The 71,780-nt window shown below is 49.5% G+C and overlaps 1 protein-coding gene across 1 annotated transcript; it reads left to right on the plus strand.

Moving 5' to 3' along the window:
- Positions 1 to 8,851: 8,851 nt before the first annotated feature.
- On the plus strand, positions 8,852 to 47,317 carry LOC138301466 (nestin-like). Its single transcript, XM_069241976.1, has 8 exons — positions 8,852 to 9,101; positions 34,518 to 34,844; positions 36,571 to 36,813; positions 38,689 to 39,015; positions 40,742 to 40,984; positions 42,860 to 43,186; positions 44,847 to 45,089; positions 46,965 to 47,317. Exons 1-8 carry the CDS (start codon positions 8,852 to 8,854, stop codon positions 47,315 to 47,317), a joined length of 2,313 nt encoding a protein of 770 aa, XP_069098077.1.
- Positions 47,318 to 71,780: the final 24,463 nt, after the last annotated feature.

Here is a 71,780-nt window from a genome sequence, read left to right on the forward strand (position 1 = left end):
AGGTATGTTTGACCCTTACTACCAATTGTGTTGCTTTGAGGAGAAAATGTAAAATTGTTGCTTACTTCCCTACTCACACAATGTTAATCTATTGATGTATTATGTCAGTTCAAGCCTTTATTTTGAAACAAATGCCCCCAACAATATGAACAGCATAGTCAGGGAACAAGTATAAAGTGACAACACTTGTCTGATTTTGGCCCCTAGGGACAGTGGATGCAGGAGTCAGCAGCGGGGATAGTTCACCATGAATTAGCCTGTTTGATGTATATACTGAATAATAACAGACTGTTGATGTAACAGTGCTAGTGACGACTCTTGTGAATACTGTCCTAGAATATGGGCTGTTTTTGATCTGCAAGGGGTACTTTCGCACCACCTCCTGTCGAAAGCCAGATGGATCAGAACTCATGTCTAAAATACTAGTGGAGGGTATCCTGTGACATATTGGCCCTCATTATAATCCTGGCGGCCGGTGACCGCCAGGGCTATAGTGGCGTTCATTCCGCCAACAGGCTGGCGGTACAGAACAGCATATTTTGACCGCAGTGGTTCTGCCCCGGTAACACTGGCGGTCATAATCCGCCAGGGCAGCGGTGCAAGCAGCGCTGCCCTGGGGATTTTGACTCCCGTTACCGCCAGCCTGTCCATGGTGGTAGACACCGCCATGGAAAGGCTGGCGGTAAGGGGACTCGGGGTGCCCCCTGGGGGCCCCTGCACTGCCAATGCACTTGGCATGGGCAGTGCAGGGGCCCCCAGGCATAGCCCCATCACGCAGTTTACTGCCCGTATTTCGGGCAGTGAAATGTGTGATGGGTGCTACTGCATCCTCTGCATCAGCATTGCCGCCTGCTCTATTACGAGCCAGCAGCAATGTTGAGGTGACTTTTCCGCTGGGCCAGCGGACGGTAACACTGTTACCGTCCGCTGGCCCAGCGGAAAAGTCGAAATAGGGAGCCAGATATACCGCCAGCACTGGTGGTATTCTGGCTCCCGCAGCCTCGGCGGTCTTAATGAGGGCCATTATGTTTGCAGTGTCCCTCAGGCTCTAAAAAGAGACCGGGCACTTGATGTATGGATGGGTATTTGATACTGTAGCATGTAACAATGCCTTCTTTACAATATATAGTAGATTGTCTGGGGTACAGGCCTTGTTGAATCATTCGCACTTCCCCTGCTCGTTAGGATTACATTCTCTTCAAGGTCAACCATACCAATGTCAGTCCTGAAGATAACTCACACCAATGACAGTCCTCAAAATTGCCCATATTTGTGCCAATTCCCAAATTCATCCTTCTCAATGTCAGTCTTTAAGATTCCCCTATAAATGCCAATCATGAAGGTAAACCATATCAATGTCAATCCTGAAACCCTGACGGGTACATAGCGCGCTTTATAAATACTATGATTGATTATAAATACTATGATTGATTGAATATCGTCAATATCAACGCGTATCCTGAAGATCTCCCACATCAATTATTATTCCCAAGATCACACATATCAATATTTATCCTGAAAATCACCCATGTCAATGAGAATTATAAAGGTCAGTCATATCAATCTCTATCTTTAGGATCATCCATCCTAATATCAATCATTCAGTTCACCCATATAAATGTCAGTCATGAAGACCACCCATGTCAATGCCAGTCCTTGAGATCATCAGTATCAATGCGTATCCTGAAGATCACCCAAACCAATCATTATTCTCAGGATCAACCACATCAATGTCCATCTTAAGATCATCCAAATCAATGTCAATTCTCAAGACCACCCATATTAGTAACAATCATTCAGTTCACCCACATAAATGTCAATCATGAAGACCACCCATGTCAATGCCAGTCCTTGAGATCATCAGCATCAATGTGTATCCTGAAGATCACCCAAACCAATGATTGTTCTCAGGATCACCCATATCAATGTCCATCTTAAGATCATCCAAATCAATGTCAATTCTCAAATCCACCCATATTAGTAACAATCATTCAGTTCACCCATATAAATGTCAATCATGAAGACCACCCATGTCAATGCCACTCCTTGAGATCATCAGCATCAATGTGTATCCTGAAGATCACCCAAACCAATGATTGTTCTCAGGATCACCCATATCAATGTCCATCTTAAGATCACCCAAATCAATGTCAATTCTCAAGACCACCCATATTATTAGTAACGATCATTCAGATCACCCTTATAAATGTTAAATCTTTAACAAGGAGGCAAACCTGTAAATTAAGCGAGAGAAAATCATGTGCTACGGGCATAGTAGAAGAGAGTGGGGAACCCTGAGTATTGCAAAACTTGATGACTTGTCAATCTTTTGTTACAAACTTTATAATCTAGAAGGTAATTTTTTACATCTAGAATAGTATCCTTATACTAAGGGTATCTCAGCACCAATTCCAAAGTTTTCAATATACCACGATGTTCAGAAAGTGGTTGATGTTGGCGCTGCTGTAACAGTAAATGTTGTCATTGAGATGCCAGGGTCCAGGAGACATCTAGATTAAATAAATATCTGTCATGGTTCTGGCGAGCGGTTAACCCTTTAAAAATAATTTGTGGGCTCTGTGGCATAGGATTTGATTTCTGTTTATCCTCAGTTACTTATTCATTAATCTTAGTCCTGGAAGAACCTTATCTGCTTGAATCACCCACTCTTTTGAGAATCACCCACTCTTTTAAGAAAGCTGTCAATGCCTCTAACATATTTGATTTTCAAGGCTCGAGATTCGCGGTCATGCTCTCATTAGGCCTGGGTGACATTTGTGGAGTTTCACTCCGCAGAATTACGTGGAGTTTTGTAAAATCTCTGCAAGATTCCATGGAGTTCCGGATTGGGCAGAATTCAGGCATCTTGCCCTTCCCGCTTAGATTTTTAGCGCTGGGAGCCTGCTTCTGCACTGTAAAATCAGCGCAAATGGCACCGAGTGGCGCACTAGAGGGTGCTGCTTCTTTCCGCTGTTCGAGTAGATTTTCTACTCAACTGGAGAGTTCTCGACACAAACAGTCACAACCTGCTGCGACTGCTCACATTAAGAAATCTTGCCAGGAGTCGTTCTAGCGCCTGAAAATCAGGTGATGGGATACAAATGTTTATTTGTGCTGCCACGTGAGAAAAAACTCCACCATGCGGCAGTTGGCGGAATTTTGCCCGAACTCTTTGCTCCAAGCCGGGCGCGGAGTGGGCAACATTCCACGAACCCCACTAGCGGAGTAGAATTTTTCATCCACCCCTAGCTGTCATTTCTCAGTTTATGTGAGCTTGTGTTGTCCTTGCCTTTTCTCCTGTGATGTGGAGCTATCAAGGCTTCTGAGCTCAGATACCTTTGTTCGATCCCTTTCGAAGCTTTAAAAGAATGCATTCAACACGGTTGACTCTGAAGAACCCCTGTTGCCTGGATGCAAAGCTTAATTTGTGCCGGTGTTTGTGGGGGTTCAGCCCGGGAGATATGTATGAGCGTTTGCACTTTAAAGAGGAGCTGAGAGTGCTGCGGGTTAATGGAGAGGAGTGCAAGAAGGCGTGTGAGTAGTGAAAGGCGTTACTGGCCTTGCCCACTCTGCTGATAATAATTCAACTGCATAGAGCAGGCATTGTGGGAGGGATCTACAGGTGAGAATGGGGGTCCAGGCAGTGTGGGAGGGATCTACAGATGAGAATGGGGGTACAGGCAGTGTGGAAGGGATCTACAGATGAGAATGGGGGTACAGGCAGTGTGGGAGGATCTACAGGTGAGAATGGGGTACAGTCAGTGTGGAAGGGATCTACAGGTGAGAATGGGGGTACAGGCAGTGTGGGAAGGGGTCTGCAGGTGAGAATGGGGGTACTGGCAGTGTGGGAGGGATCTACAGGTGAGAATGGGGGTACAGGCAGTGTGGGGAGGGGTCTGCAGGTAAGAATGGGGGTACAAGCAGTGTGGGGGGATCTACAGGTGAGAATGGGGTACAGGCAGTGTGGGAGAGATCTACAGGTGAGAATGGGGTACAGGCAGTGTGGGGGATCTACAGTTGAGAATGGGATACAGGCAGTGTGGGGGGAATCTACAGGTGAGAATGGGGTACAGGCAGTGTGGGGAGGGGTCTGCAGGTGAGAATGGGGTACTGGCAGTGTGGGGGGATCTACAGGTAAGAATGGGGTACAGGCAGTGTGGGAGAGATCTACAGGTGAGAATGGGGTACTGGCAGTGTGGGGAGGGGTCTGCAGGTGGGAATGGGGGTACAGGCAGTGTGGGAGGGATCTACAGGTGGGAATGGGGTACAGGCAGTGTGGGGAGGGGTCTGCAGGTGAGAATGGGGGTGCAGGCAGTGTGGGAGGGATCTACAGGTGAGAATGGGGGTACAGGCAGTGTGGGGAGGATCTACAGGTGAGAATGGGGTACAGGCAGTGTGGGGAGCGGTCTGCAGTTGAGAATGGGGATACAGGCAGTGTGGGGGGATCTACAGGTGTGAATGGTGTACAGGCTGTATGGGGAGGGGTCTGCAGGTGAGAATGGGGTACAGGCAGTGTGGGGAGGGGTCTGCAGGTGAGAATGGGGGTACAGGCAGTGTGAGGGATCTACAGGTGAGAATGGGGTACAGGCAGTGTGGGAGGGATCTACAGGTGAGAATGGGGTACAGGCAGTGTGGGGAGCGGTCTGCAGGTGGGAATGGGGGTACAGGCAGTGTGGGGGATCTACAGGTGAGAATGGGGTACTGGCAGTGTGGGGAGGGGTCTGCAGGTGAGAATGGGGGTACAGACAGTGTGGGAGGGATCTACAGGTGAGAATAGCGAACAGGCAGTGTGGGAGGGATCGACAGGTGAGAATGGGGGTACAGGCAGTGTGGGAGGGATCTACAGGTGAGAATGGGGGTACAGGCAGTGTGGGGGGATCTACAGGTGAGAATGGGGTACAGGCACTGTGGGGGCCGGTCTGCAGGTGAGAATGATGTACTGGCAGTGTGGGAGGGATCTACAGGTGAGAATGGGGTACAGGCAGTGTGGGGAGGGGTCTGCAGGTGAGAATGGGGTACAGGCAGTGTGGGGAGCGGTCTGCAGGAGAGAATGGGGGTACAGGCAGTGTGGGGGGATGTACAGGTGAGAAAGGGGTACAGGCAGTGTGGGGAGGGGTATGCAGGTGAGAATGGGGGTACAGGCAGTGTGGGGGATCTACAGGTGAGAATGGGGTACAGGCCGTGTGGGAGGGATCTACAGGTGAGAATGGGGATACAGGCAGTGTGGGGGGATCTACAGGTGAGAATGGGGTACAGGCAGTGTGGGAGGGATCTACAGGTGAGAATGGGGTACTGGCGGTGTGGGGAGGGGTCTGCAGGTGAGAATGGGGGTACAGGCAGTGTGGGGGATCTACAGGTGAGAATGGGGTACAGGCAGTGTGGGAGGGACCTACAGGTGAGAATGGGGTACTAGCAGTGTGGGGGGGTCTGCAGGTGAGAATTGGGGTATAGGCAGTGTGGGAGGGACCTACAGGTGAGAATGGGGTACTGGCAGTGTGGGAGGGATCTACAGGTGAGAATGGGCTACTGGCAGTGTGGGGAGGGGTCTGCAAGTGAGAATGGGGGTACAGGCAGTGTGGGGGATCTACAGGTGAGAATGGGGTACAGGCAGTGTGGGAGGGACCTACAGGTGAGAATGGGGTACTAGCAGTGTGGGGGGGGGGGTCTGCAGGTGAGAATTGGGGTATAGGCAGTGTGGGAGGGATCTACAGGTGAGAATGGGGTACAGGCAGTGTGGGGAGCGGTCTGCAGGTGAGAATGGGGGTACAGGCAGTGTGGGAGGATCTACAGGTGAGAATGGGGGTACAGGCAGTGTGGGAGGGATCTACAGGTGAGAATGGGGTACTGGCAGTGTGGGGAAGGGCCTGCAGGTGAGAATTGGGGTACAGGCAGTTGGGGGTTGCTCTGCCCAAGATTTGTCCGCTTGTGCAATTCGGTTGCACGCTGTTCTTCTTCAAAACTCCACTCACCGAAGAAGAGGAAAGATAAAACTCTTTGCATGCAGTAGTTACATTTTCCATTTGACATTTGTTAAAACACAGAAAGTCAACAAAACTGGAGGGAAAGTGTTATGTACAGTATCTGGCAAGTGAAGCATTTGCATATTCAAATGTATGGTAATCTCCCACAAAGGATGGAGCGCCTCTGAGGAGCTGGAAACGCAGTAAATACGAGTTGGTATGCATTGTTAGGGCTGAGATAAGAGCCTTATGCATCTAATATCGCAGGCATTGTATGTCGGTTTCAAGATAGACATGAGTCACTGGGAAATGAGCTGTAAACAGAAGAGCAGGGTTCCAGCAGCTTCTGCACTGAACCCGCTGCACACTTCCAATATCACTCCCCTGTGGCCCCCTCAGGACCCTCCCCCACCAGCAACACTCAACCTGTTGCAAAGGTGGGCACAGGCGAAGGCGCGGGCAGCCCCAGTGACGTCATCTAAAGGCATCCTCTGGGTCCTGGCACTTAGGCCCTCATTACGAGCCTGGCGGTCTGTGACCGCCAGGCTCGCGGTTGGCGGGAGCACCGCCAACAGCCCGGCGGTGCCCCGCAGGGCATTCTGACCGCGGCGCTTTGGCCGCGGTCAGTGCAGGAAAACCGGCGGTCTCCCGCCTGTTTTCCGCTGCCCGTTGGAATCCTCCAAGGCAGCGCAGCTTGCTGCGCCGCCTTGGGGATTCTGACACCCCCTACCGCCATCCTGTTCCTGGCGGGTCGCCCGCCAGGAACAGGATGGCGGTAGGGGGTGTCGCGGGGCCCCTGGGGGCCCCTGCAGTGCCCATGCCAATGGCATGGGCACTGCAGGGGCCCCCGTAAGAGGGCCCCGCTAGTATTTCACTGTCTGCATAGCAGACAGTGAAATACGCGACGGGTGCAGTAGCACCCGTCGCACCTTCCCACTCCGCCGGCTCGATTACGAGCCGGCTTCATGGTGGGAAGGTCGTTTTCCCCTGGGCTGGCGGGCGGCCTTTCGGCGGCCGCCCGCCAGCCAAGGGGAAAAGTCAAAATACCCGCCGCGGTCTTGCGACCGCGGCACAGTATTTTGACGGCTGGACTTTGGCGGGCGGCCTCCGCCGCCCGCCAAGGTCCGAATGAGGGCCTTAGTATGCAAATTAAGCTCTGTCGTGGTATATAATGGGATCTGCCCTGGTTTATTACTATTTAAATTCAGCTAATGAAGTATTTGTAATTGTTTAGCGCTTACTACCCCTGTGGAGGCGTCAAAGCGCTTTTCGGTGAGTAGTACTCTACTCCGGAACCCAAAAGGAATAGTGGTGGATTAGAGTAGGGAATTACGAGTTAATTTGACCTGTGGACATGTGAGTTTGTTAGTTGGATTGAACTGGATAATGGGGGATAGAAGAGGGAAAAATCTAGAAAGTGTTAGTTGAGAGGTGCTATGCACATTTCTAGAAGAACCCAGAATAAAACAGGCAGAAGTCACTGTGTTTGGGTAGGTAGTGGCCCCTTACTGGACACTCCAGCTTTACATTGACTGCTCGAGCCCCGGCCTTGTTCCCGGTCAGACACCACTCGTGTCCAGGAGATGCAAGGATCTGGTACTGTGGGGCCATTCATTACCTAGTTTAAAGGGCACTACTGTAATGTCAGGCTAACCAAAGGGTGTTCCATGTTAAAGATCCACACTAGCAGGGCTCCCAGCCGGCTCTCAGTGCTCTCAGGACTATGGCGGTCATTCCGACCGTGGCAGTCGGCAGTGAAGCGGGGGTAAGAACGCCAACAGGCTGGCGGTCTTTTTTCATGAATTTTGACCATGGCGGTTACCGCCATGGCCAGCCGTCGCTTCACCGTTCCGACCGCCACGGCGGTAACGACCGCCGGGCTGGAGACCTGGGTTTCCAGCCCGGCGGTCATCACATACCGCCGGCGGTATTCCAACCCGCCTGACCCCGGCTTACCGCCATGGATTTCATGCGGTTTGGGACCGCCATGAAATCCATGGCGGTAAGCACTATCAGTGCCAGGGAATCCATTCCCTGGCACTGATAGGGGTCTCCCCCACCCCTAACCCCCACCCCAACTCCCTCCCCTACCCCCCCACCACCCCTGCCACCCCCAAAAGGTTGCAGGACCCCCGCCCCCACCCGATCCCCAACATATACGCACACATACACGCACACATTCATGCACGCACTCATGCACATACACACCCCCCCGCATTCATGCATGCACTCATGCACGTACACCCCCCCCCTGCATTCATGCACGCACGCACTCATGCACATACACACACCCCATCGCATTCATGCACGCACTCACACGCCCCCTCAACATACACACACGCACACCCCCATGCACGCACACAACTCACAACACCCCCCCACCCCCCTTCCCTAGCAGACGATCACCTTACCTGTTCCGGTGATCCTCCGGGAGGGAACGGGACCCATGGGGGCAGCTCCGCCGACACCGCCACGCCAACAGAACACCGCCACAGCGAATCACAGGTCGTGATTCTCTGGGCTGCGTTCTGTTGGCGTGGCGGTGGAGGTGGAGCTACCTCCACTTCCCCGCCTGCCGCCAGTATGGCTGTTGGCGGCTCTTCGTCCGGAAACGGGGGGAGCGCTGCCAACGGTCATAGTGGCCCGTGCGGAAGACCGCCAGCACTGGCGGTCTTCCGTACGGCGGTCCCTCGGCGGTCTATTGAAAAGACCTCCGAGGTCGGAATGACCACCTATGTATTCTAGAAGAGAAGTGCAGACTTCCAGAGTGGAGTATCTGCAATTTTCAGGAAGCTCTAAAACTGAGACAGAAGACGGTTCCCACAGATGTCCGTCCATAGACGTGAACTGTGGAAGACAGGTTGGACACCCAGGCAGGGGTAACCTCTGACATGTCTGTTGGCAAACGTGGCAAAGGTACAAGCAGGAGTTTTGGTGTCTTTGGTCTGAGGCAGGGTTCGGGCCTGGCTCTGGATGAATGCGAATCTTTGTGCCCTTCAAGGGAGGGTACAGTGAACTGCAAAGAGCACCGGTATAGAGTGACGTCTGAGGATACCGTGAACCGCATACAGCACCGGCACGGAGTGACGTCTGAGGATACTATGAACTGCAAACAGAACCAGCATAGAGTGACGTCTGAGGGTACGTGAATGACAAAGAGCTTCAGCATAGAGTGACATATGAGGGAACTGTGAACTGCAAAGATCACCCGCATGGAGTGATATCTGAGGGTACCATGAACCGCAAAGAGCACCAGCAGAGAGTGACGTCTGAGGGTACACCACGCTCTATCCACATTGCTGGACCAGCTAACCATTGCTGTGAGTTCTCCTAGCGAATCACACTTTTCCATTCTGTCTGTTGTGAATCAGAGTTGTCATGCTTTACTTTAAGCATCTGTTCTCTCTGGATCAGATCATGTGAGGAAGGAGCCTGATCCTGTGTCTTGTTCCCCACAAGTTCCTGCACTGAAGGTTACTTTGTTCTTCTCGCATACTGTTGTCTGGAGATGTGTTGTGTTATGAGTGTTATGTGTATTTGTAAAGCGCAATATCACTTTCAAGGATATCCTGATGCCGAGCAGGAGTGCGTGCCCAGCCCTGCCTTTGGTAAGTTAGTTAATTAAAATCCAGGTCCTCAGCTTCTTGTGTGATTCCAGTAGAGAGGAGGAGGGTCGGATTTGGCGAGGAGGCCGTTCCATGCTTAAGGAGTGACGTAAGAGATCTGATCCCCCGGATCTGATTCTGGATCTAGGATGTGTGAGTAGGAGTCCTGCAGGGCAGAAGTGCTTGGGTGGTTGGTAAAAGGAGATGTGACTGTCCGGGTAGGTGGGGCTTGAGTTGTCTTGTGCCTTGAATGTGTGGGTGAAGAGTTTAAAATGAGCATGCTTGTGTATTGGGAGCCGGTGTAGTTCCCTGAGGCGTGGTATGCTGTGAGTTCTGTGTGGGAGGTTGAGGATAGGTCTGACTGCTGAGTTCTGGGTGGTCTGTGGTGTTCTAGTGAGTTGCTTGGTAATCTCGGCATAGAGGGTGTCCTCATAGTCCAACTCGCTGGAGTTTTTCTAGTGTTGCTTGGAGCCTTTGGACAATTTTCCTCAGCATCTTCAGGGTGTGAAAGCAGGGAGCAGTGATGGCTTTGACTTGGGCAGTAATATCCAGTTTGTTGATGATGATTCCAAGGTTCCAAGTGTGGCTGCTGGGAGTGGATCAGAGTTCAGTCGCCCACCAGCTGGCGTCTCATGCCAAGGTGTTCTTGCCAAAGATTTTGGGGGTTATTACAACTTTGGAGGAGGTGGTAATCCGTCCCAAATGTGACGGATTTACCACCAGCCGTATTACGAGTTCCATAGGATATAATGGACTCGTAATACGGCTGGTGGTATATCCGTCACTTTACCGTCACTTTTGGGACGGATTACCACTTCCTCCAAAGTTGGAATAACCCCCTTTGTCTGTCTTCTCCCCCTTCACCTACGGACCTCATCCTCTCTTCTGGAATTCATGAAAGGACTCAAGACCTGGCAGTTCAACTAAACCCCTTAGCAGCTATGTTCTCAGCACCTGGACACCTCACGGGGGACTTACTGCACTCTATAAACCCTGATTGATTGAGCTGAGCTTGAGGCAGTTGGCTTTTATCCAGTTAGTGACTTCGGTCATGTAGCCAGTGAACGTGTTTCTTGTGTTGGGCGTCTTGTCTGAGAGGGAGAGTATGAGTTGCATGTGATCAGCTTAGGACAAGATGTAGATGTAGAGTATACGGATGACAGTGGACAGAGGGATCATATGTGCATCGAAGAGGGTGAGAGTATACGATGGATCATGAGGCCCTCCACAGATGAGTTTGTGGGCTTCTGTGGAGTAATGTGCCAGGCTGACAGCTTATGTTCTATTCGTTAAAAAGTACCAGATCCAGCAGAGTGCCGGTCCTTTGATGCCAATGTTGTGCAGGCGCTTGGTAGTGATGATGGAAAATGAGACAGTATCACATGCTCCTGAGAGGTCCAGGAGAATGAGGGCTGCTGTGTCTCCTATGTCCTATGTTGTGGCAATGAGTGCTGTTTCTGTACTGTGGTTGGGCCTGAATCCGGACCGCATTGCGTCGAGGAGCTGGTGGTTGCTGAGGTGGGCATTCCATTTATGCCTCGGGTTTCCCATGTTCACCCAGTCCATGGTCTAGTTTTAGTTCAGGGCAATTACTTGTTTCTTCATGGTCTTTTTATATTAGGTTATTTTTCATTGCACAATTTCATCATTTCTTCCTCGCGGTTTCCAAAACTCATCTTTGTTATTAGAGTAGTTTCCAGGAGCCACCTCACAGGTGAGCCAAGATATAGAGTTATCTTTGTTCAGTCTTGAAGTAAGTCATGTGGCTTTGTCGAAGTAAGCCTCAGCAAGGCCTACTAGTGCAAGGGGTTCGCCCTTCTCTGTACAAAGTCCTCAGACCATATAGGAAGAAGTTGGCACAGAAACTGAAATAAAAGACAAAGTTTATTAAACCTCAAGAGGTGGTACTACAGTTCAAACATCACCCTTTGGTAATGTTTGAAGTAGCACACTGAACTAAGAGAGCATGGTCCTTTTATACCCACGCAGGGGCTAAAAGAAGGTGGTACAATTATAGAAGCAAGACTTATAAACATATAAGGTCATATGGAAATGCACAGTCGACAGGTAGGAGAGTCTAACAGTTTTCAAGGACTAGTAGACACATTACTGTCTGTTACCAATTAGTAACAGCTGCAAAGCTTACTGGGCATGTGCAAAGTAGGAGATGCTAAATATAACTTGTCACTAGACAGATTTTCAAAAGTAGTTAACAGGAAGGTAGGACGGAGCACAGGGCGAGCACATGGCAGCATGTGGCAGAGAAAATGGCTGCCATGAATACAAAATGGATTCCGCGAAATGTTCACAATAGTTGCTAAATGCAAGATGTCTTCTGCTAATGCTTAATCTAATCACTGCTAAACTACAACAGATTGATCTTTGTTATCCTATGCTTGTTCTTTGCCTCCTTAATCTCTGGTCTCCAAGAAGTATGCTTCTTGGCCTGGACTTTGAGCACTTGACCCTCTCTGTGGGGTCACAATTTAGGGCCAGATGTATCAAGCGATTTTGCATTCGCAAACGGTGCGAATCGCAAAATTCGGCCGTTTGCGAATGCAAAAATGCCTTTCAGAATGTATGAAAGGCATTCGCAGTGCAATTTTAAGGAATCGCTAAAATAGCGATTCCTTCAAATTGCGACCCCATTTAGAGAATCGCAAATTGCTATTCTCTAAATAGGAAATCGCAAATAAGGAATCCTTATTAGCGATTCCCAAAGCACATGTATCAAGCATTTCCTAAATGCAAATTGGGCATTTAGGAAATGCAATTACCACCAACAAAAGTTTGGTGGTAACCATGTGCAAATTTTAAAAATGCATTTTAAATGCATTTTTAAAATTGACATGTAGCGCACACATGCCCCTAAGGCATGTGTGCGCTTCACATGTCCGTAAAAATATTTTTGGGGTGCAGCAGAGGGGGCCTTAGGCCCCCAGCACCCTGGGATTTGCATTTCCTAAATTGCGAATTCCTAACTGGAATTCGCAATTTAGGAAATGCAAAACCATTCGCAGCAGGCCCATAGGTGCAAATGGAGTTGGATTCTCTATTTGCGATTCGGTAATAGCATTTGCGAATTTTAAGAAAACGCTATTACCGAATCGCAAAAATCATACATACCATTTTGCATTTCTTAAATAGCGATTTCTTAAAATTCGCTATTTAAGAAATACAGCTTGGTTTTTTGATACATCTGGCCCTTCGTTTTTTAACAGTTCATGCTGAGGCATGTGCCCTGCTTGGTAGATCCTTGCTTTGTAAGGACTGTCACAAGGATGAGTGCTAATGTCATGATTACTTGCCAGTAATTTTTTATTACTCCAAGTGCAAATCTTCCTTGTCCCATACATTGGATTCTCTAATTTACCCTAAAGATCAGTTTTGTACTCACCCAGATTGCAGCTGCTCAGTAGTGAACAGGATGTCTGGCAAGCCCTTGGGGTTCTAATGGCTACAGGGAGAGAAGCCAAATTAAAATAAAAAAGAACAAACCTTTTTGAGGTTAGTGTTTCTCTTTTTCTAAGAGGACCAAGTGGATTACCTGTTTCCAGGTGCAAACTCACCTTGTTTTATAAGAACTGTGGCAATGATGACTTGGAATCAGAGTAATGCAGCTTACCATAAGTTATTGGGACATTCATGACATAATTACATTTTGTTTTGCCTTAATCCCTTAAACAGGTGCTTCTATTACAGTGTATGGAGAATGATGTGTCCCTGTGTTATAATGCAGTCGTATTGATACCCTGCATGTAAATGACCTTTGCCATCTTGCACTGGTAGTGTGCTCACCGCCTGATACATAAAATGTAGGTGTTGTTGAAGTTGAGAGAAGGGCCTGCAGAGCTCACAGTTAAATGGAGCTTATGGTCCGGTGCCCCATCGTCTAGTCCTCATTGTGCCCTCTTTTGAGGGGTGAGCAAAAAAACAGAGCAGTTTCCATGTGATTATACTTGCTCCCAGATACCCAGTGTGAAGGTGTGTGTACAGTTCTATGTTGTGTGTACACACGTGAGAGGGAGAATGGGAGAACACTGAGGATATCAATCTATTGGGCGAGAAACCTGGTGATGGCCAACGCTTCCTGCATTGCCTCATAGTCACAAGTGAGAGGGGTACAGGGGTGGGATGTGGGGTAGGGCATGCTTGCCCCTGTGCTTGGGACAGGGCTCACACTGTTCCCTGCTTCTGGCACCATGAAGGGCAGGCTTCAATGCCTCAACCTGGTTGGTTGTTTCATCCGTGCATGCTGGTTAGAGTCACCGGTCCATCCACTGTGGTTTTGTGGCCACAGGACTGTCTGGGCTGATTGTGACTTTCATGCTGCGGAGACTGCTGTCTCCAGATGTTGCCCTTTATGACCTCTTGAGAAGTGCCAGGGCAGCCGCTCATATTTTAGGCTGCCTGGAAGATCAGCATGGGGGTCTTTCCCTTCCATATTGAGGAAAAATTAAAATCGAGGGGGGGTGGACTGCTTGATTGACAACCACCGGTTATTACATGGGAAACACATTCTAGTCTATTGTGTTTTTGCCCATTATTGCACTGTCAATAGTGACCAGTCATATGCAACTCAGTCTATGTCCTCCTCTAATAGGAATGTTCCTTCCATCCTGAATGGCCAAACTAGGTCTCCTGCAGACAGGAACACAATTAGCCCTAAGTACGTCTCTATGATGATGCCATCAGTTGTTTGACCCACTAGTTAAGAGCCAGGATCAGAGTCCCACTCATCATTTGGGCTAACCGTTAGGGAACCTCCCCTCCCCAGATGGACTCACATCAAAAAGCTACACTAGCTCCTGAGCCAGAAGAGATGCCAGTTCAAGATGCTGACCCATGCATACAAATCCGGACCACCAAACATCAACAAAAGAATGACCTTCCACCAACCAACCAGACACCTGTGATCCGCCTCCCTCTTCCTCGCAGACATTCCCTGGATCTGGCCATCAAACAGGTGGGAGCTCCTTCTCCCACCTGGCGGCCAAAGCCTAGAACAGCTTTCCCCTGCACCTCAGGAACGCTGCATCACTCTGGGAATTCAGAAAAGGACTCAAGTCATGGCTGTTTGAATAAACAGAGCTCCGCGAAGCAGCTAACAGCTCCAGCGCCTTGAGACCCTCACAAGTGCTTTGCCACCCTTTATAAACCCCGATTGATTGGTATTGAGCCTCATGGCACAATGCAGTGCAAAGGATGCTGCTCACAGAAGGGCATTTACATGCAGTGACCAAGATGGCAGTCTGCCAACAGCCTTAAGTAACTGGATATGTCATAGAAAAATGTAATATCCTGTCATTGAATAGATGTAAATGCAACTTAAAACACTTATCTGTATCTGTGCTTTTTGAAAGCAGTAATTGTTTCATAAGTGAAGGCCCAGGTATATTCTTTGCTTTGAAAAAGCTGTGTGCTGTGGCAACACAATGCTGTCTCTTGGTGACAACAGCTGTGCATTCATCCACTTGTACCTCTCTATCTACCCACCCCAGGCATCCACCCATGCACCCATCTAGTAACATTTATTCGCTCATACACCTATATAATTGCATCCACAAGCACTCATGCATTCATCCATCTCATCTAGTGGGACCGAAGCACTGGTCCATCCACTCGCACCCACATATATTCATCTATTCCTCCATTCGCCGCTGCATAAACCCACCTACATCCATCAATTCATTCAAGTATTCATGCAACATACACATCTGCATCCAGCCATTTGTGTGTTTCTTGTCTACATACGTGCCACCATGCATGTTGTCTATGTGTGGATGTGCCTCTATGACTATTGTTTGTACATTTGTGAGTGCCCAGATGTGTGTCTGTGCATCACACCATAAAATGTACAAAGGAGTTTACAGAGCATGCTCAGTTACACTGCACTTTAAATATGTTCTCAGAAACAATACTGGAGCAGTGTACCTTGCAAGGATGACTACATCACACTCACAACACCACTGGCACTGGGGTATTGTACAGATTTGGACATTGGTGCTGCTACATACCTGGTTGAGGGTTGAGTATTCAGCACAGGCTGGTCCATACCACATTCAGAACATCACCAGTCTGGGTGCACTGTATCAGTAATTGGCATTTTTGGTGTTGCAGGCCTCTGGGGACTAAGTCCACTCCATTTCGCATCCAGAACATCACTGGCCCTACTGGACCTGTTGCTCAGTTGTTGCTGAGATGGTTTCTCACCCAAATGTCCTGATGGGGCTTTATTTGGGCAGGTTCCTCTGGGTCTCTGATGTGGCATAACTTAAAACTGGCATTGAAACTCACCCCATGTGAAATTTAAATTCCCCCGCGTAATTTGCCTAATTTCAGGAATTTTGCATTATGATTATTGCTTGAAATTTCTGAAACGGTTCTACACCGGTAATTACAATGCATTCTTTGCCAAATCACACCACAAGAGTGTGGGAACGCGAACATCCAGAATGCGAGCAGCTGTTCTATTCCACCTTAGTTTTTGTGCTGTTTTTTTTGCATGAAATGCATCCTTGTATCCAAAATGGTCGCAAGGAAGCATTGTGTTTGACAATATTGCATTAAATGCCACATTTGCACCTTGTGTAATTCTGCATAATTTTGCAAAATATTCCCAAAGTTATATGTATATATGTGAAATCCAAATTATGCAAATTTTGCTCACAGCTAAGAAAGGGGTCTATCTCGGGCACTACATTCATGTCTTTATCTTTATAGGCAAAAACATTGAATCCTGAAAATGATTGTATAAACCTTTTAGGTAATCAATGTCAGCGATGAAGTTTCTGTTTACATTTCACATTTTTACTTAAGCTTGCATTCCCCAAGAGTGCTTGCTTTTTTCCAGAACGTGGTGTTTATGCAGTTTTTTGTGCAGTTCATTATTATTCTTGTATACTGTGAACTGAGTCACCTGGAGGTGTCTGTGTGAGTTGAGGTTGTGGGCGGGTGTCTATGACGAGCCACACTTGAGAGTTCTGCAGTTGAGACTGAAGGCCACGCGAGTCGGTGCCTGTCACCAGATCATAAAGGTGTTTGAAAGATATGCTCACTCAATCATTGGCCTCTATAGAGACCACACAGATCACACAGGTGGAGACTCTGCGGTCGATTCACAAAGGTAGACTTAGACTTTTTTTAAACTTGGACCAAAAGTTTAAGATTATGACTTTGGGAATTCACAAAGGGCATTTACGAATACTATCTTCAGGCAAGTACTATCTTGATGTCGACCCTTGGGACGGATATCTGTCCCCAGAGCAGACATTAAGATAGTATTTTTAAAATGCCCTTGGTGTACGTACCTCTGTGAAGTGGGCCCAAGGTTTCCCGTTCCTCAGAACGGAGTAATGCGTTTGGCGGGCATGAGCACCACTGATTTACTGTGGTTGAGCTTGTAAATTCAACATTTTCTACAGAGAAATGGCATCAGTTCATTTTTGACAAGTCTAATTGCATCACGTCAAAATTGTAGTGTGTTTCGTTGAAAATAAATCAAATGCAGTGCTACTGTGAAAAGAAACAACTTACAATTTTTTGAACAGACATTTACAATCAACAACATGCTTTAAACACACTTCCAATGGGGACATCAACCAAATGTACTCATAGCACATTATGCACCCTCTACCCCAGCTCCTTAACACTGTACCCCCAAACCCTTCACCGTTAACCATGAATCTTAACCCTTTACCCACCAGTCTTTAGCCTTAAATATACCTGAATAACTAAACACCCGTACCTTCAATTATTTATTGTTATCTCTTCACCATTAACCCCTATTCTGCATACCCTCAACCCTGTGCCCCCAATCGTTCATCCTTTAGCCTAGACCCTTAATACCATCCCCAATGCCATTAATGCTAAACCCCAAACTTTAACCTCGATGTCCCATGCCCTACACCTTTACCATGCGCCCCAAGTCCTTACTCGTAGCACCTGTACTGTAAAGCCTTTACCCTCAACTACTAGCTCCTTACCCTTAATACCTATAATGTGCACTCTTTACTCCATTCTTTAGCCCCATAACCCTATACCCTTCAAGCTAGACCCCAAACACATATTCCTTACCTCTTAGCCCTGTACCCCTAACTGTTAACCCTTAATCCTTAACCCTCTATGTTTACAGGCCCAATTCACAAAAGTAAACTTAGATCGAGGGTAGATGTAAAGATACAACTCGCATCTTACCTTTCTGAATACCGAAAAGTCATAAAGTTAGACTTTTGGTCTAACCTTAGACCAAAGGTCTAACTTTACCTTTGTGAACTGGGCCTGTATGTTGTATCCCAAACCCTTAACCCTACACACTTAGGCCCCCATTCTGACATAGGCGGTAAATGCCGCCTACCGCCGCGGCGACGGCCACCACAAGACCGTCGCCGTGGCTACCTACTGTCCGCCATATTATGACCATAGCTGGAATTCCACCAGAAGGACGGCGGAATTCCGTCTACGGTCATGGCGACGGACGGCGGTAAGGAGGCGCTGCTGCCAGCAGACCACCGCAGACCGCATCATGACACATGATACGGCCTGGCGGTGTTCTGCTGGTGAACGCTGCTGCTGGCAGCAGCGCCGCGTCCCGTCTCCTGTGTGTTATGTGTGTGTATGTTTCTGTGTGCATGCATGCGGGTGTGGTGCGTTTGGAATGCGTGTGTGCGTGTATGTTGTGATGTGTGAATGCGTGTGTGCTTTTATGTATGTCAGTGTGTGTGGATGTGTGTGTGCATGGATGTATGCATGCGTGGGTGAATGTAGGTATGCATGTGTGTATGCATGTGTATGTCTGTGCGTGTAGGTGAGTGTATGTCGGGGGGGAGGTTGGAAGGGGGAGGGTGGTAAAGGACTCTGGTGAGGGGGAGAGGGGCGTGGGAAACCCCTATCAGTGCCAAGGAAGGAATTCCCTGGCACTGATAGAGCCTACCGCGATGGTTTTCGTGGCGGTAAGAAAGCCACAGAAACCATAGCAGTGGGTGGGGTCATTTTACCGTGGGCAGCCGTGTGACGGCCGCCGGGCTGGAGACTGTAGGCTCCAGCCTGGCAGGCGTTACCGCCGTGGCAGTCGGTTTAGTACATTGGCGGTTTGGCTTTTGCCAAACCCCCAATGTCATAATATGGCAGTAGGTACTGCAAGCCTGTTGGCGATACTACCCCCACTATAACACCGACTGCCGGGGTCATAATGACCCCCTTAATCTATAACCCTATAATCTAAATTGTCATGCTTTATACTCCTTTCCCATAAACCTCATAACTAGACCGCACCCCTTAACTTGTAACGTCTAATCATATATCCCTGACCCCATAACCTTAACCATTGTATACTATCCATTATACCCAACAAAAATAACCCATGGCCTTTAAATCATTCACCCCTTTCACACTGTCCTTACTATTTGTAAATGTTCCATTTTTAAAGGATTTATTCTCAAACTATTAATTCGGAAGTTTTACTTTTAAAGTGTTCTTTTTGAAGTTTTGAGGCAATATCCTCTAAACGAAGGCCAAATTCCCCATGGATGTTGTTTGACTAATACAATCGGTGGCGGAAGAGACGTGAAGCACTTGTTTACCTCAAATACGTCATAGGAAATGTCTTATCCCAGAGGAACTGATGTCACATGACCCTTAACCCTGAGGACTTAAAGGAAGTAAAAGATCCATACAATAACAACATAGTTGATAAAGAATACACATGGTAGTGGTCAGTACACCCTTAAACTATCCATATCACTACCCTGATATACCAAAATGGGTGAAGAGCTCAAATTAATCTCAGCCACTGGTAATTACTCAGCACCGCAATCTGGACCATTGATTTTTTGCCACCCATACCAATTCAGGCAGGAATCAGTCAATGCAAATTAATTGTGGTCTTGCTCCCATAGTCCAGACTGAACTGCCCAGCTAGGTCCCCTCTCAAAGAAAACACAAGAAATCCCAGACCCTTTGTGACCTCTTCAGGAGGGTGCAGTTTGAGTCCTGTGGCACAGTCAGCATGGGACCCAGGTCTGGGCATACCTGTCACACTTAGGACTGCACACGGAGGAAAACAGAATAGTCCTAGGTGGATTGCTTCAATTAATCTAGGTGGATTGCTTCAATTAATCTCAGCTCCCAGTAATTACTCCATAACGCAATCCGGTCTATCATTTTTTTGCCCACAATGCCACCACGAGCAGGAACCAGTCATATGCAAATTCATCTTGGCGGGCTGGGTCTGTACTGATTTGCATGAGTCAGCCCTCTCTCTTGAATAACATGATGAACAATGAATGATGGAATGGAATGCGGCCACCAGTGCTCACCATTCAAGCATTACATTCCTCACCCTGTTCTTTGCTGCATACCAGGATCAAAGGCATTACCTTCGTAGGTACAACTATTGTGTACTAGACAAAGCCATTATATAGTAAAAGTACATCCTCCTGTGCCAAAATCTTTCCCCGCGTGGCAGCAGGTGGAATGTTTGTATCAATCTCTGCCATGTGTAATTACTGAAGAACCAGAACCTTATGGGCCTGGCGGCGCAGGGTACGCCTGAAATCTCCTTGGATTCACCTGCCTCAACTAACAGAGACACGGGACACTCTGTCAGGCGTAAAAGATCGGATTTTATTAGCTGCAGCTAGTACAGTTGTCCAAGAAGTACACAAGGTATGTTCTCAGGAGACTGCCACTTTACTTTGTGGCGCACAATCTTATATACCGTATAAAAAACATTTATTAACTACATACACTCCCAGAACACATAGAAAGGAGCCAGTAAGAATAATGTAAAGATAGAACAGAGCCAATAGAAATGTCGGAAAACAAGACAGCACCAATAGAAGGAATTGGAAAACAAAGTATCAAGTGACTTAAGGTTGCCTCCCCTCCAGCTGTGTTTGTCACCCCTCCCTTGAACTAATTCATTAACCGATCCACAACGAAGTTGCATGTGGTGCGATAAGTTTGTGTGCGTTTGGAGGACAGTTGTGAAATGAGAGAATACTAGCAAAGGACAGCGAAGGCCAGACGATAAGATAAGATCGGCGGAGAATAGTGTGAGCCTACAGATAGTTGAAACAAGGATTAGAAAACCAGACAGGGATTAGTGTACTCGGTCAGACCTTAATACCAGCCTTGTAAAGATAGAGGCAGAAGGCTGTTTTGAACACCATGTTGCAGAATAAGCAGAAAAGGCAGAATGGACTTCGTTCGCTGTGCTGCCTGAGTGAAGGCAACATAAAATGGCGGCGGGCCACAAAATGGCGGGTCGATACGATCGTATTAAAAATCGAATTTCCTCATTACCCTGGACCACAATACACTGCAGTATTATTTTGCATACTCAGCCACTACATACACAGATCAACCAAATGCAAATCAGCCTTGGTCGTGCTGCAGTAGGAACAATCCATTTTGAATTGCCAGATAAGGCCTCATCTGAATGGGAACTCAAGCTGCCCGACATCACTGGAGTCTCATGGTACAGTCAGTCGTAGTAAGCACATTTGGGCATTCTGGTGGCAAGCAGGGCATGATGGGTGTTCCGGCCAATGACTAGAGATGTTTGCTAGGTTGGCGGACATCTCTAAATGTGGAGGATGGGCACCCATTAGGGTGATGGAGTCCATCCTCCGTCACCCTGAGAGAGTTAAAACCTTATTCCACACTCTAAATCAGGCCCTATATTCTCAATTCCTTGATCCAGTACTCAAGAACAATGAACTAATCTAGGATCACCTGTCTGGTCTGCCCCAGAGACAGTGGAGGATGCCTTAGTAATGGATGGGTCCAGTGGTCCACGGAGAAGGGCAGCATCTATCTACAGCATTTCATGGATGGAGTCCTTTGTGTCCCAATCCCTCAGTGTTCTCAGGCCTGGGCCACAACCACACTTCTGCCTCTCTCCCATTGGACATCAATGTCTCTAGAGTTTCTAGGCTCTTGTGGAATCCTCACCAGGCTTCGACATGCGGATTGTCCAACACTCGTTACCTCAGTTGGCCCCTAACTAGAAATTTGCATAATCCATTCATGCTTCCAAGCTCCATTACACTGGGAACCCTCATACTCTTCTGAAAGGAAGGCCCAGCCCTGTAGGAACCCAGCAGTAAAATTATGATTTTTACAGCAATTGGTGGATCCCTGATATATTGGCCCTTATGGTTTACCTGAGATTTCTTCCAGGACCCACATGCTTTCTGCACATTAATACATTCCAACCATTCCAACCACAGCTCCCACTGAGTATCAATGCAAGTAAGACAGTCCTGGTGAACCTGTACAACCAGCAGTCCAGGAGACCCTGGGGCAGGGAGGCACAGGGAGGGGACAGGGAGGACCAGCTACCACTGGGTGTCAAATGAAAGTAAGAGACCTGGTGAGCCTGTACAACCAGCAGTCCAGGAGACCCTAGGACAGGAAGAGGACAGGGAGGACCAGCTACCACTGGGTGTCCATGAAAGTAAAACAGTCCTGGTGAACATCTACAACCAGCAGTCCAGGAGACCCTGGGACAGGAAGAGGACAGGGAGGACCAGCTACCAATGGGTGTCTATCCCCCCAACCCCTGGAGAAGAGACTACTCAGCCCTGACACAATCATGATGGCTGTCATGGGTGGCTGATAGCAGGGGGCTGCTTTGAGACGGAGGCTGTTGAAGAGAGTGCCTCTGATCTCTCAGCTTTCACTTGGTGCCATTCTGAGGCCTGTTGTCGATAACTTTTCAATGGATCAACACTTCCTCACTCTCTCTCCTGCCGCGGGGGGCAGGATTGAGTCCCAAGAGGCTTCAGAGTAGAGGCGGTGTTTCCATAGAGCCAGGCTTCTGTCATGAGCAGGATGTCTCTAGACTGTCTTCTGTGATGACCAGCATGTCTCTGGACTGTCCTCTGTGATGACCAGGATGTCTCTAGACTGTCCTTTGTAATGACCAGCATGTCTCTGACTGTCCTCTGTGATGACAAGGATATCTCTAGACTGTCCTGTGTGAAGATCTGGATGTCGCTAGACTGTCCTCTGTGATGGCAAAGATGTCTCTAGACTGTCCTGTGTGAAGATCAGGATGTCTCTATAGTGTCCTCTGTAATGACCAGGATGTCTCTAGAGTGTACTCTGTAATGACCAGGATGTCTCTAGAGTGTCCTCTGTGAAGACCAGGATGTCTCTAGACTGTCCTGTGTGAAGACCAGGATGTCTCTACACTGTCCTCTGTGATGACCAGGATGTCTCTAGACTGTCCTCTGTGATGGCCAGGATGTCTCTAGACAGTCCTCTGTAATGACTAGGATGTCTCTAGACTGTCGTCTGTAATGACCAGGATGTCTCTAGACTGTCCTCTGTGATGACCAGGATGTCTCTAGACTGTTCTCTGTGAAGACCAGGATGTCCCAGACTGTCCTCTGTGATGACCAGGATGTTTCTAGACTGTCCTCTGTGATGACCAGGATGTCTCTAGACTGTTCTCTGTAATGACAAGATGTCTCTAGAGTGTCCTCTGTGATGGCCAGGATGTCTCTAGACTGTCCTCTGTGAAGACCAGGATGTCTCTAGACTGTCCTGTGTGAAGACCAGGATGTCTCTACACTGTCCTCTGTGATGACCAGGATGTCTCTAGACTGTCCTCTGTGATGGCCAGGATGTCTCTAGACTGTCCTCTGATGAAGCCAGCTCACTTCTGGAGAGAGTCTCTTCCTGAGAACCTTAAATGATTCTTAAAGATATTGTTTTAAACACTATTTTTCATAAATGTATTTTTAATGTCAGATATGTGTCAGAGTCGATTACAGACATTTTGCAGAGAGATGTGTTTCTGTTTACTGCAACATCCATAAAAAAGTTATTTTTAGATCAAAGCATGGCCTCACTTATTTGAAATCTGAGGGTGTCACAGAGATTATTTACAGTAATATTGATGAGCTGCTGCTGTGTTACAATATTAAAACCACCCAGCACTATCTCTAAATATTAGATGGAAACGCATTTAGAATTTGGACCAGTGCAGTGTCAGTGACCTGGTCAAAGAGGGCCTGAAAGAGCTGAAACTGGATCACGAATTTAAAGCTGTTCGGAGCAGGGCCCCCCAACATGTGTTTGGCCCAAGAGCCCCCCAATCCGTAAGATGTCCCTGCTAGTATCGATCACAGGACGGTTCAGTGAGGTGACGTTTTTGCGCCGTTGGAAAGTAAAGGGCATTTGTTATTTGATTTTCTTCTTAGCATTTCACTCAGTTTAAAATCAATGTCAGTTTTTTTCATGCATATTTTTAAAATGTTCAGTGTAGGTGACACGTCTGCTCGCAGTTTTTATTGCTTTATAATAGGATTACTGATTCTCTGCAGCTTGCAGGATCTAACAGGCCAACTTTGGACTTAGTATGTGTGAATGCCCTTAGCACCTGGGTGCAGCAATGCAAATGAATTGAATTATCATAGGATGTCGTGTTAAGAGCGTAGGGCCAGATGTAGAAAGCTTTTTGCATGGTGCAAACTGCGAAAATCGCAGTTTGCGCCATGCAAAAAACCTATTGCGATGCTCATTCACAAATTGCGAGTCGGTACCGACTCGCAATTTGTGAATGCGACTCGCAATTAGGAAGGGGTGTTCCCTTCCTATTTGCGACTCGCATCGCAATTCAGTGTTGCTTTGTGACCAACTCGCAGTTACCACCAGAGTCACACTGGTGGTAACTCATTCGCAAAATGTGAATGTGAATGTCGACAAAAATATATTTTCAGAGCAGGCAGTGGTCTACGTGCCTACGGACCACTGCCTGCTCTGAAAAAACGAAACCAAATGGTTTCGGTATTTTTTTCATTTTACAACTCGTTTTCCTTTAAGGAAACGGGCTGCAAAATGAAAAAAAAAACTGCTTTATTTAAAAAGCAGTCACAGACATGGAGGTCTGCTGACTACAGCGAGCCACCATCCCTGTGAGTGCAGGGACTCGCTACGGGGTCGCAAATTGCGACCCACCTCATGAATATTGATGAGGTGGGTCTTTGCGACCCCATAGCGAGTCGCAGAAGGTGTCTGAGACACCATTCTGCATCCGTTTTTGCGACTTGCAAATTGCGAGTCGCTCAGACTCGCAATTTGCAAGTCGCAAAAACGGATTTTGCTACATCTGGCCCTTATTAACCAAAGGAAAGCCTTAAAAAGATCGCTGACTCAGCGAGGTAACGCTGGCTGCTGGTGGTGTGCGTGATCTCCAGTTCACAAGCTGGAATCTCTTCTGTGTCATCTGAGCCCCCTCCAACTCCCACCCACTCTTCCGTGGCCGGGGAACGGGGCATCACTGACCTAGGTAACGGTAACACCTGCCAGCTGTAGCACCTAGAAATGGCAGAGCGTGCATAAAGCACTATACAACAAAACACTGGTCATTGCAAAAAAAAATGCACAAATCTACCAGGTGTGCTTCTCAGTTTGGGGGAGATTTTTAACTCATTTGGGATTTACGTGGAATTCCAGGCTTGCTTGACACTTTCAGTAGTCATGAATATCTAGCGAATAATATGCATATTTGCAGGTTTTCCATTCAGTGAAACATCTGTCTCACTAATCATGCAGGACTGTGATTGCAGAAATGTAGAATTCACTTTTTTTCCTTCACACAAAACATACCGCCTACTAGAATGGATGATATCATTCCTGCACCTTGTAACTCTCATTGTTTTATGTAATATTTTCTGCAGAACTATTCACACAGGTATGATTCACTGCCTCACAGTCAAGGAGGCATTCAATGGGAGTTGCGGTGGGTGTTCTCATGCAACAGCCATCGATGTTGATGCCGCCCCAGATTTACAAGAGCCTGCAAACCTGGGGTAGCGCCAAAACCTTAAATCTCCCCAGTACAGACGTAACGAGGATTTTTTTTTTCTTTTTTCCTAGTTTTTCCCTATTTCCGTGTGCGCTGCATTCTACACACATAGAATGAGGAAAACACCCCCATGGATTCTTTTTATGCAGGAAGGTGTCCCTTCCTGCACAGAAACAATATTGTCTGCAATGCAGGCATCCTTGCACCATGGTGTGAGAGTGCCTGCGTCGGCACAGGCAGCCCATTGTGTTCCAGCTCAGGGGAGAGGGCAGAAATGCATTGTATCTTGTAGATATGCCGGATTTCTGCCCTTTCCATGTGCCGCAGGGCAGCACAGCAAGGTGAGTTGCTGCCCTGCGCCACGGGGCTTGTAAATAGGCCCCTCACTGTTTCTCTCGCAGTCATTAAAGTCGATCTTCACAGAACTGGTTCGCATTTGAAGATCTAGCATTTCCACGTTGTCCACACTCGTGCCACGTTAGTACGTGCCTGATGTATTCAGCCCAGTAACAAACGGGAATAAAATCGGATCATTTTTAATTACATTTGGATTTGGTATTTTGAAAATGTGCGGCTTTCATTTACATAGTAGACACTTTGAGTATTAGGCTAACTTGTGTTGTGGCTCAAGATTATAATATTGCTACCAAGAATGTCCTGGCTTTACTAAATAACTTAAAACTAATGCGCCTAAGCTTGTCCGTTATTGCTTTTCAGTGACCTCAGCCCGTTGCTATTCTTTTCAGTTGGATGCACCATGTTGCTGGTTGGAAAATCTCAGACTCACACCCCCTAATGTTTTTGACTAAGTTATGCAGGCAGATTTAAAAAGCCTCTAGCACTGGCAAAATTATAGCAGCTACCATCATGACACGAGAGAGGCAGGGTAGGGGTAGAAAACAAAAATAAAGAGTTCTGTGACATCAGTTGTGGAAGGATAGACTAGACAGCCAATCAGAAAGCATTATGAGAGAGCCGTTCTCCAGCAGTCAGACAAACAGAGAATAGGGAGGGATGGATCAAAAATGTTCTAGCATCCGCGTCAAGAATTTTCAATTCTATTAAGTACACAGAGGCATGGATTAGGCTTCCCTTTCTATTTTACTACAAACACAGCAGCCAATAACAAAGTGAAAAACGTAACATATAAACACTACTTTGCCCATGAGGCATGAACACCCTCCATATGATCCACCGATCAGGGCCCACCATATAGTAAAAGTCCCGAAAATAGGCAGCCCTTCCTCTTTCTTTGCTCATAATGAGCCGTATTCAGAAATAAACTGGACTGAAGAATAACATTGTCCAAACATTTGAAATCATCGTCCTTAATGATCCACCATGGTCCCACAATGGATGATGAACCAAAGAACTGACACAGCAGGTGCACCTTCAGGGTCAGACATCTGTCATCTCTCCTATGGCTTCAAGAAACTATCCCTAACTCCTAAGCTGGTTTTGCATCTGTAAAGAGAAAATTTGTCGTAATATTTTGCCTTCAAAACTCTATATCATGAATATACTGTAAAGGGTGGGAAAAATATACAGCTTACAAATCATTAGAACACCTCATGCAATGTATAAACATTGATCAGCCTTCTTAGTGGGATAATCCTCACGTCCGTGACCTTAATAGAATTGAAAAGTATTGACGCAAATGCTAGAAAAGTTTTGATTTATTGTCAGGACCGGAGGCTTCGGATTATGCTAGCTTAAATATGTGCAGTAACACCAGATGCCACATCAATAGGTTTATGATAAAACAACTTGAATGTAGAATCTGTAGACCAGTTGGCCGCAGTCCTGACATCTTCCAGCCTAGACCCCAAATAAAAGGCCTTAGAAGCCATGACTCCTCTCATCCAGTGAGCCCCAAAAATAGAAGTATAAATACCACCTTCTCCTAAAATCCATCTGATCCAGCACGCTAGAGTAGCAGAAGAAATTGGACCAAAAGGCTTTTGTAACAAAATCAACCGTTGACCAGTTTGATCTCTACGCAACTTACGTGTTACATCTTCAAAAACATTAATACTTTAGACCACCCACAGTTTGGAATTATCCTTATAACATGGATAATTGATACAATTAAAATTTGATTTTGAACATTTGGAAATACGGAAAGAGACTCCTGTGGGAGTAAATACTCTACCCGTAGTATCCGGAGCCTTGACATCAGACACTCGTCCACAAGAAATTAGACGAAGCAGGAGAGTCTGTTTGGCCTATAATTGTTTTCCAGGAAGCTCTTCATTAGCTGGCCAAGACTACAGAAATTTTAACTCCACAATATATTCCCAACAGGAGGAGTATTTAGGAAGTGGAGGTTTACCATACATACACCCTGTAAAAGTTTACATTTCATGAGATGGTCACCCACAGGCTTACCGTCTATCCGGGGATGCTTTGCTGAGATGGCGTATTGAAAATTATTTGCTGTTCTATATGCGAAATCATGAGAGGCTAAATGGGATAAAAAATTGGCTATCATTTTCACTGAGGTCCCCAGGGGATTTACACACTGCTGACTGCACCAATCAACCCATCGTTTCAAGGCAGAGTCATATCTGTTATGTTTACTGGAATGCAAGAGAAATCTCCCGCCTCAAATAGGTCTCTTAGGAGGTGAAATCCCTCCATCTTGAAATGTCTGTAGACAATCCAAGAGTTAAATTGATGCAGACTGAGTACCAGCCAACAGCCTCTCCCTTTCTTCTGAACCAGAAATATTGTACTTGCAAAACCTCCGGGGTGAGGATGAGAACGGACAGTTGCCCCCCTTTGAAGAAGAGATGTTACCACTTGATGTATAAAGGTACTCTCTTGTTAGGAAAAATTGAGCAGAGGAGGAAGAGAGGTTTGGAGAGGAGTTTCATAAAACTCCAGATGATATCTACTTATCGTTTCCAACATCCATGATTTGATGCCAATTGTGTGCAAACAAACTTACTCTGCCTCCCAACACAATCCCCACCGAGGGAATAATTGTTACCTGATTGAGAGGCGCCTTGATTGTGCTGTCCTCCTTTGAAATATGCTCTATAAGCGTGATCTCTGCCCCCTCGATTGCGCGAAGGGTAGAAGTTGGTTGTTCTGGAATTGCTGAAATTTCCTCTGCCTCTGTAGTAGGATCAAGAGGTCTGGAGAACACCATGGCATGATGCTCGATCTCTAAAGCGCCCGGCCCTGGTAAAAAGACCACTTTAAAATACTTTTTTGATTGAAGCATCAAAAAAGTGGCCAAGTATTTGGCTAAGTCTTTGACAAATTTGTCTCTGAACAAGACACGATTAGGAGATTGCCCAGCATCAGAAAAAACAAATTCGGCCAATCTAGGATCAATGCAAATAAGCAAAGATTAGAGCCGTCCAACGGAAATTACGCATTTGGCATTCCCCAGTAGGCAAATCGTCCGCTGAGAGCATTCCAAGAAACATCAGGCTTGACTGCTGCCTGGGATTCTCTTGCCAGGACTGCTAAATCCAGGATTTAGTGAGAGGGCCTGATAACTCCAGTAGTTTGTCCTCGCAACCATGCCAGTCTCTGTTGATGCCCTTTTTGGGTCCCTTGCATACTTCTTAAGAAACGTTGCCATGCTAGAATCCAGTTCCAGTATATCAGCTACTTTCCTGGGCAATGAAGGTCGAGGACATTCTGAACGAAGAGTATTACGTACATCTTTTTCAAACCCTTTTATTATCAAGGTTGAAGTGCAAATTCTTACTTGGAGGTGGGAATAAGGACTTGATTTTCGTTTTCGCTTGCCACTGGCTTGCATATTTGGTTGAACTCCATCAGAGTCAGAGGAAGAAGAGTTGTCTATTGTGTGATGAGTGTCTTGGCCATTAGTGGAGCCCCCCTGATTCATGGAGGATCCATAGCTGTGTCCAACGAAGACAGATTCAACAGTCTGCCTAAAGGGGTCTCCGAGAGACTGGCTAGGCTCTGATGAATTAACCTCTGCTGGGGCAGGGGACCCCGAGTCTATGCCAAACTTTCTTAGGCCAAAATTAAAAATGAGTAGAGCAAAGGAGCTTAGAGCTCTCACCAGCATCTTACCAACCACCTCGTGCTCGTGGAAGTCCAAGGCGTCCACCAGCGCTCTTCCATATGTTGGTCATAGGATCCTTCGGCATATTCTCCATATTGATCATCCTCTGGATATTGACGAGCCATCTTTTACAGGCAGAGAGTCTTTAAACAGAGGAAATTTGTGTAGAGGTAAAGTTTATTATTTGTATTGGGGGAGGGAGCCCTAGGTAGAAAAATGGGGAACACAAAGACTCCTGCCAGATGAAATTAGTATTAAAATAATAAAAAAATTGTGGGGGGAGGCACCCCAATAACTCCAAAGAGCAAGCTCTGTAGTATTATTGCAGGCCCGTTGGGTGTAGAAGTGGAGAAAAACAGGTGAAAGCACCAAAAATTGCCTCAGGCACATCTTGCTGGTACACACGCGTGCACAAAGCCAAAGGAAAGTGAACGGCTGTGCCCATGCGCGGATGTTGCAAAGGAAAGGGGACTACTCTCCCTCGTCAGTGCTCACCAAGCCCCTATTCCACTCCACTTCCAAAGGGAAGGACCTGCATGGTATACCTGCATGGTATACCTGCATGGTATACCTGCATGGTATACCTGCATGGTATACCTGCATGGTATACCTGCATGGTATACCTGCATGGTATACCATGCATGGTATACCCTGCATGGTGTACCTGCATGGTGTACCTGCATGGTGTACCTGCATGGTGTACCTGCATGGTGTACCTGCATGGTGTACCTGCATGGTGTACCTGCATGGTGTACCTGCATGGTGTGCCTGCATGGTATACCTGCATGGTATACCTGCATGGTATACCTGCATGGTGTACCTGCATGGTATACCTGCATGGTATACCTGCATGGTATACCTGCATGGTATACCTGCATGGTATACCTGCATGGTATACCTGCATGGTATGCCTGCATGGTATACCTGCATGGTATACCTGCATGGTATGCCTGCATGGTATGCCTGCATGGTATACCTGCATGGTATACCTGCATGGTATGCCTGCATGGTATACCTGCATGGTATACCTGCATGGTATACCTGCATGGTATACCTGCATGGTATACCTGCATGGTATACCTGCATGGTATACCTGCATGGTATACCTGCATGGTATACCTGCATGGTATACCTGGCAGGCAGAAGGCAGACTGGTTGGCCAGTAAGCTAGCTTTTAAGTAAATGAAAGGCGGAAAAAGGAGCTATATGGTTGTCGGTATCTATTTCCTTTTTTTGTAATTCTTTCCACAAATTTATTTTGTGATTCACAAACACATTTAGATTGTGTTTCCTTGAGTATTCCTTGGTTGAATAATTGGTCCTGCTTCTCATGTTTCTTTGTTCTAGTTTCTAGCCCTGGAGCAGCAGGGATTTAGGGGGCACCCAGTGTTTTTGGGGCGAGTAAGCCAGAGGCAACAAAACCGACATCACCTTGAGAACACTCACTGCAAAGACACAGTAAAATGCACATTAAGTAACATAAGGTGCAAAGCACAAGCGTGACCGACGTCTTCAGGAGATAAAAGCATAGGGCCATCACATTATATACCCCTGATAGGAAGGTTCCTGTTTGCTGCGAGGTGTCTGTAAACGAAGTCCTCAGCCAGCACTTGATTAGAAAGATATATTTACAATTAGCATGAATGGACCCACAGAGAAAGTCAGATCCAGCTGTCCTCTGCCAGAAGAGGAGAAACAGGGCATTCGCACTCTGCCAGAGGAGGAGAAACAGGGCAGCCACACTGCCAGAAGAGGAGAAACAGGGCATTCGCACTCTGCCAGAAGAGGAGAAACAGGGCATTCGCACTCTGCCAGAGGAGGAGAAACAGGGCAGCCACACTGCCAGAAGAGGAGAAACAGGGCATTCGCACTCTGCCAGAAGAGGAGAAACAGGGCATTCACGCTCTGCCAGAAGAGGAGAAACAGGGCATTCACACTCTGCCAGAAGAGGAGAACCAGGGCATTCGCACTCTGCCAGAAGAGGAGAAACAGGGCATTCGCACTCTGCCAGAGGAGGAGAAACAGGGCAGCCACACTGCCAGAAGAGGAGAAACAGGGCATTCGCACTCTGCCAGAAGAGGAGAAACAGGGCATTCACGCTCTGCCAGAAGAGGAGAAACAGGGCATTCACACTCTGCCAGAAGAGGAGAACCAGGGCATTCGCACTCTGACAGGAGAGGAGAAACAGGGCATTCACACTCTGCCAGAAGAGGAGAAACAGGGCATTCACACTCTGCCAGAAGAGGAGAAACAGGAAGAGGAGAAACAGGGCATTCGCACTCTGCCAGAAGAGTAGAAACAGGGCACTCACACTCTGCCAGAAGAGGAGAAACAGGGCATTCGCACTCTGCCAGAAGAGGACAAACAGGGCACTCGCACTCTGCCAGAAGAGTAGAAACAGGGCATTCGCACTCTGCCAGAAGAGGAGAAACAGGGCATTCACACTCTGCCAGAAGAGGAGAAACAGGGCATTCGCACTCTGCCAGAAGAGGAGAAACAGGGCATTCTCACTCTGCCAGAAGAGAAGAAACAGGGCATTCGCACTCTGCCAGAAGAGGAGAACCAGGGCATTCGCACTCTGCCAGAAGAGGAGAAACAGGGCATTCACACTCTGCCAGAAGAGGAGAAACAGGGCATTCGCACTCGGCCAGAAGAGGAGAACAAGGGCATTCACACTCTGCCAGAAGAGGAGAAACAGGAAGAGGAGAAAAAGGGCATTCGCACTCTGCCAGAAGAGTAGAAACAGGGCACTCACACTCTGCCAGAAGAGGAGAAACAGGGCATTCGCACTCTGTCAGAAGAGGACAAACAGGGCACTCGCACTCTGCCAGAAGAGGAGAAACAGGGCATTCGCACTCTGCCAGAAGAGGAGAAACAGGGCATTCGCACTCTGCCAGAAGAGGAGAAACAGGGCATTCGCACTCTGCCAGAAGAGGAGAACAAGGACATTCACACTCTGCCAGAAGAGGAGAACCAGGGCATTCACACTCTGCCAGAAGAGGAGAAACAGGGCATTCACACTCTGCCAGAAGAGGAGAACAAGGACATTCACACTCTGCCAGAAGAGGAGAAACAGGAAGAGGAGAAACAGGGCATTCGCACTCTGCCAGAAGAGGAGAAACAGGGCATTCGCACTCTGCCAGAAGAGGAGAACAAGGACATTCACACTCTGCCAGAAGAGGAGAAACAGGAAGAGGAGAAACAGGGCATTCACACTCTGCCAGAAGAGGAGAAACAGGGCATTCGCACTCTGCCAGAAGAGTAGAAACAGGGCATTCGCACTCTGCCAGAAGAGGAGAAACAGGGCATTCACACTCTGCCAGAAGAGGAGAAACAGGGCATTCGCACTCTGCCAGAAGAGGAGAAACAGGGCACTCACGCTCTGCCAGAAGAGGAGAACCAGGAAGAGGAGAAACAGGGCATTCTCACTCTGCCAGAATAGGAGAAACAGGGCATTTACACTCTGCCAGGAGAGGAGAAACAGGGCATTTACACTCTACCAGAAGAGGAGAACCAGGGCATTCACACTCTGCCAGAAGAGGAGAACCAGGAAGAGGAGAAACAGGGCATTCACACTCTGCCAGAAGAGTAGAAACAGGGCACTCACACTCTGCCAGAAGAGTAGAAACAGGGCACTCACACTCTGCCAGAAGAGGAGAAACAGGGCACTCACGCTCTGCCAGAAGAGGAGAAACAGGGCATTCGGACTCTGCCAGAAGAGGAGAAACAGGGCACTCGCGCTCTGCCAGAAGAGGAGAAACAGGGCATTCGCACTCTGCCAGAAGAGGAGAAACAGGGCATTCGCACTCTGCCAGAAGAGGAGAAACAGGGCATTCGCACTCTGCCAGAAGAGTAGAAACAGGGTACTCACACTCTGCCAGAAGAGGAGAAACAGGGCATTCGCACTCTGCCAGAAGAGTAGAAACAGGGCACTCACACTCTGCCAGAAGAGGAGAAACAGGGCATTCGCACTCTGCCAGAAGAGGAGAAACAGGGCATTCACACTCTGCCAGAAGAGGAGAAACAGGGCATTGACACTCGGCCAGAAGAGGAGAAACAGGGCATTTACACTCTGCCAGAAGAGGAGAAACAGGAAGAGGAGAAACAGGGCATTCACACTCTGCCAGAAGAGTAGAAACAGGGCACTCACACTCTGCCAGAAGAGGAGAAACAGAGCATTCGCACTCTGCCAGAAGAGGAGAAACAGGGCATTTGCACTCTGCCAGAAGAGGAGAAACAGGGCATTCACGCTCTGCCAGAAGAGGAGAAACAGGGCATTCGCACTCTGCCAGAAGAGGAGAAACAGGGCATTCACACTCTGCCAGAAGAGGAGAAACAGGGCATTCGCACTCTGCCAGAAGAGGAGAAACAGGGCATTCGCACTCTGCCAGAAGAGGAGAAACAGGGCATTCACACTCGGCCAGAAGAGGAGAAACAGGGCATTTACACTCTGCCAGAAGAGGAGAAACAGGAAGAGGAGAAACAGGGCATTCGCACTCTGCCAGAAGAGTAGAAACAGGGCACTCACACTCTGCCAGAAGAGGAGAAACAGGGCATTCGCACTCTGCCAGAAGAGGAGAAACAGGGCATTCACAATCTGCCAGAAGAGGAGAAACAGGGCATTCACGCTCTGCCAGAAGAGGAGAAACAGGGCATTCACACTCTGCCAGAAGAGGAGAAACAGGGCATTCACACTCTGCCAGAAGAGGAGAAACAGGGCATTTACACTCTGCCAGAAGAGGAGAACCAGGGCATTCACACTCGGCCAGAAGAGTAGAAACAGGGCATTTACACTCTGCCAGAAGAGGAGAAACAGGGCATTCACACTCTGCCAGAAGAGGAGAAACAGGGCATTCGCACTCTGCCAGAAGAGGAGAAACAGGGCATTCTCACTCTGCCAGAAGAGGAGAAACAGGGCATTTACACTCTGCCAGAAGAGGAGAAACAGGGCATTCACACTCGGCCAGAAGAGGAGAAACAGGGCATTTACACTCTGCCAGAAGAGGAGAAACAGGAAGAGGAGAAACAGGGCATTCGCACTCTGCCAGAAGAGTAGAAACAGGGCACTCACACTCTGCCAGAAGAGGAGAAACAGGGCATTCGCACTCTGCCAGAAGAGGAGAAACAGGGCACTCGCACTCTGCCAGAAGAAGAGAAACAGGGCACTCACGCTCTGCCAGAAAAGGAGAAACAGGGCATTCACGCTCTGCCAGAAGAGGAGAAACAGGGCATTCGCACTCTGCCAGAAGAGGAGAAACAGGGCATTCGCACTCTGCGAGAAGAGGAGAAACAGGGCATTTACACTCTGCCAGAAGAGGAGAACCAGGGCATTCACACTCGGCCAGAAGAGGAGAACAAGGACATTCACACTCTGCCAGAAGAGGAGAAACAGGAAGAGGAGAAACAGGGCATTCACACTCTGCCAGAAGAGTAGAAACAGGGCATTTACACTCTGCCAGAAGAGGAGAAACAGGGCATTCACACTCTGCCAGAAGAGGAGAAACAGGGCATTCGCTCTCTGCCAGAAGAGGAGAAACAGGGCATTCGCACTCTGCCAGAAGAGGAGAAACACGGCATTTACACTCTGCCAGAAGAGGAGAAACAGGGCATTCACACTCGGCCAGAAGAGGAGAAACAGGGCATTTACACTCTGCCAGAAGAGGAGAAACAGGAAGAGGAGAAACAGGGCATTCGCACTCTGCCAGAAGAGTAGAAACAGGGCACTCACACTCTGCCAGAAGAGGAGAAACAGGGCATTCGCACTCTGCCAGAAGAGGAGAAACAGGGCATTCACACTCTGCCAGAAGATGAGAAACAGGGCACTCACGCTCTGCCAGAAGAGGAGAAACAGGGCATTCACTCTCTGCCAGAAGAGGAGAAACAGGGCATTCGCACTCTGCCAAAAGAGGAGAAACAGGGCATTCGCACTCTGCCAGAAGAGGAGAAACAGGGCATTTACACTCTGCCAGAAGAGGAGAACCAGGGCATTCACACTCGGCCAGAAGAGGAGAACAAGGACATTCACACTCTGCCAGAAGAGGAGAAACAGGAAGAGGAGAAACAGGGCATTCACACTCTGCCAGAAGAGTAGAAACAGGGCACTCACACTCTGCCAGAAGAGGAGAAACAGGGCATTCGCACTCTGCCAGAAGAGGAGAAACAGGGCATTCACACTCTGCCAGAAGAGGAGAAACAGGGCACTCACGCTCTACCAGAAGAGGAGAAACAGGGCATTCACACTCTGCCAGAAGAGTAGAAACAGGGCACTCACACTCTGCCAGAAGAGTAGAAACAGGGCACTCACACTCTGCCAGAAGAGGAGAAACAGGGCATTCGCACTCTGCCAGAAGAGGAGAAACAGGGCATTCGCACTCTGCCAGAAGAGTAGAAACAGGGCATTTACACTCTGCCAGAAGAGGAGAACCAGGGCATTCACACTCGGCCAGAAGAGGAGAACAAGGACATTCACACTCTGCCAGAAGAGGAGAAACAGGAAGAGGAGAAACAGGGCATTCACACTCTGCCAGAAGAGTAGAAACAGGGCACTCACACTCTGCCAGAAGAGTAGAAACAGGGCATTCGCACTCTGCCAGAAGAGGAGAAACAGGGCATTCACACTCTGCCAGAAGAGGAGAAAAAGGGCATTCGCACTCTGCCAGAAGAGGAGAAACAGGGCATTCTCACTCTGCCAGAAGAGAAGAAACAGGGCATTCACACTCTGCCAGAAGAGGAGAACCAGGGCATTCGCACTGCCAGAAGAGGAGAAACAGGGCATTCACACTCTGCCAGAAGAGGAGAAACAGGGCATTCGCACTCAGCCAGAAGAGGAGAACAAGGGCATTCACACTCTGCCAGAAGAGGAGAAACAGGAAGAGGAGAAAAAGGGCATTCGCACTCTGCCAGAAGAGTAGAAACAAGGCACTCACACTCTGCCAGAAGAGGAGAAACAGGGCATTCGCACTCTGTCAGAAGAGGACAAACAGGGCACTCGCACTCTGCCAGAAGAGGAGAAACAGGGCATTCGCACTCTGCCAGAAGAGGAGAAACAGGGCATTCGCACTCTGCCAGAAGAGGAGAAACAGGGCATTCGCACTCTGCCAGAAGAGGAGAACAAGGACATTCACACTCTGCCAGAAGAGGAGAACCAGGGCATTCACACTCTGCCAGAAGAGGAGAAACAGGGCATTCACACTCTGCCAGAAGATGAGAACAAGGACATTCACACTCTGCCAGAAGAGGAGAAACAGGAAGAGGAGAAACAGGGCATTCGCACTCTGCCAGAAGAGGAGAAACAGGGCATTCGCACTCTGCCAGAAGAGGCGAACAAGGACATTCACACTCTGCCAGAAGAGGAGAAACAGGAAGAGGAGAAACAGGGCATTCACACTCTGCCAGAAGAGGAGAAACAGGGCATTCGCACTCTGCCAGAAGAGTAGAAACAGGGCATTCGCACTCTGCCAGAAGAGGAGAAACAGGGCATTCACACTCTGCCAGAAGAGGAGAAACAGGGCATTCGCACTCTGCCAGAAGAGGAGAAACAGGGCACTCACGCTCTGCCAGAAGAGGAGAACCAGGAAGAGGAGAAACAGGGCATTCTCACTCTGCCAGAATAGGAGAAACAGGGCATTTACACTCTGCCAGGAGAGGAGAAACAGGGCATTTACACTCTGCCAGAAGAGGAGAACCAGGGCATTCACACTCTGCCAGAAGAGGAGAACCAGGAAGAGTAGAAACAGGGCATTCACACTCTGCCAGAAGAGTAGAAACAGGGCACTCACACTCTGCCAGAAGAGTAGAAACAGGGCACTTACACTCTGCCAGAAGAGGAGAAACAGGGCACTCACGCTCTGCCAGAAGAGGAGAAACAGGGCATTCGGACTCTGCCAGAAGAGGAGAAACAGGGCACTCGCGCTCTGCCAGAAGAGGAGAAACAGGGCATTCGCACTCTGCCAGAAGAGGAGAAACAGGGCATTCGCACTCTGCCAGAAGAGGAGAAACAGGGCATTCGCACTCTGCCAGAAGAGTAGAAACAGGGTACTCACACTCTGCCAGAAGAGGAGAAACAGGGCATTCGCACTCTGCCAGAAGAGTAGAAACAGGGCACTCACACTCTGCCAGAAGAGGAGAAACAGGGCATTCGCACTCTGCCAGAAGAGGAGAAACAGGGCATTCACACTCTGCCAGAAGAGGAGAAACAGGGCATTGACACTCGGCCAGAAGAGGAGAAACAGGGCATTTACACTCTGCCAGAAGAGGAGAAACAGGAAGAGGAGAAACAGGGCATTCACACTCTGCCAGAAGAGTAGAAACAGGGCACTCACACTCTGCCAGAAGAGGAGAAACAGAGCATTCGCACTCTGCCAGAAGAGGAGAAACAGGGCATTTGCACTCTGCCAGAAGAGGAGAAACAGGGCATTCACGCTCTGCCAGAAGAGGAGAAACAGGGCATTCGCACTCTGCCAGAAGAGGAGAAACAGGGCATTCACACTCTGCCAGAAGAGGAGAAACAGGGCATTCGCACTCTGCCAGAAGAGGAGAAACAGGGCATTCGCACTCTGCCAGAAGAGGAGAAACAGGGCATTCACACTCGGCCAGAAGAGGAGAAACAGGGCATTTACACTCTGCCAGAAGAGGAGAAACAGGAAGAGGAGAAACAGGGCATTCGCACTCTGCCAGAAGAGTAGAAACAGGGCACTCACACTCTGCCAGAAGAGGAGAAACAGGGCATTCGCACTCTGCCAGAAGAGGAGAAACAGGGCATTCACAATCTGCCAGAAGAGGAGAAACAGGGCATTCACGCTCTGCCAGAAGAGGAGAAACAGGGCATTCACACTCTGCCAGAAGAGGAGAAACAGGGCATTCACACTCTGCCAGAAGAGGAGAAACAGGGCATTTACACTCTGCCAGAAGAGGAGAACCAGGGCATTCACACTCGGCCAGAAGAGTAGAAACAGGGCATTTACACTCTGCCAGAAGAGGAGAAACAGGGCATTCACACTCTGCCAGAAGAGGAGAAACAGGGCATTCGCACTCTGCCAGAAGAGGAGAAACAGGGCATTCTCACTCTGCCAGAAGAGGAGAAACAGGGCATTTACACTCTGCCAGAAGAGGAGAAACAGGGCATTCACACTCGGCCAGAAGAGGAGAAACAGGGCATTTACACTCTGCCAGAAGAGGAGAAACAGGAAGAGGAGAAACAGGGCATTCGCACTCTGCCAGAAGAGTAGAAACAGGGCACTCACACTCTGCCAGAAGAGGAGAAACAGGGCATTCGCACTCTGCCAGAAGAGGAGAAACAGGGCATTCGCACTCTGCCAGAAGAAGAGAAACAGGGCACTCACGCTCTGCCAGAAAAGGAGAAACAGGGCATTCACGCTCTGCCAGAAGAGGAGAAACAGGGCATTCGCACTCTGCCAGAAGAGGAGAAACAGGGCATTCGCACTCTGCGAGAAGAGGAGAAACAGGGCATTTACACTCTGCCAGAAGAGGAGAACCAGGGCATTCACACTCGGCCAGAAGAGGAGAACAAGGACATTCACACTCTGCCAGAAGAGGAGAAACAGGAAGAGGAGAAACAGGGCATTCACACTCTGCCAGAAGAGTAGAAACAGGGCATTTACACTCTGCCAGAAGAGGAGAAACAGGGCATTCACACTCTGCCAGAAGAGGAGAAACAGGGCATTCGCTCTCTGCCAGAAGAGGAGAAACAGGGCATTCGCACTCTGCCAGAAGAGGAGAAACACGGCATTTACACTCTGCCAGAAGAGGAGAAACAGGGCATTCACACTCGGCCAGAAGAGGAGAAACAGGGCATTTACACTCTGCCAGAAGAGGAGAAACAGGAAGAGGAGAAACAGGGCATTCGCACTCTGCCAGAAGAGTAGAAACAGGGCACTCACACTCTGCCAGAAGAGGAGAAACAGGGCATTCGCACTCTGCCAGAAGAGGAGAAACAGGGCATTCACACTCTGCCAGAAGATGAGAAACAGGGCACTCACGCTCTGCCAGAAGAGGAGAAACAGGGCATTCACTCTCTGCCAGAAGAGGAGAAACAGGGCATTCGCACTCTGCCAAAAGAGGAGAAACAGGGCATTCGCACTCTGCCAGAAGAGGAGAAACAGGGCATTTACACTCTGCCAGAAGAGGAGAACCAGGGCTTTCACACTCGGCCAGAAGAGGAGAACAAGGACATTCACACTCTGCCAGAAGAGGAGAAACAGGAAGAGGAGAAACAGGGCATTCACACTCTGCCAGAAGAGTAGAAACAGGGCACTCACACTCTGCCAGAAGAGGAGAAACAGGGCATTCGCACTCTGCCAGAAGAGGAGAAACAGGGCATTCACACTCTGCCAGAAGAGGAGAAACAGGGCACTCACGCTCTACCAGAAGAGGAGAAACAGGGCATTCACACTCTGCCAGAAGAGTAGAAACAGGGCACTCACACTCTGCCAGAAGAGTAGAAACAGGGCACTCACACTCTGCCAGAAGAGGAGAAACAGGGCATTCGCACTCTGCCAGAAGAGGAGAAACAGGGCATTCGCACTCTGCCAGAAGAGTAGAAACAGGGCATTTACACTCTGCCAGAAGAGGAGAACCAGGGCATTCACACTCGGCCAGAAGAGGAGAACAAGGACATTCACACTCTGCCAGAAGAGGAGAAACAGGAAGAGGAGAAACAGGGCATTCACACTCTGCCAGAAGAGTAGAAACAGGGCACTCACACTCTGCCAGAAGAGTAGAAACAGGGCATTCGCACTCTGCCAGAAGAGGAGAAACAGGGCATTCACACTCTGCCAGAAGAGGAGAAACAGGGCATTCGCACTCTGCCAGAAGAGGAGAAACAGGGCATTCTCACTCTGCCAGAAGAGAAGAAACAGGGCATTCACACTCTGCCAGAAGAGGAGAACCAGGGCATTCGCACTGCCAGAAGAGGAGAAACAGGGCATTCACACTCTGCCAGAAGAGGAGAAACAGGGCATTCGCACTCAGCCAGAAGAGGAGAACAAGGGCATTCACACTCTGCCAGAAGAGGAGAAACAGGAAGAGGAGAAAAAGGGCATTCGCACTCTGCCAGAAGAGTAGAAACAGGGCACTCACACTCTGCCAGAAGAGGAGAAACAGGGCATTCGCACTCTGTCAGAAGAGGACAAACAGGGCACTCGCACTCTGCCAGAAGAGGAGAAACAGGGCATTCGCACTCTGCCAGAAGAGGAGAAACAGGGCATTCGCACTCTGCCAGAAGAGGAGAAACAGGGCATTCGCACTCTGCCAGAAGAGGAGAACAAGGACATTCACACTCTGCCAGAAGAGGAGAACCAGGGCATTCACACTCTGCCAGAAGAGGAGAAACAGGGCATTCACACTCTGCCAGAAGATGAGAACAAGGACATTCACACTCTGCCAGAAGAGGAGAAACAGGAAGAGGAGAAACAGGGCATTCGCACTCTGCCAGAAGAGGAGAAACAGGGCATTCGCACTCTGCCAGAAGAGGCGAACAAGGACATTCACACTCTGCCAGAAGAGGAGAAACAGGAAGAGGAGAAACAGGGCATTCACACTCTGCCAGAAGAGGAGAAACAGGGCATTCGCACTCTGCCAGAAGAGTAGAAACAGGGCATTCGCACTCTGCCAGAAGAGGAGAAACAGGGCATTCACACTCTGCCAGAAGAGGAGAAACAGGGCATTCGCACTCTGCCAGAAGAGGAGAAACAGGGCACTCACGCTCTGCCAGAAGAGGAGAACCAGGAAGAGGAGAAACAGGGCATTCTCACTCTGCCAGAATAGGAGAAACAGGGCATTTACACTCTGCCAGGAGAGGAGAAACAGGGCATTTACACTCTGCCAGAAGAGGAGAACCAGGGCATTCACACTCTGCCAGAAGAGGAGAACCAGGAAGAGGAGAAACAGGGCATTCACACTCTGCCAGAAGAGTAGAAACAGGGCACTCACACTCTGCCAGAAGAGTAGAAACAGGGCACTCACACTCTGCCAGAAGAGGAGAAACAGGGCACTCACGCTCTGCCAGAAGAGGAGAAACAGGGCATTCGGACTCTGCCAGAAGAGGAGAAACAGGGCACTCGCGCTCTGCCAGAAGAGGAGAAACAGGGCATTCGCACTCTGCCAGAAGAGGAGAAACAGGGCATTCGCACTCTGCCAGAAGAGGAGAAACAGGGCATTCGCACTCTGCCAGAAGAGTAGAAACAGGGTACTCACACTCTGCCAGAAGAGGAGAAACAGGGCATTCGCACTCTGCCAGAAGAGTAGAAACAGGGCACTCACACTCTGCCAGAAGAGGAGAAACAGGGCATTCGCACTCTGCCAGAAGAGGAGAAACAGGGCATTCACACTCTGCCAGAAGAGGAGAAACAGGGCATTGACACTCGGCCAGAAGAGGAGAAACAGGGCATTTACACTCTGCCAGAAGAGGAGAAACAGGAAGAGGAGAAACAGGGCATTCACACTCTGCCAGAAGAGTAGAAACAGGGCACTCACACTCTGCCAGAAGAGGAGAAACAGAGCATTCGCACTCTGCCAGAAGAGGAGAAACAGGGCATTTGCACTCTGCCAGAAGAGGAGAAACAGGGCATTCACGCTCTGCCAGAAGAGGAGAAACAGGGCATTCGCACTCTGCCAGAAGAGGAGAAACAGGGCATTCACACTCTGCCAGAAGAGGAGAAACAGGGCATTCGCACTCTGCCAGAAGAGGAGAAACAGGGCATTCGCACTCTGCCAGAAGAGGAGAAACAGGGCATTCACACTCGGCCAGAAGAGGAGAAACAGGGCATTTACACTCTGCCAGAAGAGGAGAAACAGGAAGAGGAGAAACAGGGCATTCGCACTCTGCCAGAAGAGTAGAAACAGGGCACTCACACTCTGCCAGAAGAGGAGAAACAGGGCATTCGCACTCTGCCAGAAGAGGAGAAACAGGGCATTCACAATCTGCCAGAAGAGGAGAAACAGGGCATTCACGCTCTGCCAGAAGAGGAGAAACAGGGCATTCACACTCTGCCAGAAGAGGAGAAACAGGGCATTCACACTCTGCCAGAAGAGGAGAAACAGGGCATTTACACTCTGCCAGAAGAGGAGAACCAGGGCATTCACACTCGGCCAGAAGAGTAGAAACAGGGCATTTACACTCTGCCAGAAGAGGAGAAACAGGGCATTCACACTCTGCCAGAAGAGGAGAAACAGGGCATTCGCACTCTGCCAGAAGAGGAGAAACAGGGCATTCTCACTCTGCCAGAAGAGGAGAAACAGGGCATTTACACTCTGCCAGAAGAGGAGAAACAGGGCATTCACACTCGGCCAGAAGAGGAGAAACAGGGCATTTACACTCTGCCAGAAGAGGAGAAACAGGAAGAGGAGAAACAGGGCATTCGCACTCTGCCAGAAGAGTAGAAACAGGGCACTCACACTCTGCCAGAAGAGGAGAAACAGGGCATTCGCACTCTGCCAGAAGAGGAGAAACAGGGCATTCGCACTCTGCCAGAAGAAGAGAAACAGGGCACTCACGCTCTGCCAGAAAAGGAGAAACAGGGCATTCACGCTCTGCCAGAAGAGGAGAAACAGGGCATTCGCACTCTGCCAGAAGAGGAGAAACAGGGCATTCGCACTCTGCGAGAAGAGGAGAAACAGGGCATTTACACTCTGCCAGAAGAGGAGAACCAGGGCATTCACACTCGGCCAGAAGAGGAGAACAAGGACATTCACACTCTGCCAGAAGAGGAGAAACAGGAAGAGGAGAAACAGGGCATTCACACTCTGCCAGAAGAGTAGAAACAGGGCATTTACACTCTGCCAGAAGAGGAGAAACAGGGCATTCACACTCTGCCAGAAGAGGAGAAACAGGGCATTCGCTCTCTGCCAGAAGAGGAGAAACAGGGCATTCGCACTCTGCCAGAAGAGGAGAAACACGGCATTTACACTCTGCCAGAAGAGGAGAAACAGGGCATTCACACTCGGCCAGAAGAGGAGAAACAGGGCATTTACACTCTGCCAGAAGAGGAGAAACAGGAAGAGGAGAAACAGGGCATTCGCACTCTGCCAGAAGAGTAGAAACAGGGCACTCACACTCTGCCAGAAGAGGAGAAACAGGGCATTCGCACTCTGCCAGAAGAGGAGAAACAGGGCATTCACACTCTGCCAGAAGATGAGAAACAGGGCACTCACGCTCTGCCAGAAGAGGAGAAACAGGGCATTCACTCTCTGCCAGAAGAGGAGAAACAGGGCATTCGCACTCTGCCAAAAGAGGAGAAACAGGGCATTCGCACTCTGCCAGAAGAGGAGAAACAGGGCATTTACACTCTGCCAGAAGAGGAGAACCAGGGCATTCACACTCGGCCAGAAGAGGAGAACAAGGACATTCACACTCTGCCAGAAGAGGAGAAACAGGAAGAGGAGAAACAGGGCATTCACACTCTGCCAGAAGAGTAGAAACAGGGCACTCACACTCTGCCAGAAGAGGAGAAACAGGGCATTCGCACTCTGCCAGAAGAGGAGAAACAGGGCATTCACACTCTGCCAGAAGAGGAGAAACAGGGCACTCACGCTCTACCAGAAGAGGAGAAACAGGGCATTCACACTCTGCCAGAAGAGTAGAAACAGGGCACTCACACTCTGCCAGAAGAGTAGAAACAGGGCACTCACACTCTGCCAGAAGAGGAGAAACAGGGCATTCGCACTCTGCCAGAAGAGGAGAAACAGGGCATTCGCACTCTGCCAGAAGAGTAGAAACAGGGCATTTACACTCTGCCAGAAGAGGAGAACCAGGGCATTCACACTCGGCCAGAAGAGGAGAACAAGGACATTCACACTCTGCCAGAAGAGGAGAAACAGGAAGAGGAGAAACAGGGCATTCACACTCTGCCAGAAGAGTAGAAACAGGGCACTCACACTCTGCCAGAAGAGTAGAAACAGGGCATTCGCACTCTGCCAGAAGAGGAGAAACAGGGCATTCACACTCTGCCAGAAGAGGAGAAACAGGGCATTCGCACTCTGCCAGAAGAGGAGAAACAGGGCATTCTCACTCTGCCAGAAGAGAAGAAACAGGGCATTCACACTCTGCCAGAAGAGGAGAACCAGGGCATTCGCACTGCCAGAAGAGGAGAAACAGGGCATTCACACTCTGCCAGAAGAGGAGAAACAGGGCATTCGCACTCAGCCAGAAGAGGAGAACAAGGGCATTCACACTCTGCCAGAAGAGGAGAAACAGGAAGAGGAGAAAAAGGGCATTCGCACTCTGTCAGAAGAGGACAAACAGGGCACTCGCACTCTGCCAGAAGAGGAGAAACAGGGCATTCGCACTCTGCCAGAAGAGGAGAAACAGGGCATTCGCACTCTGCCAGAAGAGGAGAAACAGGGCATTCGCACTCTGCCAGAAGAGGAGAACAAGGACATTCACACTCTGCCAGAAGAGGAGAACCAGGGCATTCACACTCTGCCAGAAGAGGAGAAACAGGGCATTCACACTCTGCCAGAAGATGAGAACAAGGACATTCACACTCTGCCAGAAGAGGAGAAACAGGAAGAGGAGAAACAGGGCATTCGCACTCTGCCAGAAGAGGAGAAACAGGGCATTCGCACTCTGCTAGAAGAGGCGAACAAGGACATTCACACTCTGCCAGAAGAGGAGAAACAGGAAGAGGAGAAACAGGGCATTCACACTCTGCCAGAAGAGGAGAAACAGGGCATTCGCACTCTGCCAGAAGAGTAGAAACAGGGCATTCGCACTCTGCCAGAAGAGGAGAAACAGGGCATTCACACTCTGCCAGAAGAGGAGAAACAGGGCATTCGCACTCTGCCAGAAGAGGAGAAACAGGGCACTCACGCTCTGCCAGAAGAGGAGAACCAGGAAGAGGAGAAACAGGGCATTCTCACTCTGCCAGAATAGGAGAAACAGGGCATTTACACTCTGCCAGGAGAGGAGAAACAGGGCATTTACACTCTGCCAGAAGAGGAGAACCAGGGCATTCACACTCTGCCAGAAGAGGAGAACCAGGAAGAGGAGAAACAGGGCATTCACACTCTGCCAGAAGAGTAGAAACAGGGCACTCACACTCTGCCAGAAGAGTAGAAACAGGGCACTCACACTCTGCCAGAAGAGGAGAAACAGGGCACTCACGCTCTGCCAGAAGAGGAGAAACAGGGCATTCGGACTCTGCCAGAAGAGGAGAAACAGGGCACTCGCGCTCTGCCAGAAGAGGAGAAACAGGGCATTCGCACTCTGCCAGAAGAGGAGAAACAGGGCATTCGCACTCTGCCAGAAGAGGAGAAACAGGGCATTCGCACTCTGCCAGAAGAGTAGAAACAGGGTACTCACACTCTGCCAGAAGAGGAGAAACAGGGCATTCGCACTCTGCCAGAAGAGTAGAAACAGGGCACTCACACTCTGCCAGAAGAGGAGAAACAGGGCATTCGCACTCTGCCAGAAGAGGAGAAACAGGGCATTCACACTCTGCCAGAAGAGGAGAAACAGGGCATTGACACTCGGCCAGAAGAGGAGAAACAGGGCATTTACACTCTGCCAGAAGAGGAGAAACAGGAAGCGGAGAAACAGGGCATTCACACTCTGCCAGAAGAGTAGAAACAGGGCACTCACACTCTGCCAGAAGAGGAGAAACAGAGCATTCGCACTCTGCCAGAAGAGGAGAAACAGGGCATTTGCACTCTGCCAGAAGAGGAGAAACAGGGCATTCACGCTCTGCCAGAAGAGGAGAAACAGGGCATTCGCACTCTGCCAGAAGAGGAGAAACAGGGCATTCACACTCTGCCAGAAGAGGAGAAACAGGGCATTCGCACTCTGCCAGAAGAGGAGAAACAGGGCATTCGCACTCTGCCAGAAGAGGAGAAACAGGGCATTCACACTCGGCCAGAAGAGGAGAAACAGGGCATTTACACTCTGCCAGAAGAGGAGAAACAGGAAGAGGAGAAACAGGGCATTCGCACTCTGCCAGAAGAGTAGAAACAGGGCACTCACACTCTGCCAGAAGAGGAGAAACAGGGCATTCGCACTCTGCCAGAAGAGGAGAAACAGGGCATTCACAATCTGCCAGAAGAGGAGAAACAGGGCATTCACGCTCTGCCAGAAGAGGAGAAACAGGGCATTCACACTCTGCCAGAAGAGGAGAAACAGGGCATTCGCACTCTGCCAGAAGAGGAGAAACAGGGCATTTACACTCTGCCAGAAGAGGAGAACCAGGGCATTCACACTCGGCCAGAAGAGTAGAAACAGGGCATTTACACTCTGCCAGAAGAGGAGAAACAGGGCATTCACACTCTGCCAGAAGAGGAGAAACAGGGCATTCGCACTCTGCCAGAAGAGGAGAAACAGGGCATTCGCACTCTGCCAGAAGAGGAGAAACAGGGCATTTACACTCTGCCAGAAGAGGAGAAACAGGGCATTCACACTCGGCCAGAAGAGGAGAAACAGGGCATTTACACTCTGCCAGAAGAGGAGAAACAGGAAGAGGAGAAACAGGGCATTCGCACTCTGCCAGAAGAGTAGAAACAGGGCACTCACACTCTGCCAGAAGAGGAGAAACAGGGCATTCGCACTCTGCCAGAAGAGGAGAAACAGGACATTCGCACTCTGCCAGAAGAAGAGAAACAGGGCACTCACGCTCTGCCAGAAAAGGAGAAACAGAGCATTCACGCTCTGCCAGAAGAGGAGAAACAGGGCATTCGCACTCTGCCAGAAGAGGAGAAACAGGGCATTCGCACTCTGCGAGAAGAGGAGAAACAGGGCATTTACACTCTGCCAGAAGAGGAGAACCAGGGCATTCACACTCGGCCAGAAGAGGAGAACAAGGACATTCACACTCTGCCAGAAGAGGAGAAACAGGAAGAGGAGAAACAGGGCATTCACACTCTGCCAGAAGAGTAGAAATAGGGCATTTACACTCTGCCAGAAGAGGAGAAACAGGGCATTCACACTCTGCCAGAAGAGGAGAAACAGGGCATTCGCACTCTGCCAGAAGAGGAGAAACAGGGCATTCGCACTCTGCCAGAAGAGGAGAAACACGGCATTTACACTCTGCCAGAAGAGGAGAAACAGGGCATTCACACTCGGCCAGAAGAGGAGAAACAGGGCATTTACACTCTGCCAGAAGAGGAGAAACAGGAAGAGGAGAAACAGGGCATTCGCACTCTGCCAGAAGAGTAGAAACAGGGCACTCACACTCTGCCAGAAGAGGAGAAACAGGGCATTCGCACTCTGCCAGAAGAGGAGAAACAGGGCATTCACACTCTGCCAGAAGATGAGAAACAGGGCACTCACGCTCTGCCAGAAGAGGAGAAACAGGGCATTCACTCTCTGCCAGAAGAGGAGAAACAGGGCATTCGCACTCTGCCAGAAGAGGAGAAACAGGGCATTCGCACTCTGCGAGAAGAGGAGAAACAGGGCATTTACACTCTGCCAGAAGAGGAGAACCAGGGCATTCACACTCGGCCAGAAGAGGAGAACAAGGACATTCACACTCTGCCAGAAGAGGAGAAACAGGAAGAGGAGAAACAGGGCATTCACACTCTGCCAGAAGAGTAGAAACAGGGCACTCACACTCTGCCAGAAGAGGAGAAACAGGGCATTCGCACTCTGCCAGAAGAGGAGAAACAGGGCATTCACACTCTGCCAGAAGAGGAGAAACAGGGCACTCACGCTCTACCAGAAGAGGAGAAACAGGGCATTCACACTCTGCCAGAAGAGTAGAAACAGGGCACTCACACTCTGCCAGAAGAGTAGAAACAGGGCACTCACACTCTGCCAGAAGAGGAGAAACAGGGCATTCGCACTCTGCCAGAAGAGGAGAAACAGGGCATTCGCACTCTGCCAGAAGAGTAGAAACAGGGCATTTACACTCTGCCAGAAGAGGAGAACCAGGGCATTCACACTCGGCCAGAAGAGGAGAACAAGGACATTCACACTCTGCCAGAAGAGGAGAAACAGGAAGAGGAGAAACAGGGCATTCACACTCTGCCAGAAGAGTAGAAACAGGGCACTCACACTCTGCCAGAAGAGTAGAAACAGGGCATTCGCACTCTGCCAGAAGAGGAGAAACAGGGCATTCGCACTCTGCCAGAAGAGGAGAAACAGGGCACTCATGCTCTGCCAGAAGAGGGGAAACAGGGCACTCATGCTCTGCCAGAAGAGGAGAAACAGGGCATTCGCGCTCTGCCAGAAGAGGTGAAACAGGGCATTCGCGCTCTGCCAGAAGAGGAGAAACAGGGCATTCGCACTCTGCCAGAGAGGAGAAACAGGGCATTCGCACTCTGCCAGAAGAGGAGAAACAGGGCATTCTCACTCTGCCAGAAGAGAAGAAGCAGGGCATTCGCACTCTGCCAGAAGAGGAGAAACAGGGCATTCACACTCTGCCAGAAGAGGAGAAACAGGGCATTCGCACTCTGCCAGAAGAGGAGGAACAGGGCACTCACACTCTGCCAGAAGAGGAGAACCAGGGCATTCACACTCTGCCAAAAGTGTAGAAACAGGGCAGTCACACTCTCCCAGAAGAGGAGAACCAGGGTGTTAGAAATTGGGTCTTTGGTTGGCAGTCAGGTTACCCCCTGTCCAAGCAAGGACCCTCACTCTAGTCAGGGTAAGTCACACACAATCCAAATAATCCTGTGCCCACCCTCTGGTAGCTTGGCACTGAGCAGTCAGGCTTAACTTAGAAGGCAGTGTGTAAACTATTTGTGCAATAAACCATACAATACCACAATATAACACCACAAAAATACACCACACAGTGTTTAGAAAAATATGTAATATTTAGCTGGATAAATGCAGGTAAAAAATGATTAAAGATGAAATAAGCAAAGGTAGGGATATCACTGAAAGTGATATCAAGTGTCTTTAGAGTTAAAATATTACTGTAAAAGCAATAGAAAGTGTCTTAAGTTCTCCTACAAACAACAAGTGTCTCTTGCAGGGCAAAGTAACTGGTTTGCGTTGAAAAATCCTCGCAAGGGACCGCAGAGGAAGAGATGCGTGGAAAGCGGTGAGTGTGCGTCGGTTTCGCCCCTTTGCACACAGACTTGGGTTGTTATTCTCCATGCGGGGAAGACGTTGTATTGATTTCTGGCGCGCGGACTTGGATCCTCTTCGGGTTGCGGGGTTTTCAGGTGCCCCGGGGACAATGCGTGGAATCCTGGGCTTGCGGAGCAAAGGCACAGGGGCTGCGTCGATTCCTGTAGGCGATGCATGGAATTTTCTTCTGCACAGCAGGTGCTGCATCGATTCCTCTCAGGAAGTCAGGCTGCGTCATTCTCAGTCGGCTGCGTCGATCCAGTAGGCCTATGCATCGAAGTTCGGGTCACGTCGTTGGCGCTGGGTCGACCTTCTGTCGCGAAGTTGGGCTGCGTCATTCCGGACTCTGCGTCGTTCTTGGCAGGCGGTGCGTCAAATTTTTGCTGCACAGGGATTTCACCTGCAGGAGAGAAGTCTTTTTGGTCCTGAGACTTCAGGGAGCAGGAGGCAAGCTCTATCCAAGCCCTTGGAGGGCACTTCTGTATTAAAGCAAGAGATCAGCAAGACAGAAGGGCAACAGCAAGGCAGCAGTCCTCTTCAGAAAGCAGTCAGGTGAGTTCTTTAGGCAGCCAGGCAGTTGTTCTTGTCAGGGTCAGGTTCTGGTTCAGGTTTCTTCTCCAGGAAGTGTCTGAGTTGGTAGGGCAGAGGCCCTGTTTTATACCCAAATGTTCCTTTGAAGTGGGGGAGACTTCAAAGAGTGGCTTAGAAGTGCACCAGGTCCCCTTTCAGTTCAATCCTGTCTGCCAGGGTCCCAGTAGGGGGTGTGGCAGTCCTTTGTGTGAGAGCAGGCCCTCCACCCTCCCAGCCCAGGAAGACCCATTCAAAATGCAGATGTATGCAAGTGAGGCTCAGTATCTTGTGTTTGGGGTGTGTCTGAGTGAATGCACAAGGAGCTGTCAACTAAACCCAGCCAGACGTGGACTGTAAGGCACAGAAAGATTTAAGTGCAGAGAAATGCCCACTTTCTAAAAGTGGCATTTCTAAAATAGTAATATTAAATCCAACTTCACCAGTCAGCAGGATTTTGTATTACCATTCTGGCCATACTAAATATGACATTCCTACTCCTTTCAGACCAGCAGCTACCACTCAAACAATGTATGAGGGCAGCCCCAATGTTAGCCTATGAAGGAACCAGGCCTCACAGTAGTGTAAAAATGAATTTATGAGTTTTACACTACCAGGACATGTAAACTACACAGGTACATGTCCTGCCTTTTACCTACAGAGCACCATGCCCTAGGGGTTACCTAGGGCACACCTTAGGGGAGACTTATATGTAGAAAAAGGGGAGTTTTAGGCTTGGCAAGTACTTTTAAATGCCAAGTCGAATTGGCAATGAAACTGCACACACAGGCCTTGCAATGGCAGGCCTGAGAGAAGGTTAAGGGGCTACTCAAGTGGGTTGCACAATCAGTACTGTAGGCCCAGTTTAATCTACAGGCCCTGGGCACATATAGTGCACTCTACTAGGGACATATAAGTAAATTAAGTAGCCCAATTAGGTGTGATCCAATGTTACCATGTTTAAAGGGAGACAGCTTCTGCACTGGTTAGCAGTGGTAAAGTGTGCAGAGACTTAAAACGAGCAAAAACAGTATCTCAAAAGTGGAGGGAGGCAGGCAAAAAGTTAGGGGTGAACACCCCAAAGCTGTCAGGTCTAACATGTATCCCCCCCAGCTGAAAGTGGGGAGAACTACCCAACCTCATGGGAGCTCTCATCACTAAGGTGGAAGTATCTGGAGAGACCGTCAGCGTTGGCGTGGTCAATCCCCGGGCGATGCTCCACCGTAAAGTCCATCCCCTGTAGGGAAATGGACCACCTCAAGAGTTTAGGATTCTCACCCCTCATCTGCATGAGCCATCTGAGGGGCCTGTGGTCTGTCTAAACCCAGACGTGAGTCCCAAACAGAAGTCTCAGCTTCTTCAGTGCCCAGACCACAGCAATTGCTTCTCTTTCAATAGCACTCCACCTCTGTTCCTGTAGTAATAGTCTTCTACTAATGAAGACTACTGTTTGGTCAAGGCCCTCCTCATTTAGCTGTGCTAGGAACGCCCATATGCCATGCTCTGAAGCGTCTGTCAGCATGATAAATTCCTTGGAGTAGTCAGGAGCCTTTAGCACTGGGGCCGTGCACATAGCTTCCTTCAGGTAGTCAAAGGTTTTCTGACAAGCCTCTGTCTAATTCACCAACCTAGGTTGCTTTTAGGATGTGAGTTCTGTCAAGGGTGTCACCATGGTTTCATAGCCCTTGACAAATCTGCAGCAATATCCAGTGAGGCCTAAGAAGGCTCTCATCTCTGTTGGGTTCTAGGTGGTTGCCAGGCCTTGATAGTTTCAATCTTGGACTGGAGGGGCTGCACCTTGCCACCACCTACTAGGTGTCCCAAGAACACCATGGAACCCTGCCCAATCTGGCACTTACTGGCCTTGATGGTCAGGCCTACCTGTTGCAGATCCTGAAGCACCTCCTTGAGGTGAAGCAGGTGTTCCTCCCAGCTGTCACTTTAGACAGCAATGTCATCTCGGTAGGCTGCGCAGAAGGCATCCTTGCCAGCTAGGACCCCATTAACCAACCATTGGAAGGTAGCGGGGGCATTTTTCAACCCAAAGGGTATCACCCGGAATTGGTAATGGCCCTCAGGTGTGGAAAATGCCGTTCTCTCTTTAGCCCCCTCAGTCAAGGCGATCTGCCAGTATCCTGATGTGAGATCAAAAGTACTGAGGAATTTGGCAGCGTCTAGTCTGTCTACGAGCTCATCAGCTCAGGGAATGGGGTGAGCGTCAGTCCGTTTGACTGAATTGAGACCCCGGTAGTCCACGCAGAACCAAAGTTCTGGCTTGGCACCGGGTGCAGCAGACTTGGGTACCAGCACCACAGGGCTTGCCCAGGGACTGCTAGACTTCTCAATAACCCCTAGAGCCAAACTCTTGGAGACTTCCTCTTGTGATGCTGACTTTCACCTTGTCTGACAACCTGTAAATGTTGTTCTTTACAGGGGGACTGTCTCCAGTGTCAATGTCATGGACACGCAAGTGTGTGAGTCCAGGGGTGAGAGAAAACAGGGAGGAGTACTGTTCCAGTAACTGGTAGCAGCCCCCTCTCTGTTCTAGGGTCAGGGAGTTAGATGGAATGACACCCTCCACTGACCCATCACCTTCCTTGGCAGCGAGGAGGTCGGGGAGAGGTTCACTGTTCTCCTTCATACCCTCATCTGTCACCAGAAGCATGTTGACTTCGGTCCTCTCAAAGTGAGGCTTCAGTCGGTTGACATGGAGCACCCTTAGGGGATTCCTAGGGGATTGGAGGTCCACTAGGTAAGTGGCCTCCTCTTTCTGCTCTTTTACTTCAAATGGACCAGACCAGCGGTCCTGGAGAGCACTAGGCTCTACTGGCTCCATTACCCACACTTTGTCTCCAGGTTGAAACTCTACCAGGGTGGCCTTCTGGTCACACCAGCGTTTCGTTTCCTCTTGACTGGCCTCAAGGTTACTTTTTGCCATTTTCCAGTAGCGGTGCATCTAGTTGCGGAGGGCCAGCATGTAGCTGACCACATCCTGAAGGGGTGCCTTTGGAGCTTTCTCCAACCCCTCTTTGACAATGCTTAAGCGTCCCCTAACAGGGTACCCATAGAGAAGCTCAAAGGGACTGAACCCTACCCCCTTCTGGGGTACCTCTCTGTAAGCAAAGAGAAGGCATGGTAAGAGGACATCCCACTTACACCTCAGGGCCTCAGGAAGGCCTGTGATCATGCCTTTCAAGGTCTTGTAGAATCTACCCACAAGACCATTAGTTTGAGGGTGATAGGGTGTGGTGAACTTGTAGGTTACACCACACGCATCCCACATAGACTTCATGTATGCAGACATGAAGTTAGTGCCTCTGTCAGACACTATCTCCTTTGGGAATCCCACATGGGTAAATATCCCCATTAGAGTTCTGGTCACCACCGGTGCAATTACGGTGCTTAGAGGGATTGCCTCTGGGTAACGGGTGGCATGGTCCACCAAAACCAGGATGAACCTGTTCTCTAGGGCAGTTTTGGGGTCCAATGGACCAACAATGTTGATGCCCACCCTTTCAAAGGGGGTGCCAACAACAGGAAGTGGTATCAGGGGTGGCCTTAACCCTTTTTTCTGTTTTACCACTGGCCTGGCAGTTAGGACAGGACCTACAGAACGTATCTGAGTTTGTCCTCATTCGGGGGCCAATAGAAGTGGGTGACAAGCCTGGCAAAGGTCTTCTCTTGCCCCAGATGTCCTGCCAGGGGAATGTCGTGAGCCAGTCCCAGTAGGAAGGTCCGGTAACACTGGGGGACCACGAGCGCATGCGCTGCCCCATTGGCCGGAACCTTAGGCTCACTGTAGAGGAGATCATTCTCCCAATATATGTGGTGATCGCCAGAGGCTTCACTTGCTGCCTGGGCTGAGGCTTGCTTCCTCATGCCCTCTAGAGTGGGACATTCTTTCTGCGCCTTGCAGAATTCCTCTCTGGTGGGCCCACCCTCAACCTGCCAGCCAGCAAGCTCAGGTAGGTCACCTAGGGCGGCAATGTCTTCCCCAGTTGGCTCGGGGGCCTCCTCCTCCGGAACCCCGTCAACCACTGCTGGAACTTCTGGGACCGGTTTCCCTTGCCCCTTGCCCCTCCTCTTGGCAGTTGTCTGGGCCATTGTTCCAGTCTCCAGACGCCCTTGACTTCCCTCCTGGGCAGCCATGGACCGTGTGGTTATGCAGACCCACTCAGGCAATCCTAACATTTCTAAGTGAGACCTTTGCTCTACCTCCTTCCAGGTAGTGTGCTCAAGGTCGTTGCCTAACAGACAATCTACAGGCATGGCAGGACTCGCAGCTACTTTTAGAGTACCAGAGACCCCCCACTCAAAGGGAACCAGAGCTTCCGGTAGGTGGCTCTCATGATTGTCGGCGACTATAACTTGGTGGAATGTATTTGGGAGGACCTGCTCTGCTGACACCAGTTGACCCTTGACAGTAGTCATGCTGGCTCCTGTGTCACACAGAGCCTCCACACTTTACCCGTTGATGGTGCCCACTGCCTATACTTGGAAGTATTGGCAGGCATGTGGGTTTTTAACAACATCTCTGCATCCCCCAGGGACACTGGTGTTACCTCTGTCTGCTCCCCAAAACTGTCTGAGACCATCTCCTCCCCGAGCGCTACGCTAGCCAACCCAGGTGTCTGCCCTCCTTTGGGGGGCTGTGCCTTCTTGGGGCACTTGGAGTCGCCCTCAGAGTGCCCATACTTATTGCACTCTGCACATTGGGGTACAAACCTCCCTGTCTTATGGTCAGTAAAACCTCTTATTTTGGAATCAGACCGGGACTGGTTACCACTACTCCCTTGGGTACTATTTTGGGGGCCTTTTGAGAACTCCTTGTTTTTAAGTTTTTCTCCCCTGTCTTTCCTCTTATGGGAACCCTGACCACCTTTGTGGGTGTCCCCCCCAGATACCTTTCCTGACACCCTGATGCTAGTCCAGAGGTCTGCCTCCTCAGCAAGCTTCCTGGGATCAGTCAGCTTACTGTCTACTAGGTGCATGCGCAACTCTGTAAAACAAATACTGAGCATATGCTCTCTCAGAATCAAATTATACAATCCTGTGTAATCATCTACTTTGCAGCCCCGCACCCATCCATTCAGTGCCTTACTGGAAAAGTCAAAGAAATCTACCCATGTTTGTATGGACTGTTTGGTGCTGTCCCTTAACCTCTGATGGTATTTCTCAGGGGTCAGCCCAAACTTGGCAAGTAAAATGGCTTTCATAAGTGGGTATGTGTTTTGATCCTTTGGGTCCAATGTGAGAAGTGTGTCCCTCCCCAGTGGTGGCACATAACTCCACATAGCTGTACCCCATTGCCCTCCAGGAACCTCATGAGCCCTTAGTGCACCTTCATAAGCAGCTAGCCATTTTTCAATGTCATCTTCCAACACAAAACTGGGCACCACATTTTTGGGTATACAAACCTTCTTTTCTCCAAACAGGTCACGCCTGTATGCTGCCACCATTACTGCTGGACTCAGACTGCTTCGCCTTAAGATCCAGCTCCTTGAGACTCAGTTCATGAGCCAACAATAGTTTCTTTTCAGCCAAGGCTCTCTCAGCTTCTCTCTCTGCCCTCCTTTCCTCCTTTTGAGCCTCAAATTTCAGTCTTGCCATTTGCAATTGGAACTCCCTCTCCTCTCTCCTTTCCTCTGCGGTCAGGCCTTGATCAGAGACACTGCTCCCAGGTCTGGCAGGGGGCACAATTGCAGTGGTAACTTCATCCATTGATGGCATAAAATCCTCTGAGGGGCCATCTTCTGGCTCCTCATCCTCAGCATCATCCTCTAAATGGGCTTCTGCCCAGGCCCTCAGTGCCACTTGAAAGTCCTCCTTTCTGGAGGCACCTTGGGTTAGTACACTCAACTCCTTGCAGAACCCTTTTAGCTGTTTGACAGTAGGGCGGTCATTCTGACCCTGGCGGTTGAAAACCGCCAGGGCAGAGTGCCGCGGAAGCACCGCCAACAGGCTGGCGGTGCTTCATAGGCAATTCTGACCGTGGCGGTAAAGCCGCGGTCAGAAAAGGGCAACCGGCGGTTTCCCGCCGGTTTACCCCTGCCCCAAAGAATCCTCCATGGCGGCGCTGCTCGCAGCACCGCCATGGGGATTCCGACCCCCTTCCCGCCATCCTGGTCCTGGCGGTAAAAACCGCCAGGAACAGGATGGCGGGAACGGGTGTCGTGGGGCCCCTGGAGGCCCCATAATGATTTTCAGTGTCTGCCTAGCAGACACTGAAAATCGCGACGGGTGCCACTGCACCCGTCGCACACCAGCAACTCCGCCGGCTCCATTCGGAGCCGGCTTCATCGTTGCTGGGGCTTTCCCGCTGGGCGGGCGGGCGGGCGGCCTTTTGGCGGTCGCCCGCCCGCCCAGCGGGAAAGTCAGAATGACCGCTGCGGTCATTTGACCGCGGTGCGGTCTTCTGGCGGTCTCCGCCCGGCGGGCGTCGCCCGCCGCCCGCCGGGGTCGGAATGACCCCCTATATGTCTCCCACAGGGCCAGGTCAAAATCTCCTGCTTGAGACCCACCCTGAGACATGTTGAGTGAGGACTTAAGCATAGAAAATTGTCAGGAAAAATGAGTTTGCAAAAAGAGATAAAAAACAAGTTGACCTTCAACTGTGGGTAGGTAGTGAAATACTTAGCTACTGTATGTCACTGTACAAATACAAGTCATATCCTCACCGCTGATCACCAATGTTAGAAATGGGGTCTTTGGTTGGCAGTCAGGTTACCCCCTGTCCAAGCAAGGACCCTCACTCTAGTCAAGGTAAGTCACGCACAATCCAAATTATCCTGTGCCCACCCTCTGGTAGCTTGGGACTGAGCAGTCAGGCTTAAATGAGAAGGCAATGTGTAAAGCATTTGTGCAATAAACCATATAATACCACAATATAACACCACAAAAATACACTACACAGTGTTTAGAAAAATATGTAATATTTATTTGGATAAATGCAGGTCAAAAACGATTAAAGATTAAGGGGGTCATTCTGACCCTGGCGGTCCATGACCGCCATGGCGGAGGGCGGCGGAAGCACCGCCAACAGGCTGGCGGTGCTTCCTGGGCGATTCTGACCGCGGCGGTAAAGCCGCGGTCAGAAAAGGGGAGCCGGCGGTTTCCCGCCGGTTTACCCCTGCCCCAAAGAATCCTCCATGGCGGCGCTGCTCGCAGCACCGCCATGGGGATTCCGACCCCCTTCCCGCCATCCTGGTCCTGGCGGTAAAAACCGCCAGGAACAGGATGGCGGGAACGGGTGTCGTGGGGCCCCTGGGGGCCCCATAATGATTTTCAGTGTCTGCCTAGCAGACACTGAAAATCGCGACGGGTGCCACTGCACCCGTCGCACACCAGCAACTCCGCCGGCTCCATTCGGAGCCGGCTTCATCGTTGCTGGGGCTTTCCCGCTGGGCGGGGGGCGGCCTTTTGGCAGTCGCCCGCCCGCCCAGCGGGAAAGTCAGAATGACTGCGGTCTTCTGGCGGTCTCCGCCCGGCGGGCGTCGCCCGCCGCCCGCCGGGGTCGGAATGACCCCCTATATGTCTCCAACAGGGCCAGGTCAAAATCTCCTGCTTGAGACCCACCCTGAGACATGTTGAGTGAGGACTTAAGCATAGAAAATTGTCAGGAAAAATGAGTTTGCAAAAAGAGATAAACAAGTTGACCTTCAACTGTGGGTAGGTAGTGAAATACTTAGCTACTGTATGTCACTGTACAAATACAAGTCATATCCTCACCGCTGATCACCAATGTTAGAAATGGGGTCTTTGGTTGGCAGTCAGGTTACCCCCTGTCCAAGCAAGGACCCTCACTCTAGTCAGGGTAAGTCACGCACAATCCAAATTATCCTGTGCCCACCCTCTGGTAGCTTGGGACTGAGCAGTCAGGCTTAAATGAGAAGGCAATGTGTAAAGCATTTGTGCAATAAACCATATAATACCACAATATAACACCACAAAAATACACTACACAGTGTTTAGAAAAATATGTAATATTTATTTGGATAAATGCAGGTCAAAAACGATTAAAGATTAAGGGGGTCATTCTGACCCTGGCGGTCCATGACCGCCATGGCGGAGGGCGGCGGAAGCACCGCCAACAGGCTGGCGGTGCTTCCTGGGCGATTCTGACCGCGGCGGTAAAGCCGCGGTCAGAAAAGGGGAGCCGGCGGTTTCCCGCCGGTTTACCCCTGCCCCAAAGAATCCTCCATGGTGGCGCTGCTCGCAGCACCGCCATGGGGATTCCGACCCCCTTCCCGCCATCCTGGTCCTGGCGGTAAAAACCGCCAGGAACAGGATGGCGGGAACGGGTGTCGTGGGGCCCCTGGGGACCCCTGCACTGCCCATGCCACTGGCATGGGCAGTGCAGGGGCCCCCTAACAGGGCCCCATAAAAGTTTTCACTGTCTGCTTTGCAGACGGTGAAAATCGCGAAGGGTGCCACTGCACCCGTCGCACCCCCGCAACACCGCCTGCTCCATTCCGAGCCGGCTTCATTGTTGAAGGGGCTTTCCCGCTGGGCCGGCCGGCGGTCTTCTGGCGGTCGCCCGCCAGCCCAGCGGGAAAGCCGTAATGGCCGCTGCGGTCTTTCGGCGGGAACCGCTTGGCGGGCGGCGACCGCCGACCGCCGCGGTCAGAATGACCGCCTAAATAAGTAAAGGTTGGGATATCACTGAAAGTGATTTCAAGTGTCTTTAGAGTTAAAATATTACTGTAAAAGCAATAGAAAGTGTCTTAAGTTCTCCTACAAACAACAAATGTCTCTTGCAGGGAAAAGTACCTGGTTTGCGTTGAGAAATCCTTACAAGGGACCTCAGAGGAAGAGATGCGTGGAAAACGGTGAGTGTGCGTCGGTTTCGCCACATGGACTTGCGTCATTATTTTCCATGCGGGGAAGACGTTGCGTCGATTTCCGGCACATGGACTTGGATCCTCTTTGGGTTAAGGGGTTTTCAGGTGCCCTGGGGACGATGCGTGGAATCCTGGGCTTGTGGAGCAAAGTCACAGGTGCTGCGTTTATTCTGGTAGGCGATGCATGGAATTTTCTTCTGCACGGCAGGCGCTGCATCAATTCCTCTCAGGAAGTCGAGCAGCGTCGTTCTGAGTCAGCTTGCGTCGATCCAGTAGGGATGTGCAGCGAAGTTCTGGTTGCATCGCTGGTGCTGCGGCGATCTTCTGTCACGAAGTCAGGCTGCGTCATTCTGGACTCGGCATGCAGTGAATTTTTCACCGCGAGCAGGCTGTGCGTCGTTCTTGGCAGGCGGTGCATCAAATTTTCTCTGCATTGGGATTTCAGCTGCAGGAGAAAAGTATTTTTGGTTCTGAGGCTTCAGGGAACAGGAGTCAAGCTCTATCGAAGCCCTTGGAGAGGTCTTCAGCAGCAAAGCAAGAGAGCAGCAAGACAGCAAGGCAGCAGTCCTCTTCAGAAGCAGTCAGGTGAGTCCTTTAGGCAGCCAGGCAGTTCTTCTTGTCAGGGTGCAGGTTCTGGTTCAGGTTTCTTCTCCAGGAAGTGTCTGAGTTGGTAGGGCAGAGGCCCTGTTTTTATACCCAAATGTGCCTTTAAAGTGGAGGAGACTTCAAAGAGTGGCTTAGAAGTGCACAGGTCCCATTTCAGTTCAGTCCTGTCTGCCAGGGTCCCAGTAGGGGGTGTGGCAGTGCTTTGTGTGAGTGCAGGCCCTCCACCCTCCCAGACCAGGAAGACCCATTCAAAATGCAGATGTATGCAAGTGAGGCTAAGTATCCTGTGTTGGGGTGTGTCTGAGTGAATGCACAAGGAGCTGTCAACTAAACCCAGCCAGATGTGGATTGTAAGGCACAGAAAGATTTAAGTGCAGAGAACCGCTCCCTTTCTAAAAGTGGCATTTCTAAAATAGTAATATTAAATCCAACTTCACCAGTCATCAGGATTCTTTATTACCATTCTGGCCACACTAAATATGACCTTCCTACTCCTTTCAGATCAGCAGCTACCACTCAAACAATGTATGAGTGCAGCCCCAATGTTAGCCTATGAAGAGAGCAGGCCTCAGAGTAGTGTAAAAACGAATTTAGGAGTTTTACACTACGAGGACATGTAAACTACACAGGTACATGTCCTGCCTTTTACCTACACATCACCCTGCCCTAGGGGTTACCTAGGGTACACCTTAGGGGTGAGTTATATGTATAAATAGGGGAGTTTTAGGCTTGGCAAGTACTTTTAAATCCCAAGTCGATTTGGCAGTGAAACTGCGCACACAGGCCTTGCAATGGCAAGCCTGAGACAAGGTTAAGGGGCTACTTAAGTGGGTGGCACAATCAGTGCTGCAGGCCTACTAGTAGCTTTTAATCTACAGGCCATGGGCACATATAGTGCACTCTACTGGGGACTTATAAGTACATTAAATAGCCCAATGGGGTGTGATCCAATGTTACCATGTTTAAAGGGAGAGAGCATATGCACTTTAGCACTGGTTAGCACTCTGCCAGAAGAGGAGAAACAGGACAGCCACACTCTGCCAGAAGAGGAGAAACAGCGCAGACATGCTCTGCCAGAAGAGGAGAAACAGCGCAGACACGCTCTGCCAGAAGAGGAGGAACAGAACAGGCACGCTCTGCCAGAAGAGGAGGAACAGCACAGTCACGCTCTGCCAGAAGAAGAGAAACAGCACAGCCACACTCTGCCGGAAGAGTAGAAACAGGGCGGCCACATTCTGCCAGGAGTGTAGAAACAGTGTAGCCAAACTCTGCCAGAAGAGGAGAAACAGGGCAGTCACACTCTGCCAGAAGAGGAGAAAAAAGGCAGCCACACTCTGCTAGAAGAATAGAAACAGCACAGACACACTCTGCAAGAAGTGGATGAACAGCGCAGCCACACGCTGCCAGACGAGGAGGAACAAGGCAGCCACACTCTGCCAGAAGAGTAGAAACACCACAGCCACCTCTCTGCCCGAAGAGTGGAAACAGTGCAGTCGCACTCTGACAAAAGAGTAGAAACAGCGCAGCTGCACTCTGACAAAAGAGTAGAAACAGCGCAGCCACACTCTGCCAGAAGTGTGGAAACAGTGTACCCACACTCTACCAGAAGAGTAGAAACAGGGCTGCCACACTCTTCCAGAAGAGGAGAAACATGGCATCCACACTCTGGCAGAAGAGGATAAACAGGTCAGCCATACTCTGCCAGAAGAGGAGAAACAACGCAGCCACACTCTGCCAGAAGAGGAGAAACAACGCAGCCACACTCTGCCAGAAGAGGAGAAACAGCGCAGCCACACTCTGCCAAAAGAGGAGAAACAGCGCAGCCAAACTCTGCCAGAAGAGGAGAAACTACGCAGCCACACTCTGCCAGAAGAGGAGAAACAGGGCAGTCACACTCTGCCAGAAGAGGAGAAACAGCGCAGCCACACTCTGCAAGAACTGGATTAACAGCGCAGCCACACTCTGCAAGGACTGGATTAACAGCGCAGCCACACTCTGCCAGAAGAGGAGAAACAGTGCAGTCACACTCTGCCAGAAGAGTAGACGCAGCGCAGCCACACTTTGCCAGAAGTGTAGAAACACCGTAGCCCTACTCTGCCAGAAGTGTAGCACCGACATAGTTGCACTCTGCCAGGGGAGATGGCCTGTTGCCGCTGCACTCTGTCCGGCCAGTAGCAATGATACAACTGCACTTCTTCCAGAAGAGTGGCAACAGTGCAGTCACACTCTGCAAGAAGAAAAGCGCCAACATGGCTGCTCTCTCCCAGAAGAGCAGCACTGGCTCAGCTATATTCAGCCGGAAGAGCAGCCCTGGCTCATCTAAATTCAGCCAGAAGAGCAGCACTGGCTCAGCTTTATTCAGCCAGAAGAGCAGCACTGGCACAGCTTGTTTCTGCCAGAAGAGCAGCGCTGGCTCAGCTTTATTCAGCCAGAAGAGAAGCACTGGCACAGCTTGTTTCAGCCAGAAGAGCAGCACTGGCTCAGCTGAATTCAGCCAGAAGAGCAGCCCTGGCTCAGCTATATACAGCCGGAAGAGCAGCACTGGCTCAGCTTTATTCAGCCAGAAGAGCAGCGCTGGGTCAGCTGTATTCAGGCAGAAGAGCAGCACTGGCTCAGCCTTATTCAGCCAGAAGAGCAGCACTGGCTGAGCTATATTCAGCCAGAAGAGCAGCGCTGGCTCAGCTTTATTGAGCCAGAAGAGCAGCGCTGGCTCAGCTATATTCAGCCAGAAGAGCAGCACTGGCTGAGCTATATTCAGCCAGAAGAGCAGCGCTGGCTCAGCTTTATTCAGCCAGAAGAGCAGCACTGGCTCAGCTTTATTCAGCCAGAAGAGCAGCACTGGGTCAGGTATATTCAGCCAGAAGAGCAGCAGTGGCTCAGCTATATTCAGCCATAAGAGCAGCACTGGCACAGCTATATTCAGGCAGAAGAGCAGCCCTGGCACAGCTTTATTCAGACAGAAGAGCAGCACTGGCTCAGCTATATTCAGCCAGAAGACCAGCACTGGCACAGCTATATTCAGCCAGAAGAGCAGCACTGGCACAACTTGTTTCAGCCAGAAGAGCAGCGCTGGCTCAGCTGTATTCAGCTGGAAGAGCAGCGCTGGCTCAGCTTCTTTCAGCCAGAAGAGCAGCGCTACTCAGCTATATTCAGTCAGAAGAGCAGCTCTGGCTCAGCTATCTTCAGCCAGAAGAGCAGCACTGGCCCAGATTTATTTAGGAAGAAGAGCAGCACTTGCTCAGCTGTATTCAGCCAGAAGAGCAGCACTGGCCCAGCTATCTTCAGCCAGAAGAGCAGCCCTGGCTCAGCTTTTTTCAGCCAGAAGAGCAGCACTGGCTCAGCTTTATTCAGCCAGAAGAGCAGCACTGGCACAGCTATATTCAGCCAGAAGAGCAGCACTGGCTCAGCTTTATTCAGCCAGAAGAGCAGCACTGGCTCAGATGTATTCAGCTAGAAGAGCAGCACTGGCACAGCTATCTTCGGTCAGAAGAGCAGCACTGGTTCAGCTTTATTCAGCATGAAGAGCAGCGCTGGCTCAGCTATATTCAGCCAGAAGAGCAGCACTGGCAGAGCTTGTTTCAGCCAGAAGAGCAGCGCTGGCTCAGCTGAATTCAGCTGGAAGAGCAGCACTGGCAGAGCTTGTTTCAGCCAGAAGAGCAGCGCTGGCTCAGCTGAATTCAGCAGGAAGAGCAGCGCTGGTTCAGCTTCTTTCAGCCAGAAGAGCAGCACTGGCACAGCTATATTCAGCCAGAAGAGCAGCACTGGCTCAGCTTTATTCATCCAGAAGAGCAGCACTGGCACAGCTATATTCAGCCAGAAGAGCAGCAGTGGCTCAGCTACATTCAGCCAGAAGAGCAGCACTGGCTCAGCTTCTTTCAGCCAGAAGAGCAGCACTGGCTCAGCTTTATTCAGCCGGAAGAGCAGCACTGGCTCAGCTATATTCAGCCAGAAGAGCAGCACTGGCTCAGCTATATTCAGCCAGAAGAGCATCACTGGCTCAGATTTATTCAGCCAGAAGAGCAGCACTGGCTCAGCTATATTCAGCCAGAAAAGCAGCACTGGCTCAGCTATATTCAGCCAGAAGAGCAGCACTGGCTCAGCTATATTCAGCCAGAAGAGCAGCCCTGGCTCAGCTTTTTTCAGCCAGAAGAGCAGCACTGGCACAGCTTTATTCAGCCAGAAGAGCAGCACTGGCTCAGATTTATTCAGGCAGAAGAGCAGCACTGGCTCAGATGTATTCAGCCTGAAGAGCAGCACTGGCTCAGCTTTATTCAGGCAGAAGAGCAGCGCTGGCTCAGCTTCTTTCAGCCAGAAGAGCAGCGCTACTCAGCTATATTCAGTCAGAATAGCAGCCCTGGCTCAGCTATCTTCAGCCAGAAGAGCAGCACTGGCCCAGATTTATTTAGGACGAAGAGCAGCACTTGCTCAGCTGTATTCAGCCAGAAGAACAGCCCTGGCTCAGCTTTATTCAGCCAGAAGAGCAGCACTGGCACAGCTTTATTCAGCCAGAAGAGCAGCACTGGCACAGCTTTATTCAGCCAGAAGAGCAGCACTGGCTCGGATGTATTCAGCTAGAAGAGCAGCACTGGCACAGCTATCTTCAGTCAGAAGAGCAGCAATGGTTCAGCTTTATTCAACCTAAAGAGCAGCGCTGGCTCAGCTATATTCAGCCAGAAGAGCAGCACTGGCAGAGCTTGTTTCAGCCAGAAGAGCAGCACTGGCTCAGCTGTATTCAGCCAGAAGAACAGCACTGGCTCAGCTTTATTCAGCCAGAAGAGCAGCACTGGCTCAGCTATATTCAGCCAGAAGAGCAGCCGTGGCTCAGCTTTATTCAGCCAGAAGAACAGCACTGGCCCAGCTATCTTCAGCGAGAAGAGCAGCACTGGCTCAGCTATAGTCACACAGAAGTGCAGCCCTGGCTCAGCTATCTTCAGCCAGAAGAGCAGCCCTGGCTCAGCTTTATTCAGCCAGAAGAGCAACACTGGCTCAGCCTTATTCAGCTAGAAGAGCAGCACTGGCTCAGCTATATTCAGCCAGAAGAGCAGTACTGGCTCAGCTTTATTCAGCCAGAAGAGCAGCACTGGCTCAGCTTTATTCAGCCAGAAGAGCAGCACTGGCTCAGATTTATTCAGCCAGAAGAGCAGCACTGGCTCAGCTTTTTTCAGCCAGAAGAGCAGCACTGGCACAGCTATATTCAGCCAGAAGAGCAACACTGGCTCAGCTTTATTCAGCCAGAAGAGCAGCACTGGCTCAGATTTATTCAGGCAGAAGAGCAGCACTGACACAGCTTTATTCAGGCAGAAGAGCAGCACTGGCTCAGCTTTTTTCAGCCAGAAGAGCAGCGCTGGCTCAGCTGTATTCAGCTGGAAGAGCAGCGCTGGCTCAGCTATATTCACCCAGAAGAGCAACACTGGCTCAGCTTTATTCAGCCAGAAGAGCAGCACTGGCTCAGATTTATTCAGCCAGAAGAGCAGCTCTGGCTCAGCTATATTCAGCCAGAAGAGCAACACTGGCTCAGCTTTATTCAGCCAGAAGAGCAGCACTGGCTCAGCTTTTTTCAGCCAGAAGAGCAGCACTGGCACAGCTATATTCAGGCAGAAGAGCAGCACTGACACAGCTTTATTCAGGCAGAAGAGCAGCACTGGCTCAGCTTTTTTCAGCCAGAAGAGCAGCACTGGCACAGCTATATTCAGCCAGAAGAGCAGCACTGGCACAGCTATATTCAGCCAGAAGAGCAACACTGGCTCAGCTTTATTCAGCCAGAAGAGCAGCACTGGCACAGCTATATTCAGCCAGAAGAGCAGCAGTGGCTCAGCTACATTCAGCCAGAAGAGCAGCACTGGCTCAGATTTATTCAGCCAGAAGAGCAGCTCTGGCTCAGCTATATTCAGCCAGAAGAGCAACACTGGCTCAGCTTTATTCAGCCAGAAGAGCAGCACTGGCACAGCTATATTCAGGCAGAAGAGCAGCACTGGCTCAGCTTTATTCAGGCAGAAGAGCAGCACTGGCTCAGCTTTTTTCAGACAGAAGAGCAGCACTGGCACAGCTATATTCAGCCAGAAGAGCAGCACTGGCACAGCTATATTCAGCCAGAAGAGCAACACTGGCTCAGCTTTATTCAGCCAGAAGAGCAGCACTGGCTCAGCTTTATTCAGGCAGAAGAGCAGCACTGGCTCAGCTTTGTTCAGCCTGAAGAGCAGCACTGGCTCAGCTTTTTTCAGCCTGAAGAGCAGCACTGGCACAATTGCATTTTGCCAGTGGAATTGTGCGGGCATAGTCATACTCGGAAGAGTAGCAACAGCACAGCCACAATCTGCTAGAAGAGGTGGACAGCGCCTCATACCTATGTTATGCTTGTTACACAAAATTACTAAAACTATGCATTCAGCACGTTTTGTAATTTCGCACAGTTTACAGTAAAAAAGATTCAAGTGAATGGTGCAATTTGCAGTAGTTTTGTGTGAAAACTTTCTATAAACGCACAGGAACAACAGAACACAAGCTGCTGTTGTTCACTCTGCTCTTTAAATCCATCTTTCAGGCAAAAATTGAGGCAAGGATGTACTTCGTTCTAAAATACAGCACAAGTTACAGGTTCACATTTCACATAGTTATGTGTAATTTTGCATTTGTTTTCCATAATTTCACGTAATTATGAAGAAGCAAATTATGCAAATTTAACACACCCACCGCATGTTCATGTTACCTGCATAAATCCTGTCGTAGCTTTTGTGCTGTAAAAGTCATAACTTTTCCCTTAGCCCCACCCACTCGTAACTGCTTATTTTTCTCCCTAACCCTTGTTCCTGTTGTGTATACATCCCACCAATGCCCCTGTGCCTTTCAGGTGTTTACTTCCCACCCTTGCCCCTGTGCCTGTCAGGTGTTTACTTCCCTCCCTTGTTCCTGTTAGGTGTACACTTACCGCCCAGCTCAAGTGCCACTCGGGTGTATACTCCTGCCCCTTTCCCTTGTGTAGGTTAAGAGTATACTCCTGCCCCCAGCCCTTGTTTCGGTTAGGAGTATACTTCTGCCCCTAGTCCTTGTGTCGGTTAGGAGTATACTCCTGCCCCCAGTCCTTATGTCGGTTAGGAGTATTCTCCTGCCCCTAGCCCTTGTGTCGGTTAGGAGTATACTTCTACCCCTAGCCCATGTGTCTTCTAAGTGCTTACTTCCCTCCGTGGTTCCTGTTAGGTGTTTACTTCCCTCCCTTGTTCCTTGTTCCTGTCAGGTGTTTACTTCCTTCCCTTGTTCCTGTCAGGTGTTTACTTCCCTCCCTTGTTCCTGTTAGGTGTTTACTTCCCTCCCTTGTTCCTTGTTCCTGTCAGGTGTTTAATCCTTCCCTTAATCCTGTCAGGTGTTTACTTCCCTCCCTTGTTCCTGTTAGGTGTTTACTTCCTTCCCTTGTTCTAGGTGTTTACTTCCTTCCCTTGTTCCTGTCAGGTGTTTACTTCCCTCCCTTGTTCCTGTTAGGTGTTTACTTCCTTCCCTTGTTCCTGTCAGGTGTTTACTTCCTTCCCTTGTTCCTGTTAGGTGTTTACTTCCCTCCCTTGTTCCTGTCAGGTGTTTACTTCCTTCCCCTGTTCCTGTTAGGTGTTTACTTCCTTCTCTTGTTCCTGTTAGGTGTTTACTTCCCTCCCTTGTTCCTGTTAGGTGTTTACTTCCCTCCCTTGTTCCTTGTTCCTGTCAGGTGTTTACTTCCTTCCCTTGTTCCTGTCAGGTGTTTACTTCCCTCCCTTGTTCCTGTAAGGTGTTTACTTCCTTCTCTTGTTCCTGTCATGTGTTTACTTCCTTCCCTTGTTCCTGTTAGGTGTTTACTTCCCTCCCTTGTTCCTGTTAGATGTTTACTTCCCTCCCTTGTTCCTGCTAGGTGTTTACTTCCTTCCCTTGTTCATGTTAGGTGTTTACTTCCCTCCCTTGTTCCTGTCAGGTGTTTACTTCCTTCCCTTGTTCCTCTTAGGTGTTTACTTACTTCCCTTGTTCCTGTCAGGTGTTTACTTCCCTCCCTTGTTCCTGTCAAGTGTTTACTTCCTTCCCTTGTTCCTGTTAGGTGTTTACTTCCCTCCCCTGTTCCTGTTAGGTGTTTACTTCACTCCTTGTTCCTGTTAGGTGTTTACTTCCCTCCCTTGTTCCTGTTAGGTGTACACTTCTCTCCCTAGCCCCAATGTCTGTGAGGTGTGCTTCTTATGTGTAAACATTAGCTCAATCTGTTTTACCTGTCCGTACTTCTCGTCCTAGCACATAAGTCTGTGAGGCACATACTTCTACCCCTAGCCCATGGGCCCGTTAAGTGTGTAATTATACCCCTAACTCTGACCTCTTCAATGAATACTTTTTTCCCTAGCCATAATGTGTTTTATGTGTATAGTCCACAAAGTAATTCTCGTACCTGTGGTCAAAATGGGGAGCACCCTGTCTTCCATTCCAGCATTTGTGACCCCAAGGCATCATGGTAAATGCAGTCATTAGCACGAATTTGAATAGAGTTTTGAAAGTTTTTCACCATAAGTTGGTGCGGCGAGTGCCGTATCTTCGGACACGTGTTTCTGGCTATTTGGCCGTCATCAGCGAAGAGCAACGTGTAGCTGGCGGGGTTGCTTGAAATGTCGCCTTGAAAGTATTCACAGGTTTAAGTACCACTCAATAAGGCGCACAGGTGCTTCACCCGAGCTCGTCAGCTCAGAGGCTCACGGGAGCCTTAATTTCAACAGTCAAAATGGGGAGCACCCTGTCTTCCATTCCAGCATTTGTGACCCCAAGGCATCATGGTAAATGCAGTCATTAGCACGAATTTGAATAGTTTTGAAAGTTTTTCACCATAAGTTGGTGCGGCGAGTGCCGTATCTTCGGACAAGTGTTTCTGGCTATTTGGCCGTCATCAGCGAAGAGCAACGTGTAGCTGGCGGGGTTGCTTGAAATGTCGCCTTGAAAGTATTCACAGGTTTAAGTACCACTCAATAAGGCGCACAGGTGCTTCACCCGAGCTCGTCAGCTCAGAGGCTCACGGGAGCCTTAATTACAACAGTCAAAATGGGGAGCACCCTGTCTTCCATTCCAGCATTTGTGACCCCAAGGCATCATGGTAAATGCAGCCATTAGCACGAATTTGAATAGAGTTTTGAAAGTTTTTCACCATAAGTTGGTGCGGCGAGTGCCGTATCTTCGGACACGTGTTTCTGGCTATTTGGCCGTCATCAGCGAAGAGCAACGTGTAGCTGGCGGGGTTGCTTGAAATGTCGCCTTGAAAGTATTCACAGGTTTAAGTACCACTCAATAAGGCGCACAGGTGCTTCACCCGAGCTAGTCAGCTCAGAGGCTCACGGGAGCCTTAATTACAACAGTCAAAATGGGGAGCACCCTGTCTTCCATTCCAGCATTTGTGACCCCAAGGCATCATGGTAAATGCAGTCATTAGCACGAATTTGAATAGAGTTTTGAAAGTTTTTCACCATAAGTTGGTGCGGCGAGTGCCGTATCTTCGGACACGTGTTTCTGGCTATTTGGCCGTCATCAGCGAAGAGCAACGTGTAGCTGGCGGGGTTGCTTGAAATGTCGCCTTGAAAGTATTCACAGGTTTAAGTACCACTCAATAAGGCGCACAGGTGCTTCACCCGAGCTCGTCAGCTCAGAGGCTCACGGGAGCCTTAATTACAACAGTCAAAATGGGGGGCACCCTGTCTTCCATTACAGCATTTGTGACCCCAAGGCATCATGGTAAATGCAGTCATTAGCACGAATTTGAATAGAGTTTTGAAAGTTTTTCACCATAAGTTGGTGCGGCGAGTGCTGTATCTTCGGACACGTGTTTCTGGCTATTTGGCCGTCATCAGCGAAGAGCAACGTGTAGCTGGCGGGGTTGCTTGAAATGTCGCCTTGAAAGTATTCACAGGTTTAAGTACCACTCAATAAGGCGCACAGGTGCTTCACCCGATCTCGTCAGCTCAGAGGCTCACGGGAGCCTTAATTACAACAGTCAAAATGGGGAGCACCCTGTCTTCCATTCCAGCATTTGTGACCCCAAGGCATCATGGTAAATGCAGTCATTAGCACGAATTTGAATAGAGTTTTGAAAGTTTTTCACCATAAGTTGGTGCGGCGAGTGCCGTATCTTCGGACACGTGTTTCTGGCTATTTGGCCGTCATCAGCGAAGAGCAACGTGTAGCTGGCGGGGTTGCTTGAAATGTCGCCTTGAAAGTATTCACAGTTTTAAGTACCACTCAATAAGGCGCACAGGTGCTTCACCCGAGCTCGTCAGCTCAGAGGCTCACGGGAGCCTTAATTACAACAGTCAAAATGGGGAGCACCCTGTCTTCCATTCCAGCATTTGTGACCCCAAGGCATCATGGTAAATGCAGTCATTAGCACGAATTTGAATAGAGTTTTGAAAGTTTTTCACCATAAGTTGGTAAGGCGAGTGCCGTATCTTTGGACACGTGTTTCTGGCTATTTGGCCGTCATCAGCGAAGAGCAACGTGTAGCTGGCGGGGTTGCTTGAAATGTCGCCTTGAAAGTATTCACAGGTTTAAGTACCACTCAATAAGGCGCACAGGTGCTTCACCCGAGCTCGTCAGCTCAGAGGCTCACGGGAGCCTTAATTACAACAGTCAAAATGGGGGGCACCCTGTCTTCCATTCCAGCATTTGTGACCCCAAGGCATCATGGAAAATGCAGTCATTAGCACAAATTTGAATAGAGTTTTGAAAGTTTTTCACCATAAGTTGGTGCGGCGAGTGCCGTATCTTCGGACACGTGTTTCTGGCTATTTGGCCGTCATCAGCGAAGAGCAACGTGTAGCTGGCGGGGTTGCTTGAAATGTCGCCTTGAAAGTATTCACAGGTTTAAGTACCACTCAATAAGGCGCACAGGTGCTTCACCCGAGCTCGTCAGCTCAGAGGCTCACGGGAGCCTTAATTACAACAGTCAAAATGGGGAGCACCCTGTCTTCCATTCCAGCATTTGTGACCCCAAGGCATCATGTAAATGCAGTCATTAGCACGAATTTGAATAGAGTTTTGAAAGTTTTTCACCATAAGTTGGTGCGGCGAGTGCCGTATCTTCGGACACGTGTTTCTGGCTATTTGGCCGTCATCAGCGAAGAGCAACGTGTAGCTGGCGGGGTTGCTTGAAATGTCGCCTTGAAAGTATTCACAGGTTTAAGTACCACTCAATAAGGCGCACAGGTGCTTCACCCGAGCTCGTCAGCTCAGAGGCTCACGGGAGCCTTAATTACAACAGTCAAAATGGGGAGCACCCTGTCTTCCATTCCAGCATTTGTGACCCCAAGGCATCATGGTAAATGCAGTCATTAGCACGAATTTGAATAGAGTTTTGAAAGTTTTTCACCATAAGTTGGTGCGGCGAGTGCCGTATCTTCGGACACGTGTTTCTGGCTATTTGGCCGTCATCAGCGAAGAGCAACGTGTAGCTGGCGGGGTTGCTTGAAATGTCGCCTTGAAAGTATTCACAGGTTTAAGTACCACTCAATAAGGCGCACAGGTGCTTCACCCGAGCTCGTCAGCTCAGAGGCTCACGGGAGCCTTAATTACAACAGTCAAAATGGGGAGCACCCTGTCTTCCATTCCAGCATTTGTGACCCCAAGGCATCATGGTAAATGCAGTCATTAGCACGAATTTGAATAGAGTTTTGAAAGTTTTTCACCATAAGTTGGTGCGGCGAGTGCCGTATCTTCGGACACGTGTTTCTGGCTATTTGGCCGTCATCAGCGAAGAGCAACGTGTAGCTGGCGGGGTTGCTTGAAATGTCGCCTTGAAAGTATTCACAGGTTTAAGTACCACTCAATAAGGCGCACAGGTGCTTCACCCGAGCTCGTCAGCTCAGAGGCTCACGGGAGCCTTAATTACAACAGTCAAAATGGGGAGCACCCTGTTTTCCATTCCAGCATTTGTGACCCCAAGGCATCATGGTAAATGCAGTCATTAGCACGAATTTGAATAGAGTTTTGAAAGTTTTTCACCATAAGTTGGTGCAGCGAGTGCTGTATCTTCGGACACGTGTTTCTGGCTATTTGGCCGTCATCAGCGAAGAGCAACGTGTAGCTGGCGGGGTTGCTTGAAATGTCGCCTTGAAAGTATTCACAGGTTTAAGTACCACTCAATAAGGTGCACAGGTGCTTCACCCGAGCTCGTCAGCTCAGAGGCTCACGGGAGCCTTAATTACAACAGTCAAAATGGGGGGCACCCTGTCTTCCATTCCAGCATTTGTGACCCCAAGGCATCATGGTAAATGCAGTCATTAGCACGAATTTGAATAGAGTTTTGAAAGTTTTTCACCATAAGTTGGTGCGGCGAG

This window comes from Pleurodeles waltl, chromosome 6 (assembly GCF_031143425.1).
Source record: "Pleurodeles waltl isolate 20211129_DDA chromosome 6, aPleWal1.hap1.20221129, whole genome shotgun sequence".
Classification (NCBI taxonomy): Eukaryota; Metazoa; Chordata; class Amphibia; order Caudata; family Salamandridae; genus Pleurodeles; species Pleurodeles waltl.

Excerpts from the sequence above, each read along its gene's own strand:
- LOC138301466 (XM_069241976.1), top strand. The coding sequence starts at position 8,852 with ATGTCTGTTGGCAAACGTGGCAAAGGTACAAGCAGGAGTTTTGGTGTC. Across the intron at positions 40,985-42,859 it reads ACAGGAAGAGGAGAAACAGG|AAGAGGAGAAACAGGGCATT; the intron begins GCATTCACACTC and ends ACACTCTGCCAG. Across the intron at positions 43,187-44,846 it reads ACAGGAAGAGGAGAAACAGG|AAGAGGAGAACCAGGGCATT; the intron begins GCATTCACACTC and ends ACACTCTGCCAG.